Consider the following 50,572-nt stretch of genomic DNA (forward strand, 5'->3'; position numbering starts at 1 on the left):
CTATAAACTGGAAGTTGGAGCCAAAGCTTGATTAGATTCAGATTCAACTATTTTTTGACAAAAATACACTACTTCCTAAATATTGTATAGTTCAAATTGCATCACATTAGGAAACATAATTTATAGCTGTCCTGCATTTCAGGATCTAAGATTGGTTAAAATCTAAAGGGGATCCTTCCAGTGTAAAATTCCCCCAATCGGTCCTTCAACGGTTTTAGCATCTGCCAATACTGTTGCCGGAATCAATTACTTATTAAGTAAGGTTCCTTACTTTGGTCCAGATTGTTTTTACTAGGTTAGTTTCACCTTTTACTGTGCCCTTTATTTCTGTAGCCTACTGTTTAGAAAAGACCTTTTCACCCTTCAGCTCTCTTTCGATTTTCTTTTTCTCTTTTTCAAAAGGTTTTTTATTTGCGAGAGAGACAGAGGGAGCATGCGCGCACGTGATCAGGGGCGGAGCAGAGGGAGAAGTTAGAAGCAGTCTCCTGGCTGAGGAGGGAGCCGGACGTGAGTGGGGCTGGATCTCAGGACCCCAATATCATGACCCCAGCAGAAGGCAGACGCTTAACTGACTAAGCCACCCAGACGGCCCCCTCTCCTTTGATTTTCAAATCCATTTCAACATCGGGAGCACGGTCTGCGTTGCCTAGGGAGACGATGAATTGAGTGTTTTCTAAGTGCATACCTGAAGCCCATAGCTTCAGGTGGTTGTAATAGTACTCTATTGAGTAGATTGGAGTTAGGGGAAAGTTGATTGGCGGGAAACCGCGGATCTGGCGGTGTCTTCTTTTCTGGGGTCAAATTCGAAAGACTTCTGCTGAAAAGGACTACTAAGAAACTTCTTTAATAAAGTCTGAACTCTTTGATTTTAGAGGAGCGGATTGAAGCATGGCCAAAGAAAGAGTCCATTCAGGTGAGGTGGTATCAAGGCCCGGAGAAGGCGAGAATCCTGGAATCCCAGATTGTAGTCTTTTATGGTGGGGGTGGGGATGGGTGGATGGGGGGGGGGGGAGGGGGGTGCGTCTGGCTTTCTGTCTCGGGACTACATCTCCCAGAATTCCGCTCTAAAGGCTCACGCGCACTGAAGCGACTGCGCATGAGCGAGGCAGGTGACGGCCTGCCTTCCCAGGCCCCACAACCCCCGAGGTTCCGCGCGCCTGCCTCCCGCGCGTCCGCCGCGATCGCCCCTTCCAGGCCCTCGGTCTGTCCGCTGGGGGCGCGCGCAGTGCCTGGCAGGCGGCCTCGGCGCCGGCGGCTGGGAGCGCGGGTCGCGTGGCGGTGCGTGGTTGCTAGGGGCGTCTGAGGCCGCCGGCTTGCCCAGCAGGCCGAGGGAGGAAGCAGCGCTGAGCCGGCGCCGAGCCGGAGCGAAGCTGGGTCCGCTAGGTGAGTGCGACGGCGAAGCCCTGGCAACGACCGTCCGCCCGCCGACTCTCCCGCCCTCCCTATTGCCCGGGTCCTTTCGCGCGGGTCCCCAGCCCTCCGGCGGCTCCCGCCTCAGCCCCGCTTCCTGCCCGCCACCTCTCCATATCCAGGGAGGCGAGGGGGCTGCGGCCTTCCACCGGGTCAGGTCCTCACGCGTCCCCGGGACCCTTCCCCCCCCTCCGCCACGCCCCGTGAACTTAGTCAGCCCTGCCTCTGGGTGCCCGAACCCTTGCAGCATCCCCTCACCCTGGGCCTCCGTGCCTCCTCTTTCCCGCCGCGATGCGGTTTAAATTCTCGCGGGGGTGGGAGCCCAAACTCCTCTCAATTCGTAGCTGAATCGGAACATGAATGCCCACTTTTTTCTTTCCCCATCTTTAGGAGCTATAGAGAAATACTTTCCTAAACTGTAGAGTTTCGAACAGAATTTGAGATCTTGTAAATTTAACTCCTAATTTATCCATCCCTTTATGTAAGCACTCAACAATTTTTTACAAACATCGAGAAGTATTTAGTGAACCAAGGCACTGTGGAAGGCGCTGGGGGTGGCAACAGTGAACAAGGCAGGCATGTCTTCACCGAGCTTATAGTCTAGGGGGGTTTTTAATCAAGTAAACAAGCATTTGCCATACTGTGTGGTGTGTGCTCTGATAAAACATTAGAAACATAGTTAACCCAGACTTGCTTGGAAAAATATACAATCCCTATTCCCTGGTCTTCACATTCTTACTCTGGATCCAGAAAATGTTTTGATCCTTTATGGAATCATCCTTGCTCCCTCAGATACTCCAGATCACATCTTTCTCAACTTCATCACCTGTTGATTTAGCCAATCAGCAAGTAGCTGGGGGACTTTTGGGGATAGTATTCTGTCCATCCTTCATTTCTTGCAGTAAAAATATGAGACACTGTATGAGACCCACCCGCTTGATGCTGAGAAAGTTACCAGCTGCTTATTGGTTCGGCTAAATGGAACCTTGAAAAATTATCAAGTGTCTTCTGGGAATAAAGAAGTTGAGAGCACATTCCAGATACAAAGTAGCTTTAGAAAATACACAGCAAGGTCTAAAAAGAGAATTGGAAACAGTTTGACAGACCTGAGCTGGGTTTGGGGGTAGCCATCCAGTGACAAATAGGAAGAGGGAAATTAATAGGGGTTAGATCACAAAGGGCTGTAGATGCTTTGTTGAAGAGAATGGTATCCTCAGGTTTTTCAAGCAGGGTGATTGGGGCCCAGGACTGCCAAGGAATATACCTGCACATACAGCTTTAGAAGAATCAGTGTCCAAATCCTCAGCTTCCAAATGAATGCTTCTGAAACTGACCTGACAAGAAGAGGTGGGGCTGGAGGGATGGAATATCCCTCCCACCTCCCAAATTATAATGTTTTGTCCCAAGTGTAAAAATTTCAGGTGGGTGGCTCAGTTGGTTAAGCATCTGCCTTCAGCTGAGGTCATGATCCCAGGTCTGGCTCCCTGCTCAGTGGGGAGCCTGCTTCTCTCTCTCCCTCTGCCTGCTGTTCCCCCCTGCTTGTGCTTGCTCGCTTGCTCTCTCTCTCTTTGTCAAATAAATAAAATCATAAAAAAAAAAAAAAAAGAGGGGGGCAGTTTGCCAAGTGGAGTCTTAGGAAATACTGATTTCAAGAAGTCCTCCTTTGATGATTAAATTACTTTGGAAAACTCAGAAGGCTTCCTGTCTTCCCCTAATACACATTGCTATTAGGGTAAGTCTTGATTGGTATTGTGGTATTCTGAATTCAGACGAACTCAGCAGTTAAATGTGGCTAGCATGTTTTTTGGGACCATGGGTTTTTCAAGCTATAGGATAAAACTTGCATAAAAAACTTTTAAAGAGATTTAATTTAGGTGTGTGTTTTCAGTAAGGTAGTTAAAAATTATTTTACCAAATCATGAAATGCTTATTCAAATTATGGTTAATCCTTAACTTAGCTCTTTTTATAGAATGCTTAGTAGATTCGACCTCCTTTTAACAAAAGAATAAGCTTGTTTAAACTTGTGACAAGAAACCTTAGAATTAAACTTAAATGTGCAAGGAATACATGATTTAAATTCTTTTGGGGATACATGAGTAAAACCATTTGAAGAGTATGTTGCAGGAAAACCACGGAAAAGATAATTAGTAGGAAGATAACATTTAGATTTGTATTTGAGGTTCCTGTAGCATCAGCGTGTGGGGTTGAATAGGAATGATTTTAGACTGGAGGCAGGGAGCCAGTGAGAAAACTTGAGACAAGTCTAGAGATGATGAGGGCTCTATGTTGACTGCAGTGGGCATGGAGATGTTAAAGATGGTGGAGTAGACAAGGCCTGGTGGCAAAATAGATGTACAGAGAGTGGGACAAGAGCAGTTTGGAACGATCCTAAGTTCAGACTTTAGTGACCGGGTGGGTGGTGATGTAGGAGAAAGTATTAGGAGGAAGGGCAGATTTGAGGAGAAAGATAAAGGGGTTCACTTTGGACATGACGAATTGAGGTCCCTACAGCATATCTAGGTAGAGAGGCCCAGGAGGTCGTTCTGTAGGTCTGGAGCTCTCCTGACAGAAGTCTGGGGATGATAAAAAATTGAGAATGGAGGAGGTGGTTGCAGTCATGGGATGGAAGAGACTGCTCTAGGAGAGTTTATTGAATACTGACCATGTGTTGGGCAGAGTGAGAAGATTGAACTCTTAGGAATACCAACACTGAGAGAGTAGGCGGGGGGAAAGGGATGAAAGAGAATTTATTACCAAATACAAAAATGAGCGTGTAAGTGAAAGGTTACTTGCTAAACAGCTATATCTGGATGAAGCCTTAACTTTAGGATCTGACACTCACGCTCTGGAGTTGAGTTTACATTCCTTTGTGAACTTGAACTGTCTGATTATAGGCTTCCTGGATTGCAGCATGGGATCAGACGATTTGGTCTGTCAGTGAAATGCAGAGAAAAATTTTCTTAAGTGCCCTGAACTACTTACCCTCTCCTCTGGTAGAAGTGGGAAACCAAACTGGGCATTTGGGAATAAATATGGAGAGTGCTAATTTCTCTTAGGCCCTGAAATATAGAGAAATTTGTCCTTAGGTGCCCTCAGGGATATTCTGGACAGGCAATGGTGTTTTAAACCGGAGGTGCTCAGACTTACTGCTTTTAGGACTCCTTTATGCACTTCAGAACCTCTCCGGGACCTTCAATGTATTTTTTAATGTGGGATATATAATCTTGATGTTTACCATATTAGAAATTGAAATACTTATTAGTTTTTTCACTTATCTCTTATTAAAAATACTTCTTTTTCCATTTTTTTAAATTATGTTCAGTTAGCCGCCATATAGTATATCCTTAGTTTTTGATGTAGTGTTCAGTGATTCATTAGTTGCGTATAATAGCCAGTGCTCATCACAACACGTGCCCTCCTTAATACCCATCGCCCTGTTACTCTATCCCCCCCATTAATTCATTTAGAAGCACTAAATGCATTACAAGTTAACATAGGTAGAATTTTTATTTTATTTTTATTTTTTTTTAAAGATTTTATTTGTTTATTTATTTACTTGAGCGAGAGCTCGGGAGCAGCGGGGAGGAACAGACAGAGAGGGACAAGCCCGCTGAGTTCGGAGCCTAACACGGGGCTTTATCTCATGACCTGGATATATGACCCGAGCCAAAATCACGAGTCAGACACCTGACCAACTGAGCCACCCAGGTACCCCCATAAGCTAATTTTTAAAATGAAAAATGCTGTTGCTTCAAAAAGATTAGTGAGAAGAGTAGCAGTGTCTTTGCAAATCTCTTTAACATCTGGCTGTATAGAAGATAGGTGGATTTTCATATTGCTTTCTGTGCTCTGTCAGTTGTGATGTGTTGCTTTGGTTGAATTACTAAGAAAACCCAGCCTCACAGCCATTCATTTGGTAATTGTAGATGTTCTTTGGTATTACACAAAGGTTAACAAGGGATGGTTTTATGGAGGTTATTGCAGTGTGGAATCTGAAAATAACTTTTCATACTTTGTTACATTAAAATCCACTGGTCTGTCTCTCTCTTTTTTTTTTTTAAGATTTTATTTATTTATTTGACAGAGACAGCCAGCCAGAGAGGGAACCCAAGCAGGGGGAGTGGGAGAGGGAGAAGCAGGCTCCCCGCTGAGCAGGGAGCCTGATGCAGGACTTGATCCTAGGACCCCGGGATAATGACCCAAGCCGAAGGCAGACGCCCAGTGACTGAGCCATTTTGACTGGGTCTTTTTCTTTTTTCTTCCTGTTTCTTTTTGCCGGGGACCTTTTACCCAGACATGATTCTGTAACGTTGTGATAGGTATCTGGAAAAGACTGTTTTCATTGAGTTACACAGCTCTTCCAAATGTTGCCACATTTTATTAACAGTATCCAAAAAAAAAAAAAAAAAAAGAAAAGAAATCATTCTTATTATCACCACACTTTCATCAGAAAAATGCTTAACTTTTGGGAAGCTGTCAAACTGTCAAACCAAATTCTAATTTTTCTCTTGAAAACTGAAATTTTATCACTGGCAACAAATACTATCAGTTATTTTTCTTGAATTGGTTGTCTCACTTTGTTTTGTTTTCTAGAAAACGTTTGCCAAATGCCAAAGTCTGAATAACCCATCATTTTCATCTCATTTATTCTATGAAGTGAACATATTGTCCCACCAAAAAATTTTGCAATTCGAACACACAGTGCTTGCCTTAGAGGTGGCCATCACCTTCTGTATACCAAGGAAGTGTTTTACACGTGCTCTTTGTGTTGTCACACAGAGCATTAAAAAGATGCACTCCCAGATTGAGATTTAAGATAATCTGTACTGTGTCATCAAGGACGTTTTGGGTAAAGCTGGCATTCTTCTACTGTGTGGTGAGGAAGCCTGTGGAGGGCAAGGATCCGGCATGGTGTGCCGCTGTCTCCGACTTTGCTGAGGCACCGACAGTCTGACCCATCACTGCCTTTGAACCGTCATGGAAAGACTGGCACAATTAAAAAGGCAAATCACATCTTAGTTTTGTTGGGAAACTAGTTTCCCTAGCAGACCCTGTGGATGGTACCCTGAGGACCACACTCCACCCTTAGGAGGAGGATGGAGGTTCCTTTCTGAAGGTGGTAATAAGCCAGGGCTCTAGGAGAGCTCTTTGTCACCTAATTATGTTAAGCCTTCAACAGTTTTCACTTTTCAGGAATTTGTAGATTGGCCCCCCTCGGCTCTAGGTGCTGATAGCTCTGTTTCTCTCTCCGCTTGGCCACCTCTTTCTGCATTGCCGAACCGTGTTCTGCAAAAGCCATCTGTCTTAACCTGTGGTCCTGACCCTCCCTTCACAAAGGGCTGGGGTTTAGCCTTCCTTGCTCAGTAGGCCTTCAAGAAGTTCATTGCCCCTCCAACTTTCTTTAGGGAGATATAGCTAGGGATTTATCTCCTAAGAGAAAATGAGGATGATTCCTACAATCCTCCCCATTCTCTTTGGTTCCAGGTAAGTCAGTTCTGTCTTCTAAAAGGACTACTGAGCAGATAAAGCAATCTCATTCAAGATGTTTCAAATGGTGGACACTGAACCATTTCTGATGTCCTGAGTTCCCCTGGTGATCGAGGGAAGCTCCTAGGCGGAGGAGAATGAGGAAACTCCAGGTCCCAAGAGACACACACACACACACACACACACACACACTCCTGTAATACAGGAGAGCGATTTAATCAGCGGGTATTGAATAATTGCTTTCTGTAGAAATAGATACCTTGTCCCAGCTGGTCTGGGCCCGGCCTCTAGAGACTTGGTGGCTTGAAACAACAGCCGTAGATTTTCCTGGCATAGGCTGTTCTTCGTTCACTCTTGAGTACGGAGGAAATTTGAGGCAAAACTACATCTCACAGAGTGGAAGGCACAATGAGATAGGCAGATTCCGAGTGCTGTATAAAGATGACAAAGCAGGTTGGTGTGATTCCTGAGGCTGGCCGCTGAGACTGCAGCCGGGGACGGAGGTCGGGATTCTACTGCAAGACGCCTGCACCTGGTCAGCTGGGTGCTGGGAGGGGTGGGGATTGGGTTGAGCCTGGCGTGTAAATAGAAAGGGGTGTTTGAGGCCATTTTCTCTTTAGAATGCTTTGCGGTTCTTCATCCTCCTTTCTTACTCTTTAGTCATTATTTTTGGATTGTTTTCTTTTTAACAGCTTTGTGGTGGTGTAACTGATAAGGAGCGGGTCCGTCACACCAAGTCAATGGTTTTTGAAACTTTGTTCCAGGGACCAAGTGCCCTACTTGGTCCGTAAGTTGTTTGGGGAGGAGACATGGCCGGCATTGCTGAGAAGCATGCCAGGCTGGGGCAGTGATCTTCCCCGCTCCTACCAGATGAGCTTTGCTCTTGTCTGTTACAGGTACCCAGGGATTCCCTGTAGAAACCATCCGTGCAGGTTATGAGGCACCTCCATGTGAAAGAGAACAGTGGAGAGTAGCCTTTGTAAAGTATCAAGTTAGAGGGCTCGAGATGCAGGACAGACTCATGGAGGGGTCAGGGCTTGAGCTGTGCCTAGAAAACAAAAAGAAAATGTAATGATTCAGAAGGAAGAGGCTTAGTGGAGCAAAGGCCTGCAGACCAGTTTGAAAGGTTTATTCCAGGAGTTTAGTGTTTAAGACCAGCACAGTTCATAGGGCAGAGTTCACGGTGGAAGGAGGTGGAAACTCCTTCCAACCCAAACTAAGAAATCTAGATTATATTTGCTGATTCAGGTGAGAATCATCTGGAATGCAGACTCCCAGCCCTACCCCAGACCCACACTGAATCTACTTTGAGGATGGGACTTGGGAATCTGCAGCCCATGTTTGTTCTGTTTTGTTTTTTATTTTTATTTATTTATTTTTATTTTAAGTAGGCTCCCCGCCCAGCATGGGGCTTGAACTCATAACCGTGAGATCAAGAGTCGCACACTATACTGATTGAGCCAGCCAGGCCCCCTGCACCCAATTTTGTTGCAGGTGATTGGTGGGCTGCTATGATATTTAGTGAGGACTCCTAGGAAATTTTTGAAAGGGGAGTAACCTGATCAAGTAAAATCAATTAGAGTTAATCTGGAGGCTTCCTACAGGGTGGACTTGGGAAGGGCGGACCATGGAAACAGACCTCATTCCGGATTTTACTGCAGTGGTCCGACTCTGGGGAGGGGTGGGGGGATAAATGGAGGAAGCATGCTAGGGAGAAAGAATCTCTCTCAAGTTTTATAATTGGCTTGGCTCTGGAGAATTAGGGAAAGGAAGAAGTCAGAAGTGGCTTAAGTGTTCCTCTTAGGCGACTGAGAGAAAGAAGCTTCCACTGAAAGAAATGGAAGGTCAAGTGTGCAGAGCTGTTGTGACAGGCTTGAAGAGGTCGGATATGCATGTGAAAAAGGTGGCCAAGACAGTTGGTGACGAGGACATGAAGCTTGAAAGAGGTCGGGTCTGAAGAGTGGAGCTTCTGCGGATAATGGTTGAAATAGTGAGAGCAGATTGGTTGGACATGGTGGGGGAGGATAAATGGGAGCCATGGAGGACTTTGGAGGGGGCACCATGGGGAGGAAAAGGTCACCCTGAAGGAGCTGGTGTGGTTGTGGCTGAGTTCCTGCACTGAGGAGAGAAGTAGCAGCAAGGAGACGGTGGTGGGAAAAGAGAAGCTGATTCATCTGCAGAGGGCCCGCAGTGGCCGTGCTGGGTTTTACCTCTGTAGACGCATGTGTGTGTGTATTTGGCAAATATTTCATGAGCCCTGATTACATTTCCAGGGCTGGGCGTAGACTGTGTAAACAAGGTCCCAGTTCTCAAAGAGCTTTCATGCTGGAAGAGAAGATAAACACACAACAAAGGAATGCAGAAATAGTTGAAGTTTCTACTTTTAAAATAATGAACAGGGTTTTTGACTCAGTGATTCATTTATATAGCCAGAAATTAAAATGATCGAAAAGGTATACATGCTTAGCTCCCATACCCCATTGGTATCCTTTATTTAAAAAAAAAAAAAAAAAATCAGTTCCCATTTATTCGTCCACCATTTCTTTAGCAGTTATAAGGAAATATTAACATTGAGTAATTTCAGCTAATAGAAGAGTGAAACAGATTAGAATAAGGTAATGGGATAGGGACTGATCGGGGGTGGGGCAGTATTGGTGTTGACAGGCTCTTTGGGCTGGTGGTGTTTGCTGATTGCTGAGTGAGGGAACTGAGTGTTTCAGAGGGAACAACAAGGCCCCTGGAGCACAGGTGGCAACAGGCCCGCTGAGGAGGAAGAGTGACTTGCATAAGGTCGGAGAGAGAGAGAGAGAGAGAGAGAGAAGTCAGATCATGTGGGCCGTGGAGCCACCGGCTAGCTTTAAGTACATTCTAAGAACAGCACCTTGACCACAGTCTGGAGAATTGATTATAAAGAAGGTGTTAGGAGTTAGAAGCAGGGAAAACCAGCAGGTGAGAGGTGATAGTGGTGTGGACTAAGGGAATAATGGTGGAAGGGCAATAGATGGCTCCAGGCACATATACTTGAGTCCGGAAAGACTTGTGGATGGATTGGGTGAGTAAGAGTGAAGATTGGAGGTCGGGGTGAAATCATTACCCAGGGCGTGGTGGGGGTTCGGGTGTTGTATCACCGCCTGTTCCAGGGGCTCAGACCCTGCTGCCTGCAAATGTTTTTTTTTAACTGAAGTCTTTTTGTGCAGTTGCAGCTTATTTACTGCCCCTGCCTCTGTAAGGTTAATTGGCCTTAAAAGTGAATCAATTAAGTGAGGGATGTGATTGATGCCTTCTTATCTCAGCCCTGCTCCCATTGTCCTTAGCATGACTTTATTAAAATCTGACATTCTCATCTAATTTCAAGGAGATTAAGAGGAAGTATGTTCCCTTCTTGAATCATAGAAACCCTTGAGTTTCCCATTTTGGCCCTATGATCCCCTGAGTCTAGCCAGTCCTTGTCTCAGCCTCTCGGTTTCTGTTTCCCAGATGGTGGCAGCAGTAACTGCTTTCTAGGTTAAAGGCAAGACAAGGACTCGTGTTTTGTTGGGCAGTGAGATTTGTCACATAGAATCAGGTTTAAACAGCACTTCTCCCCTAAAAAAAACAAGATATCCCTGACACTGTGCGTTGATGGGCCCCAGGGAAAGTGCTGTTGAACATCAGCTGTCATGCTCTGGTGTTTGCCTTCTCCCTCGAACTCCCCTTAAGCCAGAGTTTGTCCCTTCAGGGGCCGATTAGAGCAGAGTGTGCTGGGTGGCTGGCTCATAGTAAGGTGACTACACTGGGAAGACTGATGTCCTGGGGATGCCCTTCATAAGGCAGGTGACCTTAGTTCTTGAACCTTAGTGATGGCAGGTGGATCCCCACTCAAGCCGGCTTCAGGTAATGGAGCGGAGGAGTGAGTCCCGCTTCATTGGCGGGACTCACTCCCTCGTAAAATCCATTCCTGCCAGTGTTCTTTCAAAGAATTGAAGGTAATTGTGCACTGCCTGCCTCCTAGTCTGAGGAAAACCAAACTTCCCTTTAAAAGTTGTAATAAACTTTTTTTTCCTTAATTTATTTTTTTATAATCATTTTTTAAAATTTATTTTCAACATAACAGTATTCATTGTTTTTGTACCACACCCAGTGCTCCATGCAATCTGTGCCCTCTCTAATACCCACCACCTGGTTCCCCCAACCACCCACCCCCTTTCCTTAACTTTATTTTGAAATGATTTCAGACTTGCAAAAAAAGCTGCAAAAATAATACGAAGAATTCCTATTTACTTTCTAAAAATTATTTATTTATTTGACGGACAGAGAGAGAGGGAACACAAGCAGGGAAAGTAGGAGTGGGAGAAGCAGATTCCCTGCCGAGTAGGGCACCTGATGCGGGACTCCATCCCAGGACCCCAGGACCATGACCTGAGCCAAAGGCAGACACTCGACGACTAAGCTACCCAGATGCCCCCTATTTACTTTTTACCCAAGTTTATCAAATGTTACTATTTTATCACACTTGCTTTAGTGCTCATAAGTGAACTACAAATTGTTTCTTGAAATGTTTGCCAGTAGCTTGCAGGCATGAAACCCCTTCATATCTGAATATTTCCTAAAAACTTCCTGTTTTCTAAAACAACGATACTCTCTTAAATAGACACAGTATATTGATCAAAATCAGGAAACTAATGTTGATATAATACCATATACTATAATGTTATTATCAGATCAACCTTATTTAGACGTTGTCAGTTGTCCTGTCACTGTCCTTTGTTTTTTTAGCAGCACACACTCTGCTTGGTTGTCTTTTTTTTTGCCTCCTGTAAGTGGAATAGTTCCTCAGCCTTTGTCTTTCATGAGCTTGACACTGTTGGAGAGTACAGATTAGTTATTCTGTAGAATGACCTTCAACTTGGTCTTGTCTGATATTTCCCTTTGCATTCAGGTGGTGCATTTAGGTCAGGAAATCACAGATGTGATGACGAGTCCTTCAGTGAGTCCTGTCATGAAGGGCATAGTACCAATTTGTGCTCTTCCTGATGATGGGAACTTTGATCACTTGATTATGGTTATGTCTGCCTGGTTTCTCCACTGTAAAGTTATGGGTTTGGGGTTTTTTTTTCTAAGATGTATTTATTTATTTATGTGAGAGAGGGTACACCTGGCTGGGAGTGGGGAGAGGGAGAGAGAAACTAAACAGGCTCCATGCTGAACATGGAGCCAACGTGGAGCTTGATCTCATGACCCTGAGATCACTATCCGAAACAAAACCAACAGCCCAAGGCTCAACAAAGCGGGCCACCAGAACACCCCAAGTTGTTTCTTTTTTCCCTTTTGTAATTAATAAATATCTGTGGAGAGGTATTTTGAGATAATAGAATGATCCCATTTCCCAGTAATCTTTCACCCACCAATTTTAGGATGCACTGATGAGTTTTGCCTGAAGCAGTTATTACCATGGTGGTTGTCAGTGGTGATTTTCTGTTCTTATCCGTTGGAATTCTTTTGTGAGGGAGCGTTGTTCCTCCTCCCCCATTCATTCATTCATTCATTCATTCTTTTATTTATTTATTTATATCACTGTGGATTCATGGATTCTTACTTTACGTAGTCTGATACTCATTTATTTTGCTGCTTGGGTTGTCCCAGATTTGATTAGAGGGAGCCTCTTTAGGCCCTTTAAGTCCTTTTTTTCCTCTTCCACCTTTAATGACTTCATTGAGGTATAATTTACATACCATGCAATTGATTCCTTTACTGTAAAAGTAGAGCTCAATCACTTTTAGTAAGTTTGTACATTTGTGCAACCATCACCACCATCTGGTTTCATTTTTTATTTTATTTATTTATTTATTTATTTTTAAGATTTTACTTATTTATTTGAGAGAGAGAGAGAGAGAGCAAGAGCACGCAGAGAGAGTGACAAGGAGAGGGAGATTCCCCACTGAGTGGAGAGCCCGATGCGGGGCTTGATCCCAAGACCCTGAGATCATGACCTGAGCCAAAGGCAGACTCTTAACCATCTGAGCCACCCAGGTGCCCCCACCATCTGCTTCTAGAACACTTTCATCACCCCATAAAATTCCCTCATTCCCAATTACAGTCATTCCTTGTTCCCACCCTCAGCCTCAGGCAACCACTGATCTACTTTCTATCTCTATAATTTTGTCTTTTTTAGAAATTTTATAAAAGTGGAATCCTACAATATATAGTCTTTTGTGTCTGGCCTCTTTTTCTTAGCAGAATGTTTTTGAGGTTAATCTAGGTTGTTGCCTTTTATTGCTGAGTAACATTCCATTAAATGGATATATCGTATTTTGTTTATTTACCAGTTGATGGACATTTGGATTATTTCTAGTCTTTGCCTATTAAGAAAAATGCTGCTATGAATATTCATGTGTAAGTGTTTGGACATAATGCTTTGATTTTTCTTTGGTAGATACTTGAGAGTGGAATCGTTGGGTCATTATATATTAGTTTTTACAAAACTCATAAGGTTTTTTTTTTAAAGATTTTATTTATTTATTTAACAGAGAGAGAGACAGATCACAAGTAGGCAGAGAGGCAGGCGGGGGTGGGGGAAGCAGGCTCCCTGCTGAGCAGAGAGCCTGATGTGGGGCTCGATCCCAGGACCCTGAGATCATGACCTAAGCTGAAGGCAGAGGCTTAACCCACTGAGCCACCCAGGCACCCAAAACTCATAATGGTTTTCAAAGTGGCTGTATCATGGTATCATTGTATATTCCCATCTGCAATGTAGGAAGATTCCAATTTCTCCATATTGTGGTCAACACTGTTATCAGTCCATGTTGGTTATAGCCATTCTAGTGGGTATCTTATTGTGGTTTTAATTGTCATTTTCCTAATGACTGAAGATATTGATCATCTTTTCTTGTGCTTATTAGTCACCTATGTATTTATTTAGTGAAATATTTATTCAGATGTTTTGGCTATCTTCAAAATAGCCTATTTAAATATTTTTTTAATTGGGTTGGTTTTCATCTTCTTGAGTTGTGAGAGTTCATAGCATATTTTGGATACAAGTCCATTATAATTGCAAATATTTTCTCCCAGTTTGTAGATTTTTCTTTTCATTCTCTCAGTAGTGTTTTTCTAAATTCTTCATTGATATAATCCAGTTAATAGCTGGACTTTTTTTTTTTTTAAGATTTTATTTATTTGACAGAGACAGCAAGAGAGGGAACACAAGCAGGAGAAGTGGGAGAGGGAGAAGCACGCTCCCTGCTCTAGTCCTGATGCGGGACTAGGTCCTAGGACCCTGGGATCATGACCTGAGTTGAAGGCAGACGCTTAACAACTGAGCCACCCAGGCACCCCAACAGCTGGACTGTTAACACATTTTCTCTTAAAAATTTTCAATTGCCCAAAGCCAGTAACATTTTCTCCTTCGTTTTCTGCCTGAAGTTTTATAGTTTTAGTTCTTATATTTAGCTCTCTGATCCAGTTTGAGTTAAGTTATGGTATAAGGTAAGAGTCTGAGTTCATTTTTTTATACACGAATAGCCACTTATTCCAACATCATTTGTTAAAGGTTATCCTTTTCCTCATTAAGTTGCATAGGCAACCTTATTGTGAATTAATTCACCATAAATGGAAGGGTCTATTTCTAGACTCTGTTTGGTTCTGTTGATCTATGTCTGTTCTTATGCAAATACCACATTATCTTGATTACTATAGCTTTATACTAAATTTTGAAATCCAGTAGTGTAAGTTCAGTTTTGTTCTTTTTTTTTTTTTTTTTCAAAATTGTTTTTGGCTGTTCTAGGTCTTTTCCATTTCCGTATAAATTTTAGGATCAGCTTATCAGTTTCTCCAGAAAAGCCTGCTGGGATTTTGATAGGAATTGTGTTTACTCCATAGGTCAGTTTGGGAAGAATTTGCCATCTTAACAATATTGAGTCTTCTAATTCATGAACATGTTATATCTCTCCATTTATTTAACTTTTTAATTTCTCTTGGGAGTGTTTTGTAGTTTTCAGTGTACTTTTTTAATTTCAGTTTTTACTTGTTAGTGTATGGAAATAAATCAGTTTTTGTATCTTGATCTTGTATCCTATAATCTTGCTAAACTTGCTTATTTTATTTTATTTTATTTTTTTTTTTTTAAAGATTTTATTTATTTATTTGACAGAGAGAGAGAGAGAGAGATCACAAGTAGGCAGAGAGAGAGGAAGCGAAGCAGGCTCCCCACGGAGCAGAGAGCCTGATGTGGGGCTCGATCCCAGGACCCTGGGATCATGACCTGAGCCGAAGGCAGAGGCTTAACCCACTGAGCCACCCAGGCGCCCCAAACTTGCTTATTTTAGTAGGTTTTTTTGTAGATTTCTTGGGATTATCTGTGTACAAGATGATGTCTCTGGCAAGTAAATATAGTTTCACTTCTTCTTTTATAATCTACATGAATTTAATTTCTTTTTCTTGCCTTGTTGGACTGGCTAGAATTGCCAGTGCAATGTTGAATAGAAATGAGGAGAGTAGGCATCCTTGCCTTGTTCTCAGTCTTAGAGGGAAAACATCTAGTATTTTACTGTTAACTGTTACGTGAACTATTTCTATGATCTTAGGCTATGTCTCTATCAAAATTTGAGAATTTCTTCAGTTTTTGCAGCATAAGAGACAGTCAGGCTCATCTGATACTTTTCCTGCTCCAGCTGTTCTCCAAGGAGCTCTAGTTACTTGGTTTCTTTTATTGACAAATAGTATATAGTGATCAAGGTCCAGGCAGTAGGTGAGTAACAGTCGCTTTTTAACTCTTCTCCCAGTGTTTTTGGAAATCCCAGCCATCTAGTTACATAAAAACTGTAAGAGCCAGAAGCAAGGGTTTTCTTTGAGTATATCCCAAAGCACTTTTCAGTTGTTTTTTTAGTGCCAAGTCAGACCTGCCACTGAAGAACCCAATTACTGGTAATATAATAAATTTCACAGAAGTTTCCAGATGACATGAGTACTGTGTCTTTTTATTAAAAGAACACTATTTGTACTAGCTGAAATTTTGCAGTGGAATACTTGTTGCCTTCTCCAGGTGCGTCCCCCTCCCAACCCTTCTTCTTGGTAGCTTGAGAAGAGGGCTGAGGGGAGAAAGATCATTTGATGCCAGTCGTAACGAGCATGATCACTGCCATCCCTTGACTGTTTAGTGTGGACCATGCGCTGTGCTGTATGTGAATTCTCTAATTTGATTTCACCACTACCCCGCAGGAGGTTATGATACTTCCTTTCTTGTCTTTTCTCAAACATTCCAGCTGTGTGGTTTTAGCACTGAATGAATTCACTGTTCATCAGAGCTCAGACTTGAGTTATGAAGGGGTGGTGACTGCTGGTCCAGCAGGGCCGAAAGGAGCAGTAGTGCCCTGGAGACTCTCGGAATACTGCACACAAGTGTCACGTGGTTGTTTGTTGTTCGTTTGTTTTGAAAGACTAAACAAGCAAACTAGGTTCCCCCACCCCTGCCCCATCCTCCTCTCACCCGTCTCCCCAAGGTATCTGCCATAATAGTTTGGTGTAAATTCTTCCAGATCTTTGGTATTTTTAAAAATTATTTTAATTTTTAAAATTATTTAATTATTTAAATTATTAATTACTTTAATTTTTAAAATTGTTTTAGTTTGGGCTCCCAGCATGGAGCCCAACACAGAGTTTCAACTCATGACCCCAAGATCAAGACCTGAGCTGAAATCAAGAGTCAGATGCTTACCTGACGGAGCCACCCAGGCGCCCCAAGATTTTGTTTTGGCATGAACATATTTGAATGTTCTGAGAGCTGTTTCAGAGAGACTCTCCTTCCCAAGAACCTGCTCCTGAGCTGCTCTGCCCTAAACTAACCTTTCTTTTCAGCTGGGCATTTTCCTGTTTAGACTTTGATTAAGGAACTTAACCAGAAACAGACTTCTTTTTTTTTATTATTTTTTTATTTATTTGTTTATTTGTCAGAGAGAGAGTGCACAAGCAGGGGGAGCAGCAGGCAGAGGGAGAGGGAGCAGCAGGCTTCCCGCCAAGCAGGGAGCCTGATGCAGGGCTCGATCCCAGGACCCTGGGATCATGACCCGAGCTGAAGGCAGACACTTAACCGACTGAGCCACGCAGGCACCCCCAGAAACAGGCTTCTAAACTCACACTCTGCGGACAATAGAATAGTGTTTGTATCCCCTCTTCAGCCCTTAAGTCCTCTTATTCCCCAGAGATAATGTGTAGGAGCAAGAAAGATAGAAGATTAATAGCTCTGTGAAATGTGTTAGATTGTTCAAAATCCTTTTTTCCAGATGAGGTCAGTGTGTTGACTCCTCAAGTAAGTCCCTCACAAGCTGTCGTTTGGAGGGTCGACTGATGGTGGATCCTTTAGGTTTAGTCAGAGAGTAAGTATGAGTGCCTTTGGTTATTTTTAAGTAGGGGATATATGTGGTTTAGAAGTATATGAAAATTGAATGAAAATAATGGGATCTGTAAATCCTTTAATTTATATAATCACCAATTACTCTAAGTTTAGGTTTGCTTCAGTTGGGTATTTTTAAAACAAGGCTTCCGTTAGTAGCCTGTGTGTGAGGCTTCCTATGTATATAAATGCCTTTCCTTCTTGTTCTCTTGTCTTTGATGTCTCATCCTAAAATGTTTCCTTTGAGATGGGCAGGCCATCTGTGAGATCTGTAGGTACACACACAGACACATCAAGTGTGTGTCACCACAGTGCACTTAGAAACTTGAGGGAGGTGGAGAGAAGGATCTCCCAGGCATTGTGTCAGGAGCCCAGGGGACAGGCTTTGTGGCCTCAGGGAAGAATAGCCTTCTGAGAGTATGCTTTCTGTGGGGACTGGCTTCCAGACAGTGTTTGCCCGTCTAGACTCTGACTTTTTGGCAGAAACTACAATTCTCAGGGTGTTGTATTTTGCAACTATTTCTCACTTCCTCTACTTCTTATATCTTGGACCGCCTAGGACTTTTCCAAGTTTGTCACTCCTCATTCCTATAGAAGATGGGGTCCTTCCTTGGCACCTGAGTGGCAATGCTATTAAAGGCCCTGTCTTGGAAAAGGTGGCCTGTGGCAGCAGTAAGAGGGTCCTGGGACCTGGGTTGCCTGAATTTTCTGGCCAGGTCCCTGCTTCCCTTCCACATGGGGTTTTGATTTCATCAAGAATCTCTGTAAAAAGAAGGAAGAGGGCTGCTTTTAGCAACCATTTCCTCATCTAAACCAGACAGTACTTCTGAGGCAGGAACTGTGATACCAGGTCAGAACATTTGTATGTGGTACTGTTAGGAGTAATACTGTTTACCTCATGTTCTCGAATCTAGTCTGTGCAGATTATCTGACGTGACAGACTTGTTTTGCTTGGCATTTCCTGACAGTCGTCTTAGCCAACCCTGGCCATCGTTTACTTTCAATGGGGCCCTTTCCCGGAAAGAGACTTCTATTGAACCGTCTTCTCATCTGCTTGGCCCTTGTGTCCAGATAATGCTTCCTTAGGAAGACAGGTGGCTCTTTTCTAAGCTGCCATCCTACACATCAGGGGGACTGTGAGAGGAAACAAGGTGTGGGGAACAGCCACTGCAAAGACATAAAAGATCTGGAATCGCACTAGAGAGAGGAGAGTCCCTTTGACTCTCTCTGGCGCTTGCCCAGCTGGCCAGCTTTGCACTCTGCCTGGGAGCGGGTCATTTGCAGCCTCTGAAGAGGGTGGGAGCGTATTCTTGGCTTCCCTCTTCCTCATCTGGATTAGCAGTCAAGTTAGCCAGATGCCAGGCCACTTGCATTCAGTATTCCTGACCCTGGAGATTGGTGTGCTATAACGCAGAGAGGCAGATGACTCCTGGTGTGTGCAGAAGGGAGGAGTGGAGGGTTCTGTTCACCTGGCCCCGGGGTGGTGTGCAGGGCTCATGGCAGGGGGTGGGGTGGGAGAACGCACGCTCTTACAAGCTTCACCCCCCAGGGCCTCAGTATGAACTGGGAGAGTGGTTCCCACCCGAGCTTTGTCTTGTCCCTGAAACCGAAGGGTGATTTGAGGGGACAGGGACTGAGCGTGTTTCCTTCCTGTTTAAGAGGCATGTGGAGTCAGACAAACTCGAGTTTTAGTCTTGGCACCACTCATTATTGGTTGTTTAATTATAGAAGAGTTATTTCGCTTTTCTGATTCTCGGATTCATCGTCAGTAAATCGAGTGTAAGGTTTTTGTGAGGATTGCATAAGAGAACAGAGGTAAAGTGCCTAGCACAGCACCTGGCATTTATTAGGTGCCCAGATCAGTGTTGATCACTGCCAGTGTGTGTCCCGTTCATTTACTGAACTTTTGCAGTTTATTCATTCAACAGAATACTGAGCGCGTACTGTGTTCCAGACGCTGCAGGGGACACGAGCTAGTGGAAAATGCGCATGTGGCTCCTGGTCAGACAAGTGGTACATTATTCAAGTTCGGGATAGTAGAAGCAGCGACAGTGGCCGGCATGTGGCTGAGGCATCCCCTTCAAAGTGGAGATCTGGGAAGGCTCCCTGGAGAAGGGGGTATTCAAGTTGAGTATTTTTCAAGTCTGGTCAAAGAGAAGGAAGGGACTCCAGGGAGGAGCACTTATAAAGGCCTGAGGTCTGAGGTAGCGGGATGCACATGAGGAACCACAAAGTGGGTATTTTTCAAGCCGACCAGTGCAGTTCCATTTCCTTGGCCCTTCTCTCCCGTCACTTTGGTGTGTCTGTTGGCCTGCACGGGTAGGGCAAGGCATGGATTCCTGGAAGAGGATCACGTGAGTTGGGACTGAATCTGTTGAGTGTACACAACACACACACACACACACACGGTCTGGTAAAGTCCCTGGCGGACTTTGACTCTTTCCTTGTGTCTGCTTCGCTGTCATAAATGCATAGAGTGTAATTAGCCCCTGCACCGTACTTCCGTGGTCTAGACTCGGTGGAGGTCCATTTTCTGTCTCCTTAATTTGAGGTTACTGGCATCAAAATCTAGTTTTAGAACTTAGGCTGTTTTTAGCCCACTGTGAGATGGAATGTTGGCAGTCATGAGTCGTGGTTCTTGTCCTCTCTCCTTGAGAAAGAATCCACATAAGTCAGCCTTTGCCCGAAAAGAGAGTGACGTCATGTGGCTTCTGTAGGCTTTGTGTTTGTAGACAACACCAACAGTTCCTACAGGTGGAGGCAGGAGTCACGGATCTTCCTTGGCCATTAGTCTCTTATCAGAATACGAGGTCCTCTCCCCGTTGAAGTTTGTATTTTAAAGTAACTTGAACAAAAAAATTCTCTGCTAATTCTTTCCCTCTAGCCACTGCAAAAACACTTCCTTGGAAAGGATGCCAGGATTCCATTCAGAATTATCCCAGATGAGTGACTTCTTATAGAAGAGTCTTGTTTTTCCCCCTCTGGATGCTGTCATTTGTGAAAACTGGAGATTATTTTGTGACTTTGATTTAGAAAGTAAGTGACCATGCCTAACGACTGTTTGGAACTCAGAATTAACTGGCTGGTTTTGCCATAGAGGAAATATCGAATGAGGGCCTGAGACAGGCCCTCCCTCCCTGCTCTCTGCCACCTACCCCCTGCCCCGGCCCTCCCCCGCCCCCCGCCGGGATCAGCCCAACTGACACCTGGGGCTTGGGATAAAGCAAGCTCTCCTCCTCCTTCCCCTGTTTTCTACCCCCTAAACTCTTCTGTCCAACCATGGCTGCCGTAAATAAGGTCACTTTAAGAAAAAACAATGTTGGTGTCCAGTTCCATTTTGTTTCTTCTTTTTCCCAGTGACACATGGGATGGGCTCTAAGTCTGTATAGCTTATAGCAAGACGATTAAAGAGGTGAAGTCACTGTCTCAGCTTCCGAGTGAACGCCGGAGGTCAGCAGGGGGAATTCTCTGCTTGTATTTCATCTTGTCACACCTAGCCGTGAAAAGCAGACCACACTAGGGGCCTCTGAGAGTTGGTCAGGGACGAGTAGATGTAAAATAGGTTTCTCAAGTGACCCCTGAGCTTTCAGAATTGGTTGGGGAGGAGGAAGATATTGGCTGGTTTCTCTGCCACCCCCAGACTTGCCTTATTCCGAGCCCCACCGGGCTTAGGAGAGGAAGGAAGCCACTCAGAGAAGTCACGGATGGTGAGACAGAGAGATGTAGTTTTCCCTGGAGAGAGAGCAGAGGGCTCCGAGGGAACGGGAACACGTGAGCAGACTGCTTGGTGGAGCTGTAAAGTCCCAGTCCTTGACAGAGCCGGCCCTGATTGCTCGAGGGCAGGCGGAAGACCCCTGCAGGCCCAGTAGGAGTCCAGTGTCCTTCTCTCCAGGTCCTAAATGACAGCTACGGCTGGTTGCCCCAGGGAAACGGAGGTGGGGCTCTGTTGCTTCACTAAGGACCCCTGTAGCCCACGCTCTGTCCTCCCGGGACAGTAACATCCCCAATGGATTCTCCTCCCTCCAGGTGGATAGATGGTGAGGATGCAGCTGCGACTACTGGAGGTGCGTGGCACCTGTTCCGAGTCTGGCCACGAGGCCATGTGGCCATGATGGGTGCCCCTCATGGCCTCAGCAGGAACCGAGCACTACAGTATTGGCCTCCGCCGGGGAAACAGCTTCAAGCAGAGTGGCCCCTCGGGCTCCGTGCCCGCCCGGCCACGGGAGAGACCCTCTGAGGGCAGAGGCTGGGCTCAGGCCCATCAGCAGGTGAAGCCAATCTGGAAGCTGGAGAGGAAGCACGTGGGGACACTGTCAGCGGGCTTGGGCCCTGGCCTCTTGGGTGTTCCACCGCAGCCAGCCTATTTCTTCTGCCCCAGTGCTTTATGTAGCTCAGGGCGCTCAGCTGTCCTTGCGGGCCCCAGCAGCTCCTGTTACCTGCCCTCCCTCCCAGACCTGTTCAGCGGGACCCTGCTGTACCGCCGCGCCAGCTACCGGCACAAACCTTATCAGCAGCTGGAGTCCTTCTGCCTGCGCTCAGGCCTCCCGGAAAGAAGACCTCTCTCTCTCCCTCAGAAGAGCCTCCCCATCAGACTCACTGCCAATAAGGCCCCTTCTTTCACGTTCTCCCCCATGGCCCAGCCCATGGCGTCCTCATCCACAGATCCATACCTCTCACTGGGAGCGGCCGGGGAAAACCCTTCAGGGAAGAGCCTGGCCTCTGCCATCTCAGGGAAGATCCCGTCTCCGCTCGCCACCCCCTCTGCCTACAAGCCCACGCTGAATAACAACTCCTTCATGCGGCCAAATAGCACTAAAGTGCCTTTATCGAAGGCCCCAGAGGGCCTGAAGCCAGTATCCTCCCCCATGATCCATCTTGTCCCCTGGCATCATTCGGGGGGCACCGGGGACTGTGTACTCCAGCCTGTGGAACATAAGGTGCCCAAGAGCGATGGCACTGTCCTTGGTGAGGCCCCCGCCCCTGGCACCCTGTCTGCCCCTAGCTCTTTAGACACTTTGACCACCAGCGTGGCCTCTGCCCCGTACACCCGCAGTCACTTAGCCACCAGAACAGAGCTGCCCCCCTGTGGCCTGGACGGTGGCTTTGTTTCTCAGGCTCTGGCTAAGGAGGTTCGGTTCACTGAGGCTGTGAGGAAGTTGACTGCAAGAGGCTTTGAGAAGAAGCCAAGGCCAGGCGGCCAGTTTGAACAGGCTTGTTTCATGAGCCCCAGCTTGCAGTGTGATCTCCTCACCAGGAACCGGCAGTGGAAGTCTCCCATGGTCGGCCAGCAGTTCCCTCAGGAGGATGCTGGAGCGAACAAACGGGCCCTCCCTAGCACCTCGGACACCTTGGAGTTGGACAGTACCGTCTTCTGTACCAAACGCATCAGCATTCACCTCCTTGCCTCACATGCCAGTTCGCTCAGCCACAGCCCTGCCTGTGGCTCTGCAGTTGACCCCCCAGCACTTGGAGAAGACAAAACTCCCATCCTGCCTTCTCCCCCTCAGCCCCTTGGTGTAGCCGACGTGGCCACCCGCCTCTCTTCCATCCATCTGGGCCAGCTTGGGAAGGAGGGGCCTAAGGAAGCCAGGGGGCCGGACTCCCCTACTAGGGATAGCAGGTAAGTTAGAGAACGTTTTCGGTGCCTTTAGAGCAGTGGACTATATACACCATAATTTGGTGACCCTAACCCTGCATCTCTGAAAGTGGTTTTATTTTTTTTGGGCTGCCCTGGCGTTTTGGTTTCCAATTTAGGGCAGAGGTTGGCAAAATAGACCAGCATGTGGGCCAAATCTTACCCGATGCGGGCTTTTATAAATAAAGTTTTATTGAAACGCAGCCTCACCCATTCGTTTACTGCCATCTGTGGCTACTTTCATGTCCCAATGGTAGGATTGAGTAGTTGCAGCAAACTGAATGGCCCGCAAAACTGAAAAGATTCACTATCTAGTCCTTTAGAGAAAGAGTTTGGCAGCCCTGCTTCAGGTTATAATCAGGAAGAGATAATGCCAAATATTGGGGCCTGCGACTTCTCTACTTAATTCCATACCAAACCAGACTCTCTGTCATTCCTTGTTTGATAGCCATTTCAGAGTTAGGGCATACACAAACTTGGCTCCTTCTCTTGTGCCTTGTTACTTCTCTGGAACCTTGGTCCACCAAGGCCTTGTGCAGAATTCCGAGGTCTAGGGGCCTTTGAAGTCAATTACCAGACATTCATTGATGGTGTTTTGTATGCAGAACTTTGCACTGATGTGCTATGAGGGAGAAGATGGGAGATGGAGTGCCTCTCTGCACAACAGGGGCTGTAGTGTTGAGGAACTATGGCTAGACTGAAACTCTGAGGGCCAGAAAAATGAGTTGTGAGGTCTGGACGAGAGACAGCAAGTCGTCGAGTGGAGAGGAGACGAGCACTGGGAGGTGATGAAGCGATGAGAATCTAGCTGTGACCTCTCTTATGGAGGTTGGGCTGGGGCATGATTCTTTCTTATAGTTCACCTGCAGACGCGCAGCTAGACCTGGGTGAGGCTGAAGATTTAGAAGAAGAGCTAGTCGATGGTTTGGAGGACTGCTGCAGCCATGATGGGAATGAAGAGGAAGAGGGTAAGTAAGGGGCCCTCTCCCCTGCCAGCTGGGAAGTGGTCACCACCCTCGAGAGAAGGGCTGACAGTTGTATGCTGGGTCCTTGACTCACTTTATCACCTGCAGTAATCGTTTGCCTTATGGGTCCGAGGGTGGCAGTGGCTTCTGGGAAATTGGTTCACTAGCCCTGCGGTCCACCAGTCTTCTTTCCTCTGTGCTACTGCTAAGCTCACGGAAGGCTGTGTGAGGCTGCATGTTGGTATTCGTGGCTCCGTGGGAAGGCTGGGCCGGGATGCCCAAGGAAGCGCAGCCTGGGCGTGGTGGGTTTGTGTAGCAGCCTCTGCCAGTGGAATGTCTCTGCTCTGTCCCCTCCAGGAGACTCAGAGTGCTCCTCGTTCAGTGCCGTGTCCACCAGCGAGTCGGTAGCGGTGATCTCCCGGTGAGTGTTGTGTCGATCGTTGGTACAGGCTTATTTGCTGTCTCTTTAAGATTATAAAGAGAGGGGTGCTTGAATGGCTCAGTCAGTTGAGCATCCGACTCTGGGTTTCAGCTCTGATTATGGTCTCTGTACTCAGCAGGGAGTCTGCTCGAAGATTCTTCCCCTCACGGCTCCCCACCTCCACCCCTGCTTGCTCACCTGTGCACTCTCTCTCTCTCTCAAATAAAGAAAATAAATATTTAAAAAAGAAGATTATGAAGTCATTAATGGCCATGTTAACTGTAACTCATTTTTACCAGATTTTGACATTTGGGACTTTAGTTTTCAAATAAGGACCAATGGAAGGGACTAGAAGCACATTTTATCGTTCGGGCTTAAAAATAGTACCGTGTTTCTTAGGCTGCAGTTTGGTCGTTAGTTTCTAAGAAATTGTTCCAAGTAAAAAGAAAAGGATTTCAAGCAGTGCTTAGAAAATTAATTAGGAGTTAATGGAGAAACATAATATTTGGCCACCCCACAAGGGTCATTGCCACCTTACATCATAAGTGTGCCCCACTATCAGACACAGTTCTGAGATGTACATATTTTTGTGTGAACGTAATCTTTGTCCCTCTGAGGTCAGTGTCCAGGAGTGCAGTTGCTGGGTCGTATGGTAGTTGCATGTTTAATTGTTGTGTTTTTTAAAGATTTTATTTATTTGAGAGAGTGAGCATGAGGGGTGAGCAGAGGGGGAGGGAGGAGGAAAGAATCTAGTGCGGAGTCCGACTCGGGGCTGGATCTCACAACCCTGAGCTCATGACCTAGTTCACCGACTGAGCCACCCAAGCGCCCCACTTGTTTAGTTTTTTTAAGAAACTGCCAAAACTTTTCCAGAGTGGCTTTACCATTTTACATTCCTGTCTTGTCTTATTTCTAAGCCTTAACTCCTTCTCCTTGATTTTCAGCAGTCTTAAATTCTAATACTCCGCAAATTAAAAAGCTTTGAAATAAAATATTTTGGAAATGAGGAATTGAGAGTTGAATTCATTGGAACTATTTAGCTGAGAATTAGTATTTAACTGGACCCAGTAACATTTTGAAATAATCTTAAAGATTTCAAACAACCGAAGTGTTTTCCGTACTAGTGCCTATTTCTGTTGTGCTGCAAAATAACTGGTAGAATGGCTCTTTATAAGCTAAAGATTAGTCTTAAATAGTAATCTTTGTGGGTCATGTCAGCTCAGCAGAGAGAGTGATAACTGCTATTTAAAGACATGGTCTGGGTCTCTCCTCCTGTACCCGATAGCTGAGGTGTTCAGTTTTTAGAAATCCCTTGAGATCGCCTTGGCTGTGCCATGGTGGGAGCAACGGTTGGACCCCAGCGGCCCACTGCTCCAGATTCCCAGACCTGCATTACCACACTGATGTCCCAGATCATTTCCAAAATGGAGAGCAGCCTTCATCATCTGCACATCTTCAGATTAGCCTAAATATAAAATGAGTTAGAAGTATCCCTATTTCTTTCCTTTCTGTTGCTTTTTCCCCTTTTTCTTTTTAAAACTCTATACTTCTCCTTAGGTCTTTTCTGCTCTTCTTTCTTTTTCATTATCCATATCGTTTTCTCTCCTCATTTACTCCTCTTTGTTCAAGTGTTGCATACCTGCTCTCGGAAGCACTCTTTCCAGGGCTTTCCCTGCCCATGGCTTGTTAGGGGAAATGTTGGAGCTGTGTCACGGAAGAGAGTATGGGAAAGTCTGGCCTTTATGTGACATGTACCGGTGTTAGATTCGTAGTTGCAGAATACTTACTGAGTACTTGTCTTTGCGGAATCCCAGTGCGAAAGACCGCACCCCTGAGGAAAGGACACAGTGACAGCACTTCGGGGGCGTGTCCTCCCCTTTCTCTACCACACGTCTGTTTTGCATCGTAGGAGCTGTGCGGAAATTCTGACCAAACCCCTCTCCAGTGAGAAAGTTGTCCGGCCAGCCCTCGTCTACAGCCTCTTTCCCAACGTGCCCCCTACCATCTATTTTGGCACCCGGGACGAGAGAGGTAACCCTAGCCAAGGGTCTGAGCCCCAAAGTGCCCCCAGGAGAAGGGTACTAGCCAAGTTGGGAGGAGTGGGCAAGGGGGGTGAAAGGGGCTTTCCAGAATGACCTTTCTGGTGCCCGGTTCCCCTCCTGGTTCACCAGCCTGATACTCGGAACTTTTCCGTGTCTGTCCCTCAGCGGACCCTTGTCAGCTGCATCATCTCGTGCTTCATTCCTGCCAACCTCCCTCCGGTCCATGTCCCTCAACCACTGCGGCCCCCCTCTTCCTGCCAAGGGTGCTCCTTTGAAACTCTGGCCCAGAACACTTCTTAAGTGACTCATCTCCCTAGTGCAGGCTGGGCAGCGGCACCACCTTTCCACTTCTAACCCTGACTCTCCTGCTCTCCTTCACCCTCGCCCCCCCCCTTTCTGCAGTGGAGAAACTTCCCTGGGAGCAGAGGAAGCTGCTCCGGTGGAAGATGAGCACTGTAACCCCCAACATTGTCAAGCAGACCATTGGACGGTCCCACTTCAAAATCAGCAAGAGTGAGTCACCGGCCTTACTGTGAGCTTGTCCCCTGCCCCGTCAGATGGCCTCAGGGTTGGGGGAGAGCCCTGCGTACCTCCTGCTCTGCGGGGACCCTGGCCTGGATTTCCCACCTCATGGGAAGACATAGCTCTGAAGTCTCTCTGGGCCAGAGCCTGGTCCTCGAAGTTAGAAGACAGAGAGCCATTGTTCTGTTCCTGACCCCAGGGTCTCACGTAGGACAGCTCCACAGCGGCTCTTAGAAAACTGGGTCTGGGAGCTGTGCCCGGGCCCAACAGTGTGTCTGGGGCCTCTGAGCCTCTCGGCCCCAAGAACTGAGCTGCTAGCGGGACTGACTCCCTGATGTGCCTCCTGTAGGAAATGACGACTGGCTGGGCTGCTGGGGTCACCACATGAAGTCTCCTAGTTTCCGATCTATTCGGGAGCATCAGAAGGTAGGGGTCCTTTCTGGGGAGTCCCTCTCCTGGACTTCGGACCCGGCAGGAGGAGGTTGTTATGGGCAGGGGGGAAAGAGGAGGGTGACCGCGGAGAAGCCAGGACCATGCACAGAGCAGAGGCGGTGCGGGAGGAGCGGGCAGCGGGGCCCTAGCGGGTCACGGCCGTCCAGCAGCGCAGTGCGCTGTGCTGCAGTGCCCTGAGGAGCTGCAGCCCCCCAAACACTTCCTTCTCCAATGTGGCTTGAGCTGCGGCATCTGTGTCTGTGACTCGTGTTTCTGCTGTGACTGCTGTGCATTGCCTCGAGTCCTCCAAGCTGGGTGTGCACAAAGAGGACTCTGGTCTGTTGTGACAGAGGAGTCCCTTGCCCCAGACTTAATGAAGGCCAGGTGCTTTCCTGTCTTTGCCCTACAGGCCGTTAAGGCAGTAGACACTTACAGGGAATATCTTGTCTGACTTAATCACTGTTCTCTGGTTGTTCATGAGCTATCTACCCCTTGGGGGCACTACATTTTGGTGTTTTTTGTTTGTGTTTTAATCATCTTTTGGTGAGTGCTCTGCGGAGGAGTACTTATCATCAGGTGGTGACGGTAGAAGTGGATTGAGAGCTCAGAGTGTTGCTAAGGAAGTTGAAAGGACCCTGTGAGTCTTGCTATCTTCCTCCTGGCCTTACCCAGGCCCTCTCCCTGCTCTCCCACTTTGTCCCTTCTGTAGCTGAACCACTTCCCAGGTTCCTTCCAGATCGGGCGAAAGGACCGGCTGTGGCGGAACCTGTCTCGCATGCAGAGCCGCTTTGGCAAGAAGGAGTTCAGTTTCTTCCCCCAGTCCTTCATCCTGCCCCAGGACGCCAAGCTCCTGCGCAAAGCCTGGGAGAGCAGCAGCCGCCAGAAGTGGATTGTTAAACCGGTGAGTGGATGGCGGCAGGCAGCGGCTGAGGTCCGAGAGTGGGAGCAATGGAGTATTGGGCCGGCAGCAAATCTCCTCTCCCTTCCGCTTGCCTTCTAGCCAGCGTCAGCCCGAGGCATTGGCATCCAGGTCATTCACAAGTGGAGTCAGCTCCCCAAGCGAAGGCCCCTCCTGGTACAGAGGTGAGCTTGTCACCAGCTCACGCCCTACTCCTCATCTTCCCACCTCCCCAGCCCAGAGGGTCCCTTTTTATAGCATTTCCCTGCCCTTTGTTCTCCCAGCCATCGACCTCCTTCAGCCAGCGGTTTTAAGGTCTTTACTTTGGGGACTGCTCGCTGGCTTCTGCTGTTTTACGTACTGAGCCCCATCTCATCGGTCACATCCCTGAAGCTGGCCATTCCCTGTTTAGGTATCTACACAAACCCTACCTCATCAGTGGCAGCAAGTTCGACCTGAGAATCTATGTTTACGTCACCTCCTACGATCCTCTGCGGATTTACCTCTTTTCCGACGGACTTGTCCGCTTTGCCAGTTGCAAGTACGTGGTCGTGCTGAGGCCTCACCCTGACAGCTCTGGGGACTTGTTTTCCTGAGAATGAGGGGAACTGGAGGATGCCGGGCTGAAAAACAACACATTTTGTGGGCAAAGGAGAAGTAGGTGTATCTGGAAAACCCAATCTTCCTTTCCTCTTGTGTGTCTCCTATCACACTGAACACTTCTGCCACTTCTGGTCACCAAATGCGTGGGACTTTTCCCCCACAGGAGGCAGTTCTTTGCAACGCCAGCTGGGTATCCTGCATTTTAACTCCTGTCTGACACTGGCCACCCCCCACACACACACACCCCACCAGAGTCTGAGACCCCAGCTTGGGGCTCCACGTCACGAGGTTGCCCCTTCCTCCTGCTTCAGACTCTGGTCACCAGTCCAGGTGCCTGTGCTTCTTACCGGTCAGCTGGAAGTCAGAGATTCCCGGAACCCCCTTCTCAGCTTCCATTAATTTGTCAGAGCAGCCCATCATAGCAGATGGTAAAGTTCGGTTACAGGCTAAGAGCCAGAGAGAAGAGACCAGGTGAGGTGTCAGAGGAGACAAGGCACAGGGCGGCGTGTGTGACAAGGGTTGCCCCGCTCCCTGGCCCTCTCTGGGCCCTACTCCCAGCACATCCCACAGGATCCCCAGCCCAGAACACGCACCTTGTATTTGGGGGTTTTAGGGAGGCTTCATCACATAGGCATGATTGATTGTGTTTTTAATCCTTCTCCCTCTTAAGGGGGGAGAGGGGGCAGGGCCAAAAATTCCAAGCTTCTAATCATGGGTTGGTCTGTCTGGTGATCAGACCCTATCCAGGAACTCACCCAAAGTTGCCTCATTAGAACACAAGATGCTCCTATTGCCCAGGAAATTACAAGTGTTTCAGGAGCTGTGTGTCAGGAACTGGGATCAAAGAGCAAAAGATGGTCTGATGGTGCTCTTATCACTGAGGAATTTATAAGGGATTTAGAAACTCTGTGCCAGGAACCAGGGACAGGGACATGCATGTAAGCTTCTTATTATAAATCGCATTGTCACATGGGGAAGAGGAAACGAGAAGGTTCTCTACCTCAGTGACTATGGGCTGTGTCCTTCTTGCAGGACTGAGGTGGGACGAAGGCGATCAGTCCCACATGCCTTGCCCTGTGCTTTTCTTGTGCTCGGCTGGATCTTTTGTCATCTCCTTATATGAGAAACGAGTAAACATAAGTAAACTTTTCCTGAGTTTTGTGAGCTGTTCATGATAAAGGAGCTGTGGTGTTCTAGAAACCTTGCCAACAGACATACTTCTCAGGCTCTTATGCATCTGGAAAGATCTGTTTACTTGTCCTTTACTGCATTGGGATTTGGGGAAACGTTGGGACCTCTGTCCACCTGCCGTCTCCCTATCTTACCTCTGCCTTTCTCCTCACTTATAGGTATTCCCCTTCCATGAAGAGCCTTGGCAACAAGTTCATGCACCTGACCAACTACAGTGTCAATAAAAAGAATGCTGACTACCAGGCCAATGCGGATGAAACAGCCTGCCAGGGCCACAAATGGTACCCGGGCTGCGTCCCCGTCAGGCGGAGGCCTAGGGGAACACAGGGTTCTGGACTTTGGGGAGGTTCAGGGGCATGGTCAATGAGGATTGATGTAAAACCCAAAGGTCATATAAACACTGGGCAATTCGGAATTGGTTTGTTTCCATCCAAGCTCCTCTCTTTCTGAATTGAAAATCTCAAAAGAGACATGGAGAGAGTGCCTTGGGACCTCTTACTCCTTTTTCTTTCTCTTTTCATCATCACCCGTTCATAGAATATAACCCCACCCCCCCACCCCACCCCCGCCTTGCAGGGCACTGAAGGCTTTGTGGAACTACCTGAGCCAGAAGGGAGTCAATAGTGACGCCATCTGGGAGAAGATAAAGGATGTTGTTGTCAAAACCATCATCTCGTGAGTCACGCTGCTACCCTGGGTGTAGGGCCTTCCATGGCCTCCCCTTTTTTCACAGGCCTGCACATGGCTGTGCCCCAGACACTGACCACACCGGGCGTCAGTTTCTGAGGACCAGAAATAGGAAGGAGTGGCTAGAATTCTGCCCTTTTACTGAACTTCCTCTCCAGAATCTGGCTCCAGATCAGAAGCTTCCCTAGGGAACTGCTTTTCCTGGGGTTCTTCTGTTCTCTCACCTCTGGGCAGCTATAGCGAGGGCCCCGCGGGAGGAGCTGGGCTTAAGACGTGGTCTTCTCTGTGACCAGGTCAGAGCCCTACGTGACCAGCCTGCTGAAGATGTACGTGCGACGGCCCTACAGCTGCCACGAGCTCTTCGGTTTTGACATCATGCTGGACGAAAACCTCAAGCCCTGGGTCCTGGAAGTCAACATCTCCCCGAGGTAGGTGGGTTCTTGGGGCACTCGGAGCACAGCCCTGCCTGTGTCCTCACGATCCTCTTTCCGCTCTGGTCTTGCTGACTTCGGGAAGACCTTTCCTGCAGTAGATTTTGTGTTTTCCCTTCGTGATCTGTTTTTCACTCCTTCACTCATTCTAAGCCATTTTCTCAAGAAGTTGCTCTTTTCAACTTGATCCCTACCCTGTGCTTTCCCCCGGCAAACAAAGGCCATAGTCAGGAACCACCCCGAGTGAGGTGATCACTCTCTGTGGGGCAGCAAGTCCCCCGTGACAGTGCTCGGGAGTCGGGGGGACAAGGTATCCACGGGCTAGTGCTGACTCAGGAGCGTGGCCGGAAGCTGTTCTACTGCCCCTTGTACCCTTTCCCTGAAGCCTCCACTCCAGCTCCCCGCTGGACATCAGCATCAAAGGCCAGATGATCCGGGACCTTCTGAACCTGGCAGGCTTCGTCCTACCCAATGCAGAGGACGTCATGTCCAGCTCCGGCAGCCCCTGCAGCTCCAGCGCCAGGTCAGCCTCCATGCTCGGGCCCCATGGCTCACGAGTAGCCCCCTGGGGACTGTGGGAAGGAGCAGAGCCTGAGTGCCCCTTCCTTCTTGGACTCCCGTGCTGCACACTTTGCCCCCAAAGTCTTCCCGCGCACCTCTTCCCACGTCAGTGCCCCTGAAAATCACGGCTGGTTTTATCGCTCCCAGCTCAGGAATCTCCACAGGGCCTGGAGAATCCGCTTTAAACTCCTCACAGGGACACACGAGGCCGCGGCCTCCTTTTCCCAGGCGTCCCTCCCTCTCCTCCCCTTCCTGGCTCCTGTGCTCTGACCAGGCAGCCGCTAGCAGAAGCCCAGAGTTGAAGGATCGATGAATGGAGTCTCCTCTCTGAAATGGGCGTGGCTTCTCACTGTTCCTCCGTAATGTCCCTCCCCTCCTCTGCTCATGGGCTTTCTTTGTCCTGACACCCCCCCTCAGTCAGATCTCCCCCTGGGACCTCACCCACCCACGAGAGCCTAGCTGCGGGTGGCATCTGCGTGAAGTCAGCTCCTCTTGGAACCACTCTTGAGGGGAGGGAGCTGATACTTGGTTGGGACCTTGCTGTGTGTCAGGAGAAAACCTGTAACTCCTCTCCACCTCAGCCCACACAGCTGGTATCCATGTCCTCAGCTGGCAGATGCAGAGACTGGAAATCCCTGGGATTAGGCAGCCCACCCATGGTTATTCCGCTACAGAGTGGGAGAGCTGGGATCCCAGTCCCAATTTGCTGGGAACAACACTTGCTTTCCCCACCGTGTCTCATGGACTCCGGTGTGGCTCTGGCTGTGGCTCTCACTTGATAGCCGCTGCCCTGTGGGCTCTGTGGAGGCCATCTTTGCGTCTCTGCGCAGTAGTGGTGGTGCCAGGGCTGGGGAAGCAGGGCAGGGAGTCTTGGAGTGTGCCCGGGTCGCACAGCCAGTGCCGAGCTGGGTATCGAGGGGCTGCCCACCAAATCCGACCGAACTCACACATGCAGCGGTCCTTCCCGGCTCCTCTTTTCTTACCAGCCCGTGAGGGTGCCTTGAACTCTTGTAGTTACCCCGTGCTGCTTGCTCTTCGGTGCTCAGGCTACTGCATAGAGTGCATCGCTGTCCCATCCACACAAGCAATGGGTGTTGTCTGTCCCAGCGTCTTTGTCTTCTCTCGAGAAGGGGGTGACTCCCTCCAACAAACCACTTAAACTTGGTGCCCCAGTGAGTCCCCTGAACCCAGCCAAGAGTTGTCTTCCTCCCCCAGCTACGCTAAGGGTCCTGAGAGGGACGCTCTTTCCACGTGTCCTCAGGATGCGAAGCTGCTGACCTTACCCTTTGTTTCTCTTCCATCCACCGCGTTAGCCTGCCCAGCTCCCCCAGGGATAAGTGTCGAGTGGCCCCGGAGCATTTCACTGCACAGAAGATGAAGAAAGCGTATTATCTGACCCAGAAAATTCCTGACCAGGTAGGAGATTTCCCTCCACCCCCAAGTGCCAACATAAAGTTTCCCTGGTGAGACATTTGGGAGCCCAAGGCAAGCAGTTTTCCCTCTCTCCAAGACAGGGTTTCCTAATCCAGCTTCAGGGTCCCTTGGTGTGCAGGGATCTGCTGGCCTGTGCGTGGTTCCGGGAGAGAGTTGACGGCCTTTACCACGTGGCCAACCACTGCTCCTCACCCGATGCTGTCGTAACCATCCCCTGTTGTCTGAGCTGTCGACCCTTTGGGTTTCTTCCCTTGAGGTGCACTGAGCCCCAGGGGAGCTCGCTGTGTTCTTGGAGTCGATGAGAGTAGTAGTCCGAAGGCAGCTGCCGAGTTTGTTGCTAGATTCTGATCTTGACTCCATCCAGCAAACCTCTTAAAACCTCTGTGCTCTGGAGTATCTTCTCCAGACAGCAGAACGCCGTAGGTCTGGGAACAGATGGGGTCCCGAGCTGCCCCACTAGTCAGCCTTGGTGTTGCCTTGGGAGTCCTGCAGCCTTAGAACCTCAGAGCGGCGCTCACCGTACCCTCCCGCCCAACCTCCTGTTCCACCCTCTTCCTCCCCGTTCCTTGGGCCTTAGGACTTCTATGCATCTGTGCTGGACGTCCTGACGCCCGATGACGTGCGGATTCTGGTTGAGATGGAGGATGAGTTTTCTCGCCGTGGGCAATTTGAACGAATTTTTCCTTCTCGAATCTCCTCTCGCTATCTCCGCTTTTTTGAGCAGCCACGATATTTCAACATTCTCACCACCCAGTGGGAACAGAAGTACCATGGCAACAAGCTCAAAGGTAATGGATCCTCCCTGCCCACAGGATGCCATTGTAGTAAGCAATTAAATCCTAGTAGGCCAAGAAATGGGCCTCCCTCACAAGAAGAGTCCACCAATTGATTTCACCCTCTTAAGTCCCACCCCTGCTCATCTTGTTCTAGGAGTAGATCTGCTTCGCAGTTGGTGCTACAAAGGGTTCCACACAGGGGCTGTCTCGGATTCTGCTCCACTGGTGAGTGACGCCATTGCGGGGCCAGGAGGCACCTCCAGTCAGCAGCCTCGGCCCTGCAGCTTAAGAGCACAACATGGGTTGGTTGTAGGTCCAGACCCTCTCACTTCTCCCCTGTCTGTGTCTCCAGACCCTTCCCTTTCAGGGGAATAATGACCTCCAGGATTCCCTGGGTGCCTTTCTTTCAAGGGTCAGAGTGCTTTGTAGCCTCAACTTCTGGTCCAAATCTGGAGAAAACGGAGATTTTTGTCCCACATGGGCCCATGCCTGAAGGGTAGGGAAGAGGCGAGCCCCACAATCACTCAGGTGGAGCCAGAAGAGAGTCCCAGAACCCTGAGCACTCCCGCCTGACTAGCCCTTTTGGCCTCACTGCTTCCTTTGCTTTTAGTGGTCTCTCCCAACATCACTTCTGACCATCCCGAAGGGTGACGTGGCACTCAGTGCGCTCTCCAAGTCCGAGACTGGCAAGCTGGGGTGAGTGCTCTCTGGGCAAGGCAAGGGTGCTGGCTGTGAGTTCAGGGAGTTTTCTTCTTCCTCTCCTCCCAGATGATGATGAGCTCAGTGTTCTCCACTAGGGGTAGGGGTGGGAACTCGGCCACTGTCTCTGCCTGGTGGCTCCCCGTGTGCCCGGCGCAGCTGAGCTGGAGTGTGGCTCACCTGCCCACGCAACCCCTCTCAGCTGTGCCCGCCTCCTGCGGGCTCCTTGAGGCCTCCTCTCACATGTTCACATTTGCACCAAGCTCTCCGCCTTCAGATAAAGAAGATGTGTTTTGTGGTTCTATCTCCCATCTAGTCATGGTGTGTAGCCCCGGAAGGCTGGAAATGCCTGTCCGGACTCTGAAGGCAGATCACAGTCCCAGCTACACAGCCATCTCAGCCATTTCTTTCCCCACCTGTTTCAGGAAACACAGCTTCTCCGAGGGAAGCATACCGCTCTCTGAAGATGGGACCATCCCTAAGCCCAAGAAGACCCAAGCTGGCCTTTCTCCTCTCCCCGGGAAACCCAGCTCTTCCAAGGACCTTGAGGACACCAGCAAAGAGCCCAGCCTCTCCACCCAGATGTTACCTCTGATGAAGTACTCTGGGCAGACCTCGAGACTCTCTGCTTCCCCCACCTCCCAGTCAACCGGTGACTCACTCCTGGCTGCCGTGAGCTCATGACTGGCCTCTCTCCACTAGCCCCCACCTAGGAGCACCGGTGTTAGCTACCTCATGGGAACTGGCCGGCCGACCGGCTGGCTAGCCAGCCTGAGCCCCAGCCCCTTCCTCAAAGTATTTTTTTGAAGTGGTTGAATTGCAGAGATGGGTATCTGGAGGGATGGAGGGGTGGTGGGAATGGGGAGAAGGTGAGGAAGGTTCACTGGCTGGTACCTCTTATCTCTGCAGAGAAGCCACTGATGGCCACTCAGCCTTATAAAGCAGGGTTTGGTTTCTAACTTCAGAGAGCCGTGTGTGGTTTGTTTTCGACCTTGGTATGGTGAGAAGTTACAGCTCTAGAGGGGGAAACGCACCAAACACATTTGAGCCTAAAGTCCTTTGCCTATAACTGAGGCAGTCCCTCCAAAGGTCCTTACTTCCTCAGGTCTCCCCCTCGGTCCCCACACCCCATACCCTGTCCGAAGGAGCCACTTTGAGAACCCTTCAGACTTCTTCAGAAGACAGGCAGGGCGAGGCCACACGTGATAAACCCATTTCCTGTCGTCCTGGTCCTGGGGGCTTCACTTCTTTCATGTATCCAGCAGCTAGCAGTCCTGAGCCTTCCTGTTCTGACCTCATGTCGCTACCTGTTCAGCCTTCTGGACTTCTCTCTCATGGATGGTAGCTCTTAGCGCTCTGTGAGGTGAGAGGTCTCGTGAGCTTTGCAAACCTCCTGCGGCCCCAGTGAAGGAGCTCAGAAAATCAGTGGCTGTGGTCTGTGTCCATGCCTCGAAGGACACAATCCAGGGGAGGGCGGCAGGAGCTGTGATTTCCCCGCAACACAGAGGGGTTCTGCTTACCCCTTTTGCGGTCTCTGATCAGCAGGGTCTGGCTCACAGGTCACAAGGGCACACAGAGTCTGGTGGCACGGCAGGTGGATTTCAGGAGCAGTCACCCCTGTAGGATGGCCTTCCGGTAGGACCACTGACGAAATTCTTGTAATCTTACCTGAATCTGCCTCTCTCCCCAGGAGTCAGTAAAATGGCGAGTGTGGGATGAGTGTTGACTGGGTAAACCGTGCCTACGAGGAACATGGGCATCCGAATCAGGAGGAAGCAGAGTGGCGTCCGGGGAAGCATGCGGTGTGATAGTGCAGATCAGAAAGGTGCTTTTCCCCCCAAATTGTACCCTTCCTCGACCCCGCACCTCCTGGTAGCTACTGGCTCCCTCCCCAGCGCTGTGGTCTCTGGTTTCCTAGCAGCCGTGCCCAATGAGCAGCCTCTTGGCCCTGGGCTTTCTACCTTTGTTCTCTCCAAGTTTTGGAAGGACAGTTACCTTGCTGTGTGGCTCCTGGAGTTCTACATGGCAAGTTGGGATGGAGCCATGGAAAAGCCACCTAGAGGCCTGCCTGGGTTCAAGGCCACCCAGTAGATGGCTCTGCTGGCTTGTGTGAAGGCCATGTTGACAATTGTGAAGAAAGCTTGGTGGCAATGTCCTGGGGTAGCACCTGCCACGCAGCAGGAAGGACATCAGAGTTGGGCCCAGCAGAGAGGCCCTGGCAGGCTGGCTAAATCCTCATGACAGGATTGGAGCCAGCTCCCTCCTCTGACCCACGGGCAGCGCCCTAGTGCCGTGTCAGACCCGGGGACGAGGGCAGGACATGTGGCCTTCCTCACAAAGCAAGCGCCCTGCTCCAGTATTTTCGGGGTGGCTGGTCCGGCCAGCCGCACTTGTTACTCCTTGGAAAGCCACTGCAGGTCTTCGGCCCGACATCTGAGTGTCCCCAGACGGCATCCCTGTAACGAGAGGGGACCGGCGTTGCGGCAGCGTGGGCATGGGGGATAGAGGGAGGGCTTAGTTAAGTAAGTAATGAAAATAAGTATGCTTGGTAGTTTAGAGCATGTTTGTGCAGACATTATTTTTCGTTTCCATCCCATCACAGCATCTGACAGTGTGCGTGTTTTACCGCGTGGGAAAAAGGAATGGGGCTTATATTCCCCCTTCACTTTTGAGGGAAAATTGGATCTTGCTAGAGCATTCAGTGCACAAGTTTGGCAGTGAATACCCATGGTATAAGGTATTCAACTAAATAAGGACTTTGGGGGAAGTCATGAAATTTTTCCAAAGTTTAACTTCAGAATTATAGTAAGGTAAATGTCAGAACGTGTCTGCTGTTTTTCTAAGTTGATAACTCACACCCAGTCCCTGCTTGGAGACCAGGGAGAAATACAGGGTATTTCTGGATTAATGGAGTGGGGATCTGGGGTGGGGGCACAGAGGGTGGTCCCTATTCCCCTTCACTTCAGGTTCACTCAGGATTGATCAGAAGCTAATTTAGAATGAATGAAGAGGTGGCCTTGTGATAGGAGGAGAGCAGGGACCTTGTAGTCTGACCTTGGGTTCTAATCCCAGTTCTGCTGTGTGACCTGGCACATGTCATCTAACTTTTTAAAGTCAGGTGTTTAAGATTTAATTTATTTATTTTAGAGCACGTGAGTTGGGAGAGGCAGGAGGCAGAGGGAGAGAGAGAATCTCAAGCAGACTCCGCAACGAGCATGGAGCCTGATGGAGGGCTCATTCCCACTACTCTGAGATCACCACCCAAGCCGAAGCCAAGAGTTGAATGCCCAAGCGACTGAGCTACCCAGGCACCCCTAAATTCGGGTATTTTAAATAACATGAATATAATACCTACATTGCAGAGCTGTGAAAATTGAGCAAAGCATGGTAAAAGTACGTAGTACGTAAAGGGAACTTAATACATGGTTACTGCTTTCTCCATTTGCTGTCCAAGCTCTGTTCTTTGGCTAGGGGAAGGCAGGCGTGAAATGGAAAGCCCTTTCCACAAGGGAAGTGAAGTAGCTGAGCCATTTTAGAGGGGAGGAAAGCTAAGACAGGCTCCATATTACCTACCTCATCACCCTCCACACAAACACTGCCAGCATTATTCAGTCTACTGTTTTACTCTTCATTGGGGGTTTCTTTGGTTAATATTTTACAGAATACTTGGGACGCCTGGGTGGCTCAGTTGGTTAAATGTCTGCCTTCAGCTCAGGTCACGATCCCAGGGTTTGGAGATTGAGCCCAGCATTGGGCTCCCTGCTCAGTGGGAAGCTTGCTTCTCCCTCTCCCTCCGGCTGCTCCCCCTGCTTGTGCTCTCTCTCTCTCTCTCCATCAAATAAATAAAATTTAAAATATATATATTTTACAAAAAGATTCCGTGGGACAGGAAACACATTAAGCATTGCGAGTATGCGAATTGAGCGCAGTTATTCCGTCCTATCCCAAGAGAAATCCCTTTTCTGGTAGAAAAGGGAGAGCAAGGGAGCACTGGGGACCTGGTGGCTGGGAGGGAAAGAGCAGGGTCCAGAAAGTGGGAGACCTTGAACTGGAGCTGGAGCCAAAGAACATGCACAACATGTTTTGCCACGGGACAGTTGTTACAGATGCATTCCTAAGCTTTTGAGCTATTCATTAAGGGCAACTGTCCCTAAAACCAAGAGCAAACAGCACACAGGTTGCCCCTAGGCCGGTGAAGGACCCAGCCCACGGTAAGTACTTCCACATCCCTGTCAGCTGAATTAGTTGAATAAGAGAGTCACCAAAGGCAGCGGGGGGACCTCCCCTTCTTCTTTCCTCTGCATTTGCCCTTTAAGACAAGATTAGGGACGCGTGGGTGGCTCAGTTGGTTAAGCAACTGCCTTTGGCTCAGGTCATGATCCCTGGAGTCCTGGGATCCGTCCACATCAGGCTCCCTGCTCTGCAGGGAGTCTGCTTCTCCTTCTGACCTTCCCCCTCTTAAAACACGCTCTCTCTCTCTCTCTCAAATAAATAAATAAATAAAATCTTAAAAAAAAAAAAAGAAAAGAAAAAGACTTAAGATTAAGCTGTGTACTTACTGGTTGAATCCCCCAATTGCTTTGAGACTTTTCAGAGATGTGTAGCTGAGGGACCTCTGTTTCATGCCTTTGGGGATTCTGACCCCGCCTCTCAGATCTTCCAGGCCTTTCCAGGCCTTTGGACCCTGCCCCTGCCCCCACCTGAGCTGAGTTTGCCATCCTTCTTAATGTCCAGAGATCGATAGATGCTCTCCTGACATGACGTTTCATCAGCTTCGGAGCAATGAAAGCTGGAAGCAATCTTACGTTGCTCTTGGCAGGTTTCCTACATAGATGAAAGCGCATAAGAAGGATCGATAGTTACTTTCTAAAACCAATTGGTGCCTTTGTTATAACGGACACAGAACGCTAGGGACTGTCACTGGAAAAGCTAACACAAATTTAAAAACCTCTTTTCTCTCTGTGCTTCAGTTAGTGAAATGGGGAGACCAAAGCATCCTTCATAGGGTAGTTACAAGAGTTAAATGGGAGGCAGGGGATGGATGTAAAACATAAGGCAAAGTGATTAACATTTAGTGCAGATTTAAAATAGGTTCTAGGGGTGCCTGGCTGGCTCAGAAGAATATGTGACTCTTGATCTCGGGGTCATGAATTCAAACCCCACATGGGGTGTAGATGTTATTTAAATAAAACTTTAAAAAAAAATAGGGGTGCCTGGGTGGCTCAGTGGGTTAAAGCCTCTGCCTTTGGCCCAGGTCATAGTCTCAGGGTCCTGGGATCGAGCCCCACATCGGGCTCTCTGCTTAGCAGGGAGCCTGCTTCCCGCCCCCTCTCTCTGTCTGCCTCTCTGCCTACTTGTGATCTCTGTCTGTCAAATAAATGAATAAAATATTAAAAAAAAAAAGATTCTAAAATAAGATACCACCGCCCAAAACACTTATTCCATGAAGTAACAGTAACCTAGTATGTTACTGTTTCAACAGTTCTACAATAGCACAATGCTACTATAAAACAAATCAAATGTACTCTAACTCTATTCATGAGATACCAAACCAGATGATTTCATCAAGATAATTAGCTCAGAAAGATGGGACCCTTTAACATTAGCTGTCAGGAAAGTGCATTTAAAACCGTAATGAGGCAGGTTCAGTGATTTGGTATATATGCCTCAGGAGGAGCCAATGGGATGAAGCTACCATCTAGGATTATAACTGAACCTCTAATTCAGAATGTTATTGAGGCCAAATGAGAGGGCATCTTGCAGGGGCACCCTGGGCAGCATACTGAGTGGAGAGCCACTCCTCCAGAGACACAGGTGTGGCTGGAAAGGGAGACTCATGCTTGCACGCCGGGCAAGGTACGTTCAAGGAGAACCTCGGGTTAAACGATTTGTAGAGGACCTGCTTCTGGGTCTAGGTTGCTGTGTTGCTGAGCAGTTCCCTCCTTGGGATCTATTGAAAGTTAGCCCTTGACATAAGGGAGTGGGGGTGGGAAGGAGGCAAAACAAAAGAAAACCAAAATACAGGAAAAACTACAAGAAGACACCACTTACGTAGTAGGGCGGTTCACATGAAAAAGGCTGAAAATACAGAGCAACCGGAATGCATACATTGCTGGTGGAAATGCAAAATGTACATCAGGAAACAGTTTGATCGTTTCCTGTAAAGTGAAACATACTCTGTAGGAGTGAATTGCTGGGTCATATGCTAATATAGCATATTATATATATATATATATAGCATATTAGCATATGACCCAGCAACCCACTCCTGCACGCAAATGTTCATAGCAGCTGTATTCGTAGTAGCAAACACTTGGAAATGACCTAAATATCCAACAACTAATAAGTAAACAAACTGTGACATATCTGTTCAATACTACTTAGATATAAAAAATAAGTAAACTGGATGGCCTGGGAGGCTCAGTCAGTTAAGCGCCTGACTCTTGACTTTGGCTCAGGTCATGATCTCAGGCGCCTGAGATTGAGCCCTGCATAGGCTCTGTGCTGGGTGTGGAGCCTACTTAGGATTCTCTCTCTCCCTCTCCCTCTGCCTCCCCCCGCCCCCTGTCCTGGCATACACACTTACGTTCTTTCTCTCTCGCTCTTTCTCAAAAAATAAAATAAAATAAACTGATGCATGCAACAATATGGAGGAATCTTAAGAGCACTGTGCTAAGTCAAAGAAGCCAGAAACAAAGAACTATGTATTTTTTTTAAGATTTTATTTATTTATTCATTTATTCGAGAGAGAGAGCGAGAGAGCTCAAGAAGGAAGAAGGTCAGAGGGAGAAACAGACTCTTCTCTGAGTGGGGAGCCTGACACGGGGCTCGATCCCAGGACTCCAGGATCATGACCTGAGCCGAAGGCAGCCCCCCAATCAACTGAGCCACCCAGGTGCCCCAGAACTCTATATGTTATAATTCCACTTACATTAACATTATAGAAAAGGCAAACTGCCTTGTAGCAGTTACAGACTTCGGAAATCGATAGGAAGTCCTGGCCCAAAGGAAGGATGGATGGTGAAGCCAAAAAGAGTAAAAAATATTAGAAGATTGACAAATGTGACAGTGAATTCATCATATGGTCAAAGGTACCCTAACAGTTATAAAGTAATAATTAAATGATTTAGAAACGATTTTTAGTGGGTGTTTCCTACACATTGTCCCTCATTGAAAACAATCAAATAGAGAGTACATGGCCAAACAAATAAATTTTTGCCAGTTGTCAAAAGAAATTCCCAACACCATTATTTGATGATTTGTGGCACATCCCCAGATTTCTGGGTTTTCCTTTTCTTTCTTTTGTCTCAAGATATATTTCAGGAGCACTTGGGTGGTGCAGTCCATTAAGCAGCTGACTCTTGGTTTCGGCTTAGGTCATGATCTCATGGTCGTGGGATGGAGCCCCACGTCAGGCTCTACTCTCAGCATGGAGTCCGCTAAAGTTTCTCTCCCTCTCCCTCCCCTTCTGTTTCTCCTCCTGTTCTTGTGTGTGTGCTCTCTCTCTCCAAAATAAATAAAATCTTTTTAAAATAAAGATCTATTTTATTCATGCTACTCTAAATAAAGCGGATTCCTTTTACTCTAGAATAAAATGGGCTACATTTATACTTACAGATTTCCTACGATTACATAGCCACGATATACCCCAGAGGTGCAGCTATAAAAAAAAAAAAAAGAGAGAGAGAGGAGAAACTTCATAAAATGGAGTCTGGAAGTTCAAACTGCAAATTAGATTTTATTTTATTTATATGAGAAGCCAAATTTAAGACCAGGGTTATCCATCATAGCAATCAACCTGTAGCTAATTAATTCTTCGGAGATATCTGTAGTATCTTAAATTCTACGGAGATACCTATAGTATCTCCTTAAAGAGAGTTGTCAACTCCCATCTAACATCTATCTTGACAACTCTCTCGCCTAATACTGGAGATGGTAAACCAACTCCTCGGTATAAAAGATAACATGTTGGGAGTCAAGAGCAATTTTTAAGGGAGACAGCAATCAAGAATGTTTGCTAATTTAAAATCAATGTGATTGTTTCAGCCAAGATAAAATAACATGGACTAGATTTGCCCTCCTCCATGATACAACTAAAAAATGGACAAAATATGAAATAATGATTTTCAGACACTGGACATCAGGCAGCATACGACAGTGACCTGAGAGATGGGAAACAAAAAATATGATTCTTGTGGTTGCCCCAGCTTACTACCTGGAGAGAGTTTCTAGGCCAAGGCTCGAGGAACTGGACCCCAGGTGGAGCTTGGCAAAGCCCTGAGCTAAAGAAGGGGAACTAGGATTTGGGAGTCCAGGAATTCACAAGTGAATTCCCAAAGAAGAGCGCTCCACACAAGAGAGGGACAGGGAGAGGGCTCAGGAGAACTACAGCAGGTCCCTTTTGAGACTTTGGCTGAATTCTGATCAGCACATGCATGAGAAAAGCCTGGGGGTGACTAAGGGAACAATCCTCAGAACTCATATAGGGACAGGAATAGATTGTGTTCCCCCTAAAGTAGAAAAATGTATAATTCATGGGACTTCAGATGGAACATTCAGAGGGTTTCACCTTGATAGTGGAGAACAATTAGTCCTAAAGTCTGTTCTAATCCCACCTAACAGAATTTAAAATGTACATGGTTGAAATCATTTATTTCCCTTCTTTGGAGATGGTTAACTTTCCATCTGGTCCCTCAATAAATATTCATTAAATAACTGTGACATTGACTAGAGATGTTTACTTTGTCTACATTTCGGCATCCAACTCCCCAGTTATACAGATGCAAGGGAAGACATGGGTGAGAACATCACAGAAGTGGACTAAGGTGTGTCATTTGTTGGGGAGCCAGAATATCCCATCCCCTTCAAGATCCTTCCAGCTGAACTAAGAATCAAGTTGTCATGAGACACAGAAAATCAAACCTAACAGTGTTCATACTGGGAATCCAAACCGTCATAGAAATTCCAAAGGCAGGCAGAATGAGATATATATGTCATCCTGAACTAAGGAGAAGGGGGTTGGGTTCTGGGGTTTCAGAGGGAAGGAATGGAATTCACAGGGCAGTGAGCAGGACAAATGTTGGTAATTGGATATTTTCACTGCCATACAGGTGGGTCACTCAGATAAAACTTATCTTGGGTAATAACCATTATTTTGGGAAAGGCTCCCAATTTAAATTCTTCTAAGTAGTTCAGGGAAGGGCCAAAGTCCCTGTTGAAGCTGCAGGGTCTTAATTGCCTTCAGTTCCAAATAATCTTCATGCCAGAGGGACCCATCTCGGGGCACCCTGCCCTGGGGGCCTCCACACTCGATTTCTATTTTCTCCTCTATTTTGTTTGTGTTCCCTTTAGCAGCAGATGAATCCAGGATAAAGCTAAAAAATCAAATGTCCCCGTAAGTGTTTAGAGCATGCGATGGTGACCCTCTCATGGCACCTCGGAGGCGGGAGGCTGATTTAGGATGAAGCGGAACAACTCTTTCCCAGTTACTGGCTGCCAGAGACTCATTGAAATGGATGAGGAATGCAAACTTCCTACCTTTTATGAGATGTGTACAACCACGTAAGTCGCTGCTGATGATCCGGGTGATGAATGGAAGGTTTTGTGGTTTGGAGCAACAGCGGCAATGGCAAACAAGGCTTCCCCACAAAGCAGGCCCTCTTGACCTATGGCCATGTCCACCTGCTGCTGGGTAAGGGGCATTCCTGCTACAGACCAAGGAAGACTGGAGAAAGAAACACAAATCTGTTCAGAGTTGCATTCTGGATGACAATCTCAGGCTTCTCAACTTGGTCATTGATTAAAAAAAAAAAAGCAGAGAAGGATATTCCTGAACTCACTGATGATAATACTGTGCCTTGTCACCCGGGACTCGGAAGAGCCCGCAGAAGCAGAGAAACCTCTCTGAAGAAACAGCATACTGAGAAAAATAGGAAGAGGTTGCAGAATATACTCAACTTTTGCCAAAGAAAATGAAGGAGGCCAAAGAAAAGCACCAGGAACAGGTTGCCAAGAGATGGCGGCTGTCCTCTCTGATAGCTTCTACCTCCAAGTCTGAGTTCAGTCAAAAATGAGATTTTTTTAAAAACATGATTTTATTTATTTATTTGAGAAAGAGAGAGAATGAGAAAGGGGAGGGTCAGAGGGAGAACCAGACTCCCCACTGAGCTGGGATCCGATGCGGGACTCGATCTCGGGACTCCAGGATCACGACCTGAGCTGAAGCCGAAGCGAGCCACCCAGACACCCAAGATTTTTCTAAGAGTAACAAATAAATAAGATCAGACATCAGATCTCAAAAAAACAAAACAAAACAAACAAAAATAAAACAAAGCCCGAAAACCAAAAAGCATGTATGTGAGGACAGCACGGGAAACTGTTCCCTTCCTCATTTTGAACAGACAATGTGTCCATTGTTTGGTAGCATTACTGCCCCCTTGTTATACAATGATCCACAGAACGTCATTCAGTCATTGCTCATCCCACAGACTATGCTGGTGAACTTTCCACCCACGGCATTTGCTCCCTGCTCATTGTTGCTGTTCATTAACTGTGAATTTGAGAAATTCAGTCATGTTGTTGGAATTGTAATTTAGTCCTCCAAGGTTGGTCTCATAAAACTTCTGTTGAAATTGTGGGTTTGGAATGGAAGCTGGTTCTTTGGTTTTATTCTTAACCTCTCATTTACTCTAGTGCGTACCCTCTGTCATGGGTCTAGCCAAACCCTCTACCATCCTTCCAATCATCTGCAAATGCTCTAACAAGCTTCTAGATTGAGGAGTCTTGGGGGTACAGATTATATGCACAGGTTGGGGCACGGGCATAGAATCTGGCTTCTCTGTGGAGTGTCACGCCTAATGTCCCACTTAGCTCCTATCTGACTTCAGTACTGGGCTGGGCTGGGTCTCTTTCTCTCTCTCTTTCCTTCCCTTCTTTCCCTTCTTTCTCCCCTCCCTTCCTCCCTCCATAATTATTTTATGGTGGGAAAATTTATGTAACATCAAATTGGCCGTTTTCACCATTTGAAATGTACAACTCCATAGCATTAATGACTTTGTTATTAATTTTGTTACATAATTTTGTTACATAATTTTGATCACTACCACTTTGTTACATAATTATGATCACTACCTCCTGCCAAATATTTCATCACCCCCAACAGATGGCTAATGTGGGAGGTAGTTTTTTCCAGAGGGGACTTGCCGCAATTTCTTTGGGAACACATGTAATTCCACAACTGGACTTGCCATTCTTCCATTAGGAATTGGAGTCTGATTTCCCCCACCAGGGATCTGGGAGAGCATGTCACCCCTCTGACTAAAGAGCAAGGCAAACGTCTGAAGCAGGGTAATAAAAGATCAGGCAACTTCTGCCTTATTCTTTGGAACCTTCCTGGTTTCAGCCCTGAACGGCCAAGGGGTAAGTCCTACCACCCCGAAGCTGCTTTGCTACAGGGAAGCCAAGCCACACAGAAAAGCCATGTGAGGACAGTCTGCAAGATAATCCTTGCCCCTGAGTCATCGGGCACTTCCAGATTTTTCCAGCCCTCAGCCTTTGAATCTCTCAGACTGAGGTCTCAGACACCACAGAAGAGAAACAAGCCATTCCGGCTGTGCCCACTCCGGACTCCCCTGTCTCACAGGATCCGTGCCCATAACACAGCCGTTGTCAGTTTAAGTCGCTGAGTGTTTGGACAGCTTGTTACGCAACAGTAGTGGAAGTCTAATACAAATTGGTTTTAATGCCTAATGCTAGCTATGCTAAGACACGTGAGCTCCATTTACCCTTTCCTGCCTCTCGCATTATTATTGCCATACTGTGACTTACGAGATATACCTAGTCTTGCAGGTGACCAAAATATATTTCTCATCTACATTTGGTCTTTATCCATGGTTACTGGCTCACAGCTCTCAAGGCCCTAGGAATTTCCTGAGCAATAAGAACAATGGAGAATCTTTTGCTATAATATTTGCTCTCTGGTCCTCAGTTCCTGAAACCACTTCAGAGCTGTAAAGGTGCAATGTGCATCGCGTCATTGTTTTCTTTCTTTTTTAAAAGAGTTTATTTATTTATTGGACAGAGAGGGAGAGAGCACAAGTAGGGGAAGCAGCAGGCAGAGGGAGAGGGAGAAGCAAGCTCTCCACTGAGCAGGGAGCATGAAGCTCCCAGGACACTGCAATCATGACCTGAGCCGAGCGCAGCCACTTAACGACTGAGCCACACAGGTGCCCACGTCTTATGTTTCTAATGAGCCCCTTTCCACCCCAGCGGGGTTTACATTCATAAGGTAACTTTGGAAACACCTAAGAATGGAGGCTAGTTGCTAAGGGAACCAACCATGAATAGAGGATTGGAATTTTCAGTCCCCACCCCTGATTTCCTGGGAGGTTGACTCAATCACCAGTGGCCAATGACTTAATCAACAGGCCTCTATAATGAAGCCTCCAGAAAAAACCCAAAGGATGGGGTTCAGAGAGCTTCCAGTTTGGGGAACTAGAAGGCGTCCACATGCCACCACCCTGGACCCAAAGTCCATGGGGACAGAAGCTCCTTCGTTCTGGACATTGTCCTATGTTTCTCTTCATCTGGCGGTTGGTTTATTTCCTTTAAAATTCTTTGTAATAAACTAGCATCCTAGTGAGTAATTGGGTTTCTTGAGTTCTGGGAACTGCTCCAGCAAATTAATCAAAGCCCAAAACCTGGGACCCTCTGATTTAGAGCAGAGATAACAACCTGCTCTTGGGACAGGCATCTGAAGTCTAAGGACGGGGTCACGGGAACCTCCAAACTGCTGCTGGGTGGTCAGAAGCCCAGATCACCTGGGCTCGAGTTCAGCATCTGCAGGGGTGGGCGGCAGTCTTGTGGGACTGAGGCCCTCACATGCGGAATCTGATGCTGTCCCCCCGGGGCCATAGATAGTGTCAGAATCAAGCTGAGCTGTAGGACACCCAGCTGGTGTCCAAGCACCACGTGGTGGTGTCCCCTCCCAACTCCCCACCTCACCGACTCATTGGAATTAGGTGAGCAGAACCTCTTGTTTAAAATTACATTTTAGGGGCGCCTGCTGGCTCAGATGGTTAAGCGTCTGCCTTCGGCTCAGGTCATGATCCCAGTGATCCCAGGGTCCTGGGATCGAGCCCCGATTCACGCTCCCTGCTCAGCGGGGAGTCTGCTTCTCCCTCTCCATCGGCCACTCCCCCTGCTTGTGCTCTCTCACACTTCCTATCATATAAATAACAATTTAAAAATAAAATAAAATTACATTTTAATTCTATATATATCATAAGACTGCTAAAAGCAATACTCTGCTTTTTGGAGGCTTTTCTTCTTTGCTTTTCAATCTCTCACTTTGCCACCTTAGAATCTAGCAAATATCCCCAGGGAGAAACTAGCTGTGTGCTGGGAGTACCCTCTAAGCTCTGCCAACATTCTTTCTAGTTTCTCTCTCCCGCCTAAGTGACTCTCCTAGAAATTAAAGCCTGGACTTTCAACCTCCAGCCTGTTTCGAGAATTTCCAAATGCTCCCAGCATGAAAATACCTGTAGGGATCAGCTAGACATTCTTTCCCCTCAGTGGCTTCATCCCTCTGGACCTGCTACCCGAAATGTGGTCTTCGGGCCAGAGGTCTTGTGGTGACCTGGGAGCTTGTTAGAGATGGAGAATTCCGGCCCTCCTCCAGGCCTCCTGAATCAATACTTCCTATCCATGGTGAACAGAGCCCTGGCTTTAGATTAAACATGACACCCTGGTAAATTACAATAATGGTAATCATTACTCGAGTGATGAACTTTACTTATATTATCTTTTATCCTCACAACAGCCCTGTAAATTTGGTATGCATTATTCTTATTTAATTCTTGAGAACTGAGGCTCATTCAAGGGGTTATGTAACTTGCCCAGAGTGTCCTAGCTTGTAAGTAACAAAGCCAGGACTGTGTGTCCATTACAACCCACAGGCTTTACTGCCCTGAATATTTTTAGCTTATGACAAAAAAATTTATTTAAAAAATTAAGACAGCACACAGAAAAGTATAAAGAATAAAAGTCACATAAAACTTACCACCATTATTAATTTTGGTGTGTATAATCCCAATTGTGTGTGTGTGAGAGAGAGAGAGGGAGGGAGGGAGAGTAGAATTGTTGAAATGGCTTTGTAACTTGTTTTTGTTTCTTCTTAATGAAACATTGTGAGCATTTTAATACAACCCTTGCTCTTTTCCCCATATCATGCTGCCTCTTGTTTCAATAAACTCTTTTGTGTCAGGGTCGGGAGACCCATTCAAGTGTCAGAATATAACAACACTCCCAGTGGCTCCGTTTTGCGTGGGAGGCCCTCCCCCAGGAAGGGAGCAGAGGCTGGAGTGTTTCATCTCCTTCCTTTTTGGGAAAGACCTACCAGCAGAGAAGAAAATAGTCATTTATTTGTTGCAAAAAATTACAAGTTTAGATGTGTGATGAAATATTTAGGGGAAAAAAAAAAAAAAAACAACCATATTTGGCTCCTGAGAGCCAGAATGTCCTGCTCTGAAGAGCCAACAAGTTCCTTGAGGTAGCAGAAAGGGAGGCACTGGCGAGGAGGTCTGGTGGAAGGAAGTCAGTACAGAGCATTGTAGAAAGCAAGATGGAGTCATTCGCGTCAAGCAGAGGCCTGAGTCAAGCAGTGGTGTGGCAGCTGAGGGCACTGTGGTTCAGACCAGGTCTGGTGGAGAGCCGTCCCTGCTGACAACACATCCACAACTGAGAAGGAGCCGAAACAGAGCAGGTCTGCAAAGGCCAGACGCTGACTAAATCTATGTCTGACCACATCAGGAAGGCATCTTGGACACAATAAGCAGCAAGTGATGAGAGTGGACCCGACTGGACCTTTGCCTTATCTCACGCCTTATCTCAGAGGCGGCTCAGACCGGCTGCACTTCTGATTCATTAACTTCCTACACCTGATCTATCTTGTTTGTTGTGTGAGTTGCTAGGTACCTTGCACAACTTTTTTTTTTTTTTTTTTTTTAAAGGAGGCTCCACACCCATGGTGGGGCTTGAACTCGTGATCCTGAGATCAAGAACTGAGCTGAGATCAAGAGTCAAGCACTTGGGGTGCATGGGTGGCTCAGGAAGTTGAGCATCTGCTTTGGGCTCAGGGAATGATCTCGGGCGGGGAAGAGGGTTAGTCATGGTATCAAGCCCCTGATCTGGCTCCCTGCTCAGCACGGAGTCTGCTTCTCCCTCTTCCTCTGTCCCCCAGCCCCCACCCCCAGGCTTGAGATCTTCCTTTCTCTCTCTCTCAGGTGAATAAATGAATAAGTAAAATCCTTAAGGAAAAAAAAAAAAAAAAGCCAGGCACTTAACCAACTGAGCCACCCAGGTGCCCCTCTTTGTGTAACTTCCTAGAAATCAAATTAAGCACGTGGTGAGATGTCATTGAGTTTGGAATCCTGAACCTGCTCTAATCCTGTTAACCTTCCTTTGTGACTGAATGAAACTGACATAGTGGAAAGACACAGCTCATGTGCAGGTCTACACAGCATGCTCATGCCAAGCGTTCACAATCACTGCAACTCCCACTTTTGGAATTCTGGGCTCTGATTTTATTAGCTGTATGACTCGGGCAGATTCTTTTTAATCTCTACCCCCTCTGCTTTCTGAAATATTAGGATAAGTCTACAAACTGTAGTGTTGATGGGGGAATCAAATGAATTTAGAATACAGCCCAGACTGTACAGAAAAGTATCAGAACAGTGCCTGGCACATAGCAAACCCTCAAATGTTAATTCTTCCTCCTTCTCCCTTCTCTTTCTTCCTCCTCCTTCTAGGCTGATGTGTATCTTGAAATCAGGGCCTGTGTCCTGTATTCTTCCTCTGCCAGTGATTTTGAGAATCAGAGAACAGAAAAGACCTGTATCAGCTTGCTGGAAGAGAAGTCCCTGAGATTCCCTCATGCCCCATTCGAGGCCCCCTGAGATATGTAGGCAGGGGGCCTGAGACGACCTCAAGGTTCTCCTGGCCCTGAGTTCAGGAAGA

The 50,572-nt window shown here is 47.4% G+C and overlaps 1 protein-coding gene across 2 annotated transcripts; it reads left to right on the plus strand.

Moving 5' to 3' along the window:
- Window positions 1-1,154: 1,154 nt before the first annotated feature.
- Window positions 1,155-35,517, plus strand: TTLL4 (tubulin tyrosine ligase like 4). 2 transcript variants are annotated; one of them, XM_032857222.1, is made up of 20 exons: window positions 1,155-1,383; window positions 20,146-20,297; window positions 21,288-22,881; window positions 23,755-23,864; window positions 24,219-24,282; window positions 26,192-26,313; window positions 26,727-26,837; window positions 27,196-27,272; window positions 27,988-28,179; window positions 28,279-28,361; window positions 28,589-28,717; window positions 30,129-30,251; window positions 30,547-30,645; window positions 30,951-31,085; window positions 31,474-31,611; window positions 32,963-33,065; window positions 33,661-33,871; window positions 34,014-34,084; window positions 34,470-34,555; window positions 34,984-35,517. In XM_032857222.1, the coding sequence occupies exons 3-20, from the start codon at window positions 21,386-21,388 to the stop codon at window positions 35,240-35,242; spliced, it is 3,609 nt and encodes a 1,202-aa protein (XP_032713113.1). In that variant the 5' UTR covers window positions 1,155-1,383; window positions 20,146-20,297; window positions 21,288-21,385; the 3' UTR covers window positions 35,243-35,517. The 2 variants fall into 2 exon arrangements, with proteins under 2 accessions (XP_032713113.1, XP_032713114.1); XM_032857223.1 differs by lacking the exon at window positions 20,146-20,297.
- The last annotated feature ends 15,055 nt before the right edge of the window (window positions 35,518-50,572 follow it).

Source organism: Lontra canadensis, unplaced genomic scaffold (assembly GCF_010015895.1).
Source record: "Lontra canadensis isolate GAN:19392208 unplaced genomic scaffold, GSC_riverotter_1.0 scaffold13, whole genome shotgun sequence".
Lineage (NCBI taxonomy): Eukaryota > Metazoa > Chordata > Mammalia > Carnivora > Mustelidae > Lontra > Lontra canadensis.

Coding starts and splice junctions, on each gene's coding strand:
- TTLL4 (XM_032857222.1), top strand. CDS start 21,386: ATGGCCTCAGCAGGAACCGAGCACTACAGTATTGGCCTCCGCCGGGGA. Junction 26,314..26,726: donor TGGCACCCGGGACGAGAGAG/GTAACCCTAGCC, acceptor CCCTTTCTGCAG/TGGAGAAACTTCCCTGGGAG. Junction 34,085..34,469: donor TCTCGGATTCTGCTCCACTG/GTGAGTGACGCC, acceptor CTTTGCTTTTAG/TGGTCTCTCCCAACATCACT.